This window comes from Chrysemys picta, chromosome 15 (assembly GCF_011386835.1).
Source record: "Chrysemys picta bellii isolate R12L10 chromosome 15, ASM1138683v2, whole genome shotgun sequence".
NCBI classification, from domain to species: domain Eukaryota; kingdom Metazoa; phylum Chordata; order Testudines; family Emydidae; genus Chrysemys; species Chrysemys picta.
The window spans coordinates 2130870-2199985 of NC_088805.1; the positions used below are offsets into that span (position 1 = coordinate 2130870).

Here is a 69116-nt window from a genome sequence, read left to right on the forward strand (position 1 = left end):
GTCCATTCCTTTGCAAATTTGAAAGTCCCCTTCCTGTTTGCTCAGTGACGCATGCAGTGGTCTCAGCGCATCTTTCCAGGTGGCCATGCCTGCTCCACGCACCAAGCGATCCCCTGCTTGGAGCAGTGCTGATCTGCTGGACCTCATCAGCATTTGGGGAGAGGAGGCTGTCCAGTCCCAGCTACCACTCCAGCCATAGGAATTATGACACCTATGGACAGATTTCATGATGCATGACAGAAAGGGGCCATGACTGGGACACATTGCAGTGCAGGGTCAAAGTGAAGGAGCTGCGAAACACCTACCACAAGACACGGGAGGCAAACCGCCGCTCCGATGCTGTGCCCACGAGCTGCTGGTTCTACAAAGAGCTGGACGTGATACTTGGTGGTGACCCCACCTCCACTGCAAAGACCCCTGTGGATACTTCGGTGGCTCACGTGCCAGTCGAGAGTGGACCGAGCCAGGAGGAGGAAATCTTGGATGAAGAGGGGGAGGGGGACCCAGAGGCAGAGGATGACTCGGAGGTCAGAGGTGCAGGCAGCCAGGAGCTCTTTTCTACCCTGGAGGAGGCTAGCCAGTCACAGCTGTCGGAGCTTGGCGGAGGGCAAACAGGAGAGGAGGCCTCTGGTAAGTGGATCTGATTTTGGGAATTGCTGAAGCGAGTTGTTGGGGGCAGGAGGGTTGCAGAAAGCAGGCTTGTCTCCCACCACATGCCTAGTCTGAGCGGCGGAACAGGCTGTTGATTGACTCCCTCACTTCATGGGAATCTCCCTCAGAGATTCCCAGGAAACTCTCGTGGAGATACGGGGCAATCCGCTGCCGCAGGTTCTTCGGTAGAGCTGCTTTGTTTCTTGCCCCATTAACAGTAAATTTCCCGCGCCACTGTGCCGTCACGGGGGGCGGGGAGGGACCATTGCTGCACACAGGCAAGCCGCATAGGGGCCAGGGTGGAAGCTGCAGTCTTGGAGAAGACCCTCCCTTGATTCCCTGCTCACCCTCAGCAGCGAGATATCTTCCATACTGAACACAGCCTGTGGAAAGTGTGGGGACAGGAATGATTATCAGGCCCCCCCTACAGTGCTGGCTCTCCCCAAGAGCCACGTGCCCAGTGTACAGCAGGGTCCGGGAAGAGTGATTTCCCCTGTCCCTGAGGCTACTCACCATTTTGGGGGTCTTGTGGCTCATGTGTGCTTGCCTAGGGCCAGCCAGTTAGTGACAGGTGTGTGAGTACTGGCTGCGTTTTAAAGCACTGAATCAGTGTTGTCTGTGTTGCAAACAAACAATACTGCTTCTGTACAATGTTGCATTTTGGCTTAACAGAGATGACCTTGGGAGCCCAGTCCCCCTCTTTGTTATCGGCGGCTGAACGGCTGCGCAGAATTAGAAAGCGACCAAGAAGAACTAAGGAGGATTTTATGCGTGAGGTTATGATGCACTCCCCCGCTAAGAAACAGAAACTGAAGGAGTGGTGGGACAGCGAGAAGAGGGACTGAAAGGAGAGCGGCTCTTAAACATTATGGAGCGCCAAGCGGACACGCTCCAGGCGATACTAGCTCAGCAAACAGAGCAGCTCCATGCTCGCCCTTGCCTGCAGCCGTTGTCGCAAAACTCTTTCCTATGCACCCTCCAGACACCGCCAACACACTGTTATCAACCTCCTGGCTCCAGTCTATACCCGTGACATTCCACTCCTCCCCCTTCACAGGCCAGCACTGCGGACTCCTACTACCCACTGCACTCAACAACCATCCCTCTGCAGCTTGGCCCTGCTGAAGTACAGCACCGACTGCATTGTACTCCAAAGGAGAAGGTTGGATATGATCCCTGGACATACACAATCTGCAGCCGTCCCAGGACCCCCTCCTCTTGAGACCTTCCCTTCCCCCCTTATCCCCCTTGCTGCTGATGAATGTTTTCATTTGACTTTCTCCTCCAGTTGAAGCAGCAAAGAGTCCTGTGGCACCTTATAGACTAACAGACGTATAGGAGCATGAGCTTTCGTGGGTGAATACCCACTTCTTCGGATGCATGTATTCACCCACGAAAGCTCATGCGCCTATATGTCTGTTAGTCTATAAGGTGCCACAGGACTCTTTGCAAAAAGAGCACTGCAAAGCAACATACAATCATGTTAAGCCCCCTTCCTGCATCATGTGCACCAATCACTCCTAGCATTACAAGCACTGCACTCGCGAGCATAGCAACAAATATTAGTGGCTTTCAGCTTCAAATTGCTGCCTCAAGGCATCCCTGATACTTATGGCCCCGCGCTGCTCCCCTCTAATAGCCCTGGTCTCTGGCTGTTCAAACTCAGCCTCCAGGCATTGAACCTCTGAGGTCCAGCCCTGAGTGAAGCTTTCACCCTTCCCCTCACAAATATTATGCAGCGTACAGCACGCGGCTATAAGCATAGGAATAGTGTCATCAGCTATGTCCAGCTTCCCATACAGGCATCGCCAGCAGGCTTTTAAATGGCCAAAAGCACACTCCACAGTCGTGCTGCACTTGCTCAGCCTGTTGTTGAACTGCTCCTTGCTACTGTCAAGTTACCCCGTGTATGGCTTCATGAGCCACGGCATTAAGGGGTAGGCAGGTCTCCCAGGATCACAGTGGGCATTTTGACTTCCCCTACGGTGATCTTCTGGTCAGGGAAGAAAGTCCCAGCTTGCAGCTTCCTGAACAGGCCAGTGTTCTGAAAGATGCGGGCGTCATGCACCTTTCCGGACCAGCCTGCGTTAATGTCTGTGAAATGCCCACAGTGATCCACAAGCACCTGGAGAACCATTGAGAAATGCCCTTTCCGATTAATGTACTCAGTGGCTAGGTGGTCTAGTGCCAGAATTGGAATATGTGTGGCGGGGGCAGAGCAGGGGCGGGGGCTTTGGGAAAGGGATGGAGTGGGGGCGGAGTTGGGGCTGAGCAGGGGCTGGAGCAGCACGCAGCTGCACAGGGCACCAGGAAATGTAGGGATGCCCCTGCATGTCTGCTGGGCATTGCTGAGTCTCCAGGCAAGGCTGAGCAATTCCCCTGGTGTGGCCTTATGCAGGTGAGTCATTGCACTGTAGCTCCCTTGCTGGACAATGGCTGGTGATGGTTGTTCAACACCCTCCTGGGCATTGTTTACTTTCCTTGCTGTTGTCTCTGGGGAGCTAACATCTGGTCAGTTCCCCAACTTACAGCATGTTTTAGTGACAGCCATACAACCCAATCTCATAACTTCATATGCAGTAATGACATACATATTTAGATAGAACAGTGACTTTCAGCAGATCATAACCTTTCTCCTGATACCTCACCTGGCCTGCTTTATATGCAATATCACAATTATATATAAATAAGGAATATGGGGGTTACAGGGTGAGGTGCTCCCCCAAGTTACTGAATGTCACACTGACCACATGGATCTGTGCAGGACTGGGGCCTAGGGTATGTTTGACCATCTTCAAGTGTGGTAAGTACACTGGCACCTTCTAACTCAGCAGATCTGCCTGGTTCATATTCAAAAAAATCTGCATCCATGGGCGGTACAAGTATAAGCGTTCGTTACTTTTTGACGTGTGAGCCCTGCGGCCAGCTCAGCTCCAGCAGAGGGAGCTGGAGGCTATTCTGGCTCATGCATCACCAGCAACACTGAACAGAAGTCCAGCGGCAAGGCCCCTGCTGGGCGCGATGCGGTTGCACACCTGGAATGCAAGATGGAATGGGGCCTGGAGAAGCTTTCTGAGCATTTCCATTCTCCTGGTACTGTGGGGGGCTGGTTTTTGGTGGATTTTGTGCCCACAATAACAAACTCACCAGGCTGCTTTGTTCCTGCTACGGTGACCCAATGTCCTGATTTTATAGGGACAGTCCCAATATATTCAGGGCTTTTTCTTATATACGTGCCTATAACCCCCACCCCCTGTCCCGATTGCTCACACTTGTATCTGGTCACCCTGACCCCTTTGCTGCACTGTGGCTCTGGGGATTAGGAGCTGCAAGGTCACAGGTGGGCAGAGTAGGGAATGGAACAGCCTAAGGCAGGCGGGACTGAGCCGGGGGAGCGGAGCCAGGCCTGGTGCTTTGGGGCAGGATAAGAAAGCCCCAGTGAGCCATGGGTTCGTATTACCTGGGCAAGGAGGGGAGAGGTGGGGGCAGAAGGCTGCTAGGGGCAGGGAGTGTCTGGGAGGGGAATGCGGTGGTGGGGGGTAGGATTGCCAGGTGTCCAGTTTTCGACTGGAACGCCTGGTCGAAAAGGGACCCTGGTGCATAGGCGCCAACTTTCTCCAGCGCCAATGGGTGCCCGCGCCCCCCCCCGCCCCTTTCCCTGCCCTTGGCCCTGTCACGACTCCACCCCATCCCCGCCCCTGGCCCCACCCCCATTCCAACCCTATCTCCAAAGTCCCCGCCCTAACTCTGCCCCCTCCCTGCCCCTATTGGATCCCTTCCCCAAATCCCCACCCCATCCCCCTCCCTGCCCCACAAATCAGCTGTTTCGCAGCGCAAGCACTGGGTGGGAGGGAGGGGGGAGAAGCAGGACGCGGTGGCGCATCCACGGAGGAGGCGGACGTGGAGACGGAGGTGAGGTGGAGCAGTGGGGCCACGGGGAGCTGCCGGTGGCTGCTGAGCACCCACCAATTTTTTCCGTGGGTGCTCCAGCCCCAGAGCACCCACGGAGTCGGCGCCTATGCCCTGGCGGCTCCAGTCAGCACCGCCGACCGGGCCATTAGAAGTCCAGTCGGCAGTGCGGTGGCGCTAAGGCAGGCTAGTCCCTACCTGTCCTGGCACCACGCTGTGCCCTGGAAATGGCCAGCAGATCCGGCTCGGGGACACGGGGCTCTGTGTGCTGCCCCAGCCCCGAGCACTGGCTCCCCACTCCCATTGGCCAATGGGAGCTGCAGGGGTGGTGCCTGCGGGCTAGAGCAGCGTGCAGAGCAGGGCGCGCGTGGTGCCAGGACAGGCAGGGACCCTGCCGTAGTCCTGCTGGGCTGCTGGCTGGGGGCCACACCAGGTAAGCCTGCACGCACCCCAACCCCTACCCCAACCCAGTGAAAGCGAGTGAACCACTCCGGGAGGGGGAATGCAGTGAGCGGGGGCGGGGCCTGGGAAAGGGGCGGGGCCTAGGGAAGGGGCGGGGCTAGGATGTTTGGGTGTCTGGGATTAATGGCAACCCTGGGGGGCGGGGGCAGGCTTGGGGGCAGGCCAGGGATGGGGCGGGGCAGGTTTCAGGGGGGATTTGTGGGGCTCGGCCTCTGCGGGCTCCTCCTGCCGGCTGCAGCGGATTAGGACGCGAGGGAGGCGGCCCCGGCAGCGCTGGACGCCGCGGGCTGAACCTGCCCGGCCGGGCCCCGCCTCCCCGGCCCGCCCCCGCGCACCGCCGGGCTGCGGCGGAGCCTCCGCAGCGCGAAGATGGCGACGCGGGTGTGCGAGAGCCCGGCGCTGCGGCGGCTGCTACGGGGACCCTGCCTGGCCCTGAGCGGAGCCCGGTGAGCCCCGGGTCACCTCCCGCCGCGCCCCCGGCTCCGGCGCCGCCCCTGTGAACCCGGTCCCCGGCGCCGCCCCGACGTGTCCATCCCCGGAGTCCCGTACCCCATCACCCCTGCGCCCCGACGTGTCCCTCCCCGGGGCCCCGTCTCCTCCGGCCCCTGCGCCCCGACGTGTCCCTCCCTGGAGTCCCGTACCCCATCACCCCGGCGCCGCCCGACGTGTCCATCCCCGGAGTCCCGTACCCCATCACCCCTGCGCCCCGACGTGTCCCTCCCCAGAGCCCCCGTCACCTCTGGCCCCTGTGCCCCGATGTGTCCATCCCTGGAGTCCCCGTCACCTCTGGCTACTGTGCCCCGACATGTCCATCCCTGGAGTCCCGTACCCCATCACCCCTGCGCCCCGACGTGTCCCTCCCCAGGGCCCCCGTCACCTCCGGCCCCTGCGCCCCGACGTGTCCCTCCTCGGGGCCCCCGTCACCTCCGGCCCCTGCGCCCCGACGTGTCCCTCCCCGAGGCCCCCGTCTCCTCCGGCCCCTGTGCTCTGACGTGTCCATCCCCGGAGTCCCGTACCCCATCACCCCTGCGCCCCGACGTGTCCCTCCCCGGGGCCCCCGTCACCTCCGGCCCCTGCGCCCCGACGTGTCCCTCCCCGGGGCCCCCGTCACCTCCGGCCCCTGCGCCCCGACGTGTCCCTCCCCGAGGCCCCCGTCTCCTCCGGCCCCTGTGCCCCGACGTGTCCATCCCCGGAGTCCCGTACCCCATCACCCCTGCGCCCCGACGTGTCCATCCCTGGAGTCCCCGTCACCTCCGGCCCCTGTGCCAGGGACGTGTCCATCCCTGGAGTCCCCGTCACCTCCGGCCCCTGTGCCCCGACGTGTCGATCCCTGGAGTCCCCGTCACCTCCGGCCCCTGTGCCCAGAAGTGAACCCTGGAGTCCCGTACCCCATCACCCCTGCGCCCCGACGTGTCCTTCCCCGGGGCCCCCGTCACCTGCGCCCCGCCGTGTCCCTCCCCGGGGCCCCCGTCACCCCCGGCCCCTGCGCCCCGCCGTGTCCCTCCCCGGGGCCCCCGTCACCCCCGGCCCCTGCGCCCCGCCGTGTCCCTCCCCGGGGCCCCCGGCCCCTGCGCCCCGACGTGTCCCTCCCCGGCCCCTCTGCCCCGTAAACCCATTACCCCAGGCCCCGCCCCCACCATGTCTATACCCTGGGCCCCCATCACCTCCGGCCCCTGTCATCCAACGTGTCCATCCCTCCCGTACTTCCCTTACCCCAGGCCCGTCCTCCAACATGTCTATCCCCTGTGTCCCGTGCCCCCATCACCTCCAGTCCCTGTGCCCCAACCATCCCCAGTGCCCCCGTACCCATTATTATCTCAGGCCCCTGTGCCCCAAAGTGTTCATCCCATGCACCCTCATACCCCCATTACCCCAGGCTCTTGCCCTCAAAGCGTCCATCCCCTGTTCCCCCATACCCCATTATGTTTGTCCCCTGCCCCCCAAAGTGTCCTTCCTCTGCATCCCTGCCCCTCATACCCCCATTGCTTTTGGCCCCTGTGCCACCCCTTCCAGTGCCCCCCATCTGTGTCCCTTTCCGTCCATCACCTCTCCCAAGGGCCTCTCCACATCTGGGACACCATGTGCTCCCCATCATCCCCACACTCCTCCCTGTGGGCCCTTTGTCACCTCTCCCCCTGCTCCTGTGTCATCATCTCCCTCCCAGTTCCCCCCTCCTATCTGGACCTCTGCACCCCCATTGTCTCTCCCCTCCATCACTGTGACCTTTTGCTCTTGGCTTGGGAGCCTTATCCTCTGGCTTACCATAGGCACTTTAGTATCTGAGTTTGCAAAATCCCCACCCTAAGTTTGGCAAGGGAATTGGGGGGTCGGGGGCAGCTGTTTGAATGGCTGGGGAAGGGCAGCCCCAAGCTCGGACTGAACCCTGCATGCTTGAAAGGCCAACAGTTAGCTGCAAGTGGCCCCTTCTCCAATGCCCAGGCAGCCACGGTCAGGCCCAGAGGGCAGGCCACGCCACGCGCTCCTGTCTCCTGTAGTGTTAGGAGAGAGAATGAATCAATTTCCATGAGTTTTATACAATTGAGGGGAGCAGGAGAGAGGGGGGCACCCCTAGGAGCTGACTTGCAATCACGAGGGGTCATTTACACTTAAACCAAGGGGCCTGATTCTGCCCTCCAAGTCTGGAGTAATTGCACTGAAATCAAAGGAGTAAGAGGAGAAAGACCTGTAGCCCCAAGAGCCACTTGAGCTGTTATGCCCCCTAACCTGGGCGTAACAGATCTGCAGCAGAATAGAGCCCCCAGGTTAATGGCAAACAGTCCTGCCCATCCAGCTAGATTTCAAAGCTCTTTGTAACAATTATGTGGCAAGGGACTGATGGGCAGCTCAGGCCCCCAGGGGGGTCACTCCCGGCTGCTCTGGCTCATTAGGATTCGGAGGGTGGAAGGATGGAGGAGGGGGCCCAGTGGGGGGTTGAAATGTTCAGGAAGCATCTGGCAGGTTTGTTTGAAGCCAGGAGAAGGGTTGTTTATCTTTCTCTCTGTTGTTAATGTGTTACTAGAGGTTGTAGCATTGGGGCAAAGGTCCTGCCAGGCACAAATTGTGGATGTTGTATCTCTGCTGATTTTCATGGGAGGGACAGAGGTGGGGAGATGGGTCTGTATCTGCATCAGTACACCATGGCAACACTACTCTGGCACCTCCAGGAAGTTTCCAGCCCTTATGGTTGTGAAGATGACATTCTAAAGATGTCCTGATGCAGCACTGTCTTCCTGAGTCTGCAGCCAGCCTGCAACAATAGCTGTGAGAGAAAGGTGCTTCCTTGGTCGTTAGCACTATAAATGTCGTCACTACCGCACTGTTGATTTGTTTTACCAATGATGAATTGCTGGGTTAGGGGCAGACTTTGAGAGGAGTGCCGATATCCCACCTGTGTGCACCTTTCACCCCCTTGTGTAACCCCCGGAGACAGCCTCTTACTTTGCACGTGCAGTAGAGTTTGGAGAGGCCATCTCCAGTTGCTTATTAGACAAGGTCTTGGACTGAAGGTGGCGCAACCTGCGTTAGTGGGGCTTGAACAGGAGGCAGCCTGATAAGAGTCTCTGGCACAGGTTTCTCTACGCTGTACCACATTTCAGCATGCTCCTTTTCCTGAAGAGCCACAGATTAGACAGGCACGCAAACCTGGTCTGCAGGGCCTCTGCTGCCAGACTCTGAAAAGGAGCTGCGCAGCCAAGCCCATGCACTCTAGTGCTTCGCATTCTCCTCACCTGCAATGCCGCCCTTCCTACTGGCTCTGGGGAGTGGAGTTCTGAAACCCTGTGGTATTTTCTAATCCCAGTTCTTTGGTATTAGGACCTCAATTGTTAATGACCAAGGGTTCCTTGCTTCCTGTGTTTTACAGGTAAGTATTTTTGAGCCTGTGGCAATCAAGGTCTGTCTATTTTTGGTTGATAAAATGCGCTTGTCCTCCTCTCTAAGCAAGTGGACCCAATTAACCCCTCCAGACTAATGCAGCAAGCTGCCTCAGTGTCAGCTAGCGGATTCGGCACATCTCCCCTTGAACAGAGCCTTGAACCCTGTGTCGACAAATAGGCCAGCGAGCCAGCCTGATCCAGTGGGGGTGGGGGATTCGAATTCCTGAACGCCTGGGGGAGAGCAGTTTGGAGGAGGGGCATGTGTTGCTCGCTGCGGATGCCCTGCGCTCTGATCCCCTGAGGATTTAGGTGTTCTCAGAGGGCAGGTTCCTTACACAGGTAACAAGACTAGTTCAGTTAGGTGGCTGTGTTACGGATTTGCTTCCTCATCTGGCCTTGTTCAGTTACCTGCTCCTGGCTGCTGGGACAATGCTCCTGGCAGGGTGTAGGTCAGTCCTCCAGGGCCTCTTTCTGGGCAGGGACTTTAGAGCGCCAGGGAACCCAGCAGTGCATGGCAGATGCCTCCTCTTGCTGTTGACAGCCTGTGGGTGCCAGAGAGAGAGGGCCTGACTGCAGTCCTGTATTCACTCCCTCCTATGCCTTGGCCCATCTCTGCCTTTGCTGACCTCTGCCTTCTTCCAGGGGATACTCCAGGGACAGCGAGGGCAGCTGGTTCCGCTCACTCTTTGTCCACAAAGTGGATCCCCGAACGGACGCTCATTCCACACTCTTGTCGAAGAAAGAAACCAGCAACCTGTACAAGATCCAGTGTGAGCTGCCCCTCTCCTTATCCTTCCCTTGGCTCCTGTGTTCCTTTCCAGGCCACTGCAGTCTACACGCCAGCATCAGGGAGGGTGGACAGTGTTCAGGGATAGCCTTGTCATTTGTGGGGCTCCTACCTGCTGGCGGTGGATCTGGAGGGCCCCCCACATGCCAATCCTGCTGGGGGAGTGTCTCCATCTCCACTCCTCCCCCCGCCCCTCCCCGGTTGCAGGAGAGATGAGCCAGGCAGTGAGCTGCAGGGTAGCAGGGCCCCAAGCAGATGTTTACCTTCTGTGTGTTTAAAGCTGGCCCTGCATGGGTGACGCTAGCGGGGGTGTGGAGGGTTCGTCTGCCCTCTGAGCTGGGGGCAGTGGGGGAGGGGAATCTGACTGGCAAATCACCCAGCTGGCCAGGGAAGGGCCTGCCAGGAGGTTAATAAACCTTCTCAGGGATACAGCACCTGTATGCACGCGCAGACAGGGCTCTGCTCGCACACCTCACTGCCCTGCATGCCCCTGCTGTCCAGTCCTGCCCATCTCCCCGATGCACCTTAGTCCTGCCCTGCAGTGCCCCCTGCTGTTCACTTCCTGGTGCTCTTGAAGCTGAGACTGGCAGTCGTGCCAAGTCAGGGGCTGGCTCCTGGTCTTCAGTGCCTGACCCTGCTGTGCATTAGAACCAGGGTTGTTCAGAGAATCGTGGTGTGTGTGTGGGGGGGGGAGGTGGGTATGCGAAAGCAGTTTTACTGTTCGGAGAGTGAGAGCTGCAAGGAGGCCAGACGCCCTCATGTCGCTTTGCGCAGCCCAGGAAGATGGCTGGCTGCTCTTAGCCCTACCCTTGTGTTCCCTGGGGCTTGGGGCTGAATTTCTGCCCTGCTGACGTGACTTTTTCGGTCTGTTTCCATGCTGCAGTTCACAATGTGAAGCCCGAATGCCTGGACGCTTACAACAGCCTGACGTGAGTGTCGCCCCCACCTCTGCAGTGGCAGGAGCCTGTGGTGTAATAGGTTCTAGCGGGGTTGACTGATGGAGCTCTTCCTTGTACGGGCCCCTGTGTAGGGAGGAGAAGGGCCTTGAGGGTAAGGCACAGGACTGGGAGTCAGGATTCCTGGGTTCTGTGTGACCTTAGGCAAATCACTTCCCCTTTCTGTGCCTCAATTTCCCTGTCTGTAAAATAGGGGAGGGGATTCTGACTCGCCCCTCGCTGGGCTGTGGGGTCTCACTCCTGTGTGTTTCCAAAGTGCATTGAGATCCTCAGCAGACTGATGTGAGAGCCCCAGCTCTGCCTCTAAGCTTCCTTCTGCAGCCTCATGTTCATTCCCCAGCCACTGCTCCTGCTCCCCCTTTTATCTCATCTTCCTTCCCTGTCACATAAACCCCAGGCTCACGGACTCTGAATTGTCCCTAGCCTCTATTTGGAATGGATCACTTGATGATTACCGTTTCTGTTCATTCCCTCTGGGGCACCTGGCATTGGCCACTGTCAGAAGACAGGATCCTGGGCTAGAAGAACCTTTTGGTTTGACCCAATCTGGCCGTTCTTATGTCCTCTGAGGCCAGTGCATCCCTCATCCCTCTCGCTGTCTCCAGGGCCTTGGCTTTCAGTATTGCCCAAGGAAGCATGAGTGTGTCACCTTGAGTTGGCTCACTAGCAACCAGCACTTTCCTCCAGTTCATACCCAAGACATTCCCTGCTGGGTTGGAAGGGCGAGTGGGGGGGGCATGGGTGGAGTCTTGGCTGGGACCAGCCCATTACCCCTTGTAAGGGTGGGGGAGTGTTTGGTCACTGCCAGAGCCCTGTGTTCTCTCACACTGACCCCAGGCCCAGCATGCACTGATATCTCTGCCTTGGAGTGGCAGCTGGTGCAGCCCCCCATTAGCTGGAGGGGTGAGGAGAGATACCAACCCTTCCCTCTGCCAGCTTCAGGTCTCTGCCTCTTGCTTCCTCATCTGCCCGATCCCTCATAGCCTGGGCAGCGGGAGGAAGGACCTTAAATGCAGCTCTTCTGCAGGGCAGTCCGAGCCACCCATGGGCATTGCCCCTGTCACCCTTCTGCATCCTCTGCAGGGAGGAGGTGCTGCCCAAGCTGCACTCAGACACCGATTACCCTTGCGACCTGGTTGGGAACTGGAACACGTGGTATGGAGAGCAGGACCAGGCAGGTGAGCAGGTGGCCGTTGGGCAGGACTCGTGGGCTCACGGGGTGGGCATTGCGCAGCTCAGGAGACATGTTCCCTGCCCTACCAAGGGCCGGGCACATTGACTTGGGGTGTGGGATGAAGACCTGAATTATTCATTGCCCAGAGCTGGCCTCAGATGCACAGCCTGTACTACTCTCTGTGGCTTTCCTGCCCTCTGGTGGAAACAGACTGAAATGCAGGTGAGAGGGTGGGTTCAAATTAAACCAGGGGTCTCAAACTCCCAGCCTGCGGGCCATCTGTGGCCCGAGAACCTCCCCAACGTGGCCTGTGGGGCTCCAGCAGTTTTGGGGCGGGGTCTCTCCCTTGGCCCCGCCTGCCGCCCCGGGCGCTCCCCCGCCGCACACGTCCCCCAGGCAATTTACAATGGCCCGGGGCCCCGCCCACCACCAGCAGTGCAGCAGAGCTGAGCGGCTTCTGCCTGCTCGCTTCAGTGGCTGCCGGCCCCTCCCTGCGGCCCAGGGACGGGGCTGTGCCTCCACGTGCTGCCCCCCCGCTCCGGCCCGCCCCGCCTTGGAGCCCCAGATAAGCGCTGCACCCACACCCCCTCCTGTGTACTTACCTAGTGAGAGTAAAGCCACACTTGAAGATGGTCAAACATACCCTTGGCCCCAGTCTCTGGCTGTAAAGAAGGAGAAGCTAACCCAGCACCCTCTCTCCACGGGTCCCATCAGCCACTTTTGTGCTTGGGTCGATAGCACAGATGAAATCAGAAGCAACAAAGCCAAGTCATGCAGAAAATCCTCCTTGCCCAGCATGGGGTAGCGAATCAGTGAGGGGCCAAGGAGGGTGAAATTGGCAGCAAAGGTCAGGGCTGCAGCACTACTCCAGACTAGCCCAGAAAGGAGGCCTAGCTTTGGAGAGAGCCATGGGTTGTGGTGTGTATGTACTGACTTCCTCCGATCCTGCTGGGCAGGTCGCCTGGCAGCTCTGCCCTTGGCCGAGAGAGAGGGTGGAATTAGCCCTGGAGCATGAGGCAGCTTGGGTGGAGTGCCTGGGTCCCTGGACAGTTGCAGACCACTCGTGTTCGCCTCACAAGGGCTCCCAGCCAGGCCTGACTCTCTCGTTGCAGTGCACCTGTGGCGTTTCTCCGGCGGGTACCCGGCCCTCATGGACTGTATGAACAAACTGAAACAGAACAAGGTATGGCACACTTCACCGCAACTCATCCTAACCATAATTCCACCTCAGCTCTGCCATACGCTCCCCATGGCGCTGCATATGCACTGACCCCATGCCAGGTGATTGCAGTCTCCCTGCCACGTGCATCATGCCCCTTTCCCAGCTGGCAGCCCCCTGCCTCCCCTACTTCCCCATGCAGGTGCTCCAGGCAATGTGCCTGCCGAGCCGCTGGGCACAGTGGAACTCTGGTGCGCATCGCTGGGATTCATGCTCCCAGCCCCTGGGGGCAGCGGCTTCCCTCAGCTGTTGTTCTTTGCAGGAGTATCTGGAGTTCCGCAAGGAGAGGAGTAAAATGCTGCTGTCTCGCAGGAACCAGTTACTCCTGGAATTCAGTTTCTGGAATGAGCCTTTGCCCCGGGTCGGGCCCAACATCTACGAGCTGAGAACGTACAAACTAAAGGTGAATCGCTCCTTCCTGAGCCGCGTGGGGGAGCAGCGACCAGGGCTGCTTGCTGAGCTAAGGACAGTAGAGCAATGAAGCAGCACAGCCTTTAGACCTGTACACAGGCAGGTCTCCTTGCTCAGACCAGGCCTTATTACCCAGGGTTATGTGAACCCCAAACCCTGGTAACTAATCTTTGTCTTCCAGACAGTTTCAGGAACTAAATCAATGGGGGACACTGCTCCTCCATCTGATAAATGACTGGTACAAACAAGTATCAGAGGGGTAGCCGTGTTAGTCTGAATCTGTAAAAAGCAACAGAGGGTCCTGTGGCACCTTTAAGACTAACAGAAGTATTGGGAGCATAAGCTTTCATGGGTAAGAACCTCACTTGCATCTGAAGAAGTGAGGTTCTTACCCACGAAAGCTTATGCTCCCAATACTTCTGTTAGTCTTAAAGGTGCCACAGGACCCTCTGTTGCTTGGTACAAACAGGAATGTTTTCACTCAAAGCGCCTTCTTTATTAAGTCTCAAGAACCCCCACATATGCAACAGCAATAGTCTAGAGCAGTGGTTCTTAACCTTTACTGCAGCCTGCACCCCTTTGGTTCTCAAAATATGTTCTCGCACCCCTGATCAAAAATTGTTGAAGAAGGTCAGTTCTTTAAACCTAGATCGATCATAACTATAGAGTGAAAGAGAGAGAATTATATATTTACTTTAATTTCGCAGTAAAATTAAGAATACATGAAAAACGAGACACTTTTTTTAAGTTTACCGGCTCAGTGACTCTTCTGCTGTTGCTTTTGTTCAGTGATGTTCGAGAAACGAGGAACGTTTTTTGAAATAGCCACACGCATGTCGTCACTCGCATTTAGGTGGTTTCTGGCCTTTGTTTTGATGTGTAAAAGTGATGAAAATCCTATCTCCCACAAGTGTGTAGTCGCAAATGGCACAGGGATCTCCAGCGCTGGCTTCACCAGTTGTGGAAACAGTGCTAGTTGAGCACACCAGGTGTGTTGAGTTCATTTAGGTGTGTGAATACATCTGCCATGTATGCTAGGCAAAGGATAAACTCTCTATTTTTGAAGTCATCAACTAAATTACTGCTTTGGTTACAAAGAAACTGACTTATTTCTTCGCGCATTTCAAAAATACGAGTAAGCATTTGGCCACGGGAAAGCCACCTCACTTCTGTATGGAAAAGAAGGACAGTGTGCTCGGCACCAATTTCTTCGCAAAAAGCATGGAAGAGGCGATGATGATTTAGAGCACGTCTTCTGATGAAGTTTACTGCGCTCACCGCAGTAGACAAAGTATCCTTCAATCTTGTAGGCAAAGTTTTTGCGGCAAGTGCATGACGGTGCAACATACAACGTGTGATCGTGATATGTGGTACTTCTTTCTTTATATAGACAACAAATCCTGAATTTTTTTGTAGCATGGCAGGGGCACCATTGGTGCAAATTGATACACACACGTCAAGCGTTAACTTGTGCTTCAAAAAGAGGTCTGACGAGATTGACCACATTGATTCATTTTGTAGTTAATTGCAATGGTTCACAGAACAAGGATTCTTCTAAGATTTCTTTCTCTTCTCCATACCGCACCCCCAGAAGGGCATCTCGCACCCCCGGGCGTGCATGCACCCCAGGTTAAGAACCACTGGTCTAGAGCATAGGGTGAGCTAGGTGGGCGCACCTGGCTCAGACCATTTGATCTGCTGTCCTGGTCTGTCAGTGGCCTATGCCTGATGTTTTGGGGGAGTGAGCACCGTGGTTAATGCAGCTAGTCAACTCTGTCCTACTGTACAGGGTGGGCGAGGGTGTGGGATTCTTCATTGGCCCAGGTGGGCAAGCAGAGCCTGAAGATGACCTTGATCCCCAGCTTACAGAGGATAAATGCAGTCGTGACATGGTTTTAATTCCTTCCCTTTCTTTCCAGCCAGGGACCATGATCGAGTGGGGGAATAACTGGTAAGCATTGAACCTTCAAGCCTCTCTGTATTCCTGACTAGCAATCCCAGTGCTGTGCAGAGTGGGAACAAAGCCCAGCCCTGCAGGGGTCTCTGGCTGGACAGGGACCCATAAATGATCTGGAAAAAGGTAAACAGTGAGATGGCAAAATTTGCAGATGATACAAAACTACTCAAGATAGTTAAGTCCCAGGCAGACTGCGAAGAGCTACAAAAGGATCTCTCAAAACTGGGTGACTGGGCAACAAAATGGCAGATGAAATTCAGTGTTGACAAATGCAAAGCAGGGCCGCCCAGAGGATTCAGGGGGCCTGGGGCAAAGCAGGGGAGCTTGTACTCACTGGGCGGTGCTCCGAGTCTGCGGCGGTGGCGGGGGGCCCTTCAGTCGCTCCACTTCTTCGGCAGCGCTGAAGGGCCCCCTGCCACCGAAATGCTGCTGAAGACCCGGACCGCCGCTGGGTGAGGAAAGGGATTCTTGGCCAGGGCTCGCGGGGCCCCTGCAGGGCCTGGGGCTGGGGCAAATTGTCCCACCTGCCTCTCTTCCACCCCCCCCCGGGGCAGCCCTGATGCAAAGTAATGCACAATGGAAAACATAATCCCAACTATACATATAAAATGATGGGATCTAAATTAGCTTTGACCACTCAAAAAAGAGATCTGGGAGTCACTGTGGATAGTTCTCTGAAAACATCCACTCAGTGTGCAGCATCAGTCAAGCCAACAGAATGTCGGGAATCATTAAGAAAGGGATAGATAATAAGACAGAAAATATCATATTGCCTCTATATAAATCCATGGTACACCCACATCTTGAATACTGCATGCAGATGTGGTCACCCCCATCTCAAAAAAAAAAAATAGTGGAATTGTAAAAGGTTCAGAAAAGGGCAACAGAAATGATTAGGGGTATGGAATGGCTGCCATATGAGGAGAGATTAATAAGGCTGCGACTTTTCAGCCTAGAAAAGACAACTAAGGGGAGATATGATAGAGGTCTATAAAATCATGGCTGGTGTGGAGAAAGTAAATAAGGAAGTGTTATTTACTCCTTATAACAAGTATTTTTTCTCACAACGCACAGTCAACTTCTGGAACTCTTTGCCAGAGGATGTTGTAAAAGCCAAGACTATAACAGGGTTCAAAAAAGAACTAGATAAATTCATGGAGGATAGGTCCAGGATGGGCAGGGATGGTGTCCCTAGCCTCTGTTTGCCAGAAGCTGGGAATGGGCAGCAGGGGATGGATCATTTGATTCCCTGTTCTGTTCATTCCCCCTGGGGCACCTGGCATTGGTCACTGTCGGAAGACAGGATACTGGGCTGGATGGACCTTTGGTCTGACCCAGTACGGTCGTTCTTATGTAGTGCCAGTCCATCCAGCTTTAACTGAAATCTAACCTCCCTGGAACTGCCCCTTGAATGCCATGAGCCCCATAAGCGAAGCCCATAGCAAATCAGCCAGTACCTTGCATCACCGTAGGCTGAAGGAGACAACATTAAACACTTGTGTTGAGACTGTAAGCAGCGGGATGCTGGGAGTTAGAGCACTAGGCCCAGAATCAGAAGACCCAAGTTCTAGTCCTGATGATGCTGTACATTGTTTGTTATTTGTAATGTGGTAGAACCCAAAGGCAGCTCCAAACAGGGAGCAGGACCCAGGGCCGGCGCTTCCATTTAGGCGACCTAGGTGGTTGCCTAGGGTGCCAGGATTTGGGGGGGCAGCATTTTGCCTCTCTCGGCGGCAATTCGGCGGCGGGGGGTCCTTCCGCGCTCCGGGTCTTCGGTGGCAATTCTGCGGCGGGTCCTTCACTCGCTCTGGGACCCGCCGCCGAAGTGCCCCGAAGACCCAGAGCGCGGAAGGACCCCTCCACCGCAGAATTGACAACGACAACCGGGAGCGCGGAAGGACCCCCACCTAGGGCGCCAAAAACCCTGGCACCGCTCCTGGCAGGACCCCATTGTACTAAAACATCCCTGCCCCAAGAAGTCGCAGTCTGGCATGTGATCAAAGCCACAGGAGCATTAGTGACTCACTCAGGGTCACACGATAAGCTGCTAAGTGACCTTGGACAAGACACTTCATCTCTCCATGCTTCAGTTTCCCCAGCTGGGAGCTCTACCCACGTTGTATACATGCTCTGAGGTCACTGAAGGAAATTCCCTCAAGAAGCGCCCAGTGCATTCTTTTCTGTCCCCTGCACCAAGCTTTCCTTTCACCTCTTTGCTCAATGCTGGATGCTGCTCCAGCCGAGGCAGTGGCCTTCCATGGGTAACATCCGCTCACTGTTCCGTGGCAGATAACACAGACCACTGTATGTTTGGACCCAAACAGTACTGAAGATCAGTGTAATCACAAGGCCAGTCCTGCTAGACACCTGAGTAACCCCGTTGACTTCAGGATTGCCTAGTGGTTAAAGCAGTGGGACTCAGGAGACCTGGGTCCATTTCCTGCCTTTGTCTCAGACTCTCTGCATGACCTTGGGCCAGACACTTAACATCTGTGGGCCTCAGTTTCCCCATCTGTAATGTGGAGACAATGCTTCCTCCCTACCTCGGATGGGCATTAGGAAAAGACCCTTTCTGGGGCAGGGAGTGTTTCTTACGATGTGCCCGACGGAGGCCTGGATCTCAGCTGGAAATTCTAGCAGGCACTGTAATATAGATACAAAGAACTTACAAGGCCCCTGCCCCGCTGGTGCGGGTCCCATTGTGGGTAACTGACACAAGGGAAGGCTGTAGGATTGGGTCTATAGTGGGAGGTGAGTAGCTGTATTGTAGTCTGAACTATTGTGCAATGTAGAAATGGGCTGTAGTAGCGTATAAAGGGGGTCTGCATTGGGCAAAAGTAGTCTGATCTTTTCATGCCAGCATTGGCCATGTCTTAGTTACATGTATCCAAACTAAGATACAAGCATCTCTTCTATCAAGGTGGGGGCTGCTATTGTATCAAAGTTATGGCATGTGTAAGGCTCTTGCTAGGTGCTTATGTTGTTCTTGTCATCCCTATAGCATCTGAGCACCACCCAATCATTAATGGATTTTATCCCCGCCCCCAGGTAGGCGGGTATTAGCCCCACATACAGGATCTGAGGTGCAGGCTAGAAGCTGTGACTTGCCCAAAGTCTATGATGGAGCCAGGCATTGAACTCAGGTCTGCTGAGACCTAGTGCAGGCAAGTCCCCTGTCCATTAGGCCATCCTTCCGCCTTTAAGGGGCTAACTATCGAATCTCAGTTGAACTTTCACTCTGATTTCTTTGCTCTGTTTTCTCACTCTCTTGCTGTTAATTTCTTCCTCTTAGCTGGAGGAACCAGGTAGAAGCCTGGCCTGTTCTGACTGCATGTATAACACACTACATATGTGAGAATGGTGCCCTTTAGTGCCTGGCTTCGGCGACAAGAACAGCCCGCCCCTTCTTCCCTGGTGATGTTGTTTCTCCTGTAGCTCTAAGGGTCGAGGCCTGTGTGTCTTGTGCTGACGTCTCCTAGTTCAAGCCCTGCTGCTGACCATGGCAATATCCACGTGACCACTTCTTATTGCGCATGGGTGATGTTGGGTATGTTTGGCTAGCCAGTAGCCTGGGGTCATTAAAGGAGACTTGCATAGCAGGAGGTTGGATAATTAGGATTCTATGGAAACTTTAAAACGCCTCTGGCAATGCCGGTTGCATCCCAGAGCAATGCCACCTGATCGATTCTTTCTTCCTATGTCTTTGTTAGGGCTCGAGCCATTAAATACCGTCAGAAAAACCAGGAAGCTGTGGGCGGGTTCTTCTCCCAGATTGGAGAGCTCTACGTGGTTCATCACCTCTGGGGTAGGTGGCTTTCTTTTTCCTTGAGTATTTATTAGCCATTGTCCAGCCTGAGCTTCAGCTGGTGGGTAACTTTGCTCTGCTAGCACCGCAGCACAAGGGTCCCACTTTTGCGAGGATGCATCCTAGAGCATGAAACTCCCATGTGCCCTCTCTCGCCACTTAATCAACTTCAGACCCTGGCCGTTCCAAAAGGGAGATTTAGTTTGATTGCTGGGTCCTAAATTTGTTCCCTTATCCCCTCCCCCGACATCCTCCTAACACATACACTCCATTAGCACTGGAATGGGTTACCTAGAGAGGTGGTGGAATCTCCTTCCTTAGAGGTTTTTAAGGTCAGGCTTGACAAAGCCCTGGCTGGGATGATTTAGTTGGGGATTGGTCCTGCTTTGAGCAGGGGGTTGGACTAGATACCTCCTGAGGTCCCTTCCAAACCTGATGTTCTATGATTCTATGATCTCCCCTTTACCTTCATGCCTCTGTTTTCACCCTCACGGCTGCTTTCAGAGGCTGTTCCTTATTGCAGTGCTGAAAGCATTGTAAGATGGTTTATTCTCACCAAGTGCCTTTAAAGCAGCTCCTGCCCCATCAGTTACATTTTGTATCTCCTGAACTGTACATCGCACTGAGAGCTGGGCAGAGAGCAGCGATTCCATTTCAGGGCGGGGTTTGAGATTTCAAAATTAGGTTTTATTCCGGTTCAGAACACCCTGCAGTATTTCTCAGTTCTGGTATTGTATTACTGGAGCACATAGGAGCAGGAATCCATTGTGCTAGGCATTGTACAAATGCAGAACAAAGAGACAAATTCTCCACCCAGCTCTACTGGGAGCCCCAGCTCTGGGGCTGTCCACCTGGTGGGCTGATGGGGAGCCAGGGACCTGACAGCCAGGAACTGGGAATCTGAACTCTCTGGGTATGTCTACATTGCACTTAACACACACACCCCCCTCCGGCTGGCTTGTGTCAGCTGACTTGCAGGGCTGCGAAAACTGCAGTGTAAACATTCAGGCTTGGACTGGAGCCCAGACTCTGAGATCCTTGTCCCAGGCTCCTTCTCGAGCCTGAATGTCTACACCGCAATTTTACAGCCCCATAGCCTGAGTCAGCTGACACGGGCCACCGTAGACCTACCTACCCCCAGGCTCTGGGCTTTCTATCAGTCCTCCAGGCTGGCAGGAAAGCAGACAGGTTTGCAATGGCAGGCAGAGTTCCATCAGGTTCATGCTGGTTTCTGGTGGAATGCCACCAAAATCAACACAGTCCCGCAAAACATGTCCAGATTCGAAGGAAAAAATATTTCATCCACAATTTTCCTACTAGGCCTAGTTACCGCTGCTGCTTGGCAACCACAGCCCAATTGACTAGGGCAGATGCATGTGATTTTTAAAATAGGAACATTGTACATTTCCTTTGTGCCTGTCATCAGGAAGGATCCGTATGCGTTTTGCAAACTGCTTCCAAAGGGAGGGCCAACAAAATGCAGCCAACTCTGGGGTGGAACATGGTAGCTTGGTTTAATGATGCTTGGCAGCATACACAACACTTTAGGACAAGGAGTGAAAATAACTCTGTATCCAGTTGAAAGTTTAGGGAGGTAGAGTGGTGTTACTCGCACTGAAACCTGATGGAAAGACACTGGGGAGAACCCCTAGCTCCTGCAAAAAGCAATCAGCTGAGATGGCCACGAACCATTTCTGAGCATCCTACAAAGTGTCTGTGGCCAGCCCTGCCACTGCTGCATCCCTTCTCCAGGGGAAGAGCCCCCATGTGCAATGAGTTCGGTGGGTCTCAGCCCAATTTGAAGTGGACAGTTATCCTCATCACAAAACCCACCATTAACACTGGCACCCATTGGCACCCTTGGTAGGATTGAATTGGTCCTGGAGAGTGAACCTTCCACTGCTTTCGTGTACGCAACCCTCCTATCAGAGACCCTCCTCCCAGCCCCCCACCCACAGCATTAAAGCATACCATGGAGACACACCAAGACTTAGACTGGGCTGTCCCCCATAACAATGCTCCCTTTTGCCTGGATTTCTAGCTAAGCTGCTGCTGGTAGCAAACACTAGATATCTCAGCAAATGGGGGGGGATGCCCCCACCTCCACACCTGGCATTTTCTTCTTTCAGCCTACAAGGACCTACAGTCCCGAGAGGAGACAAGGAACGCTGCCTGGAGGAAGCGAGGCTGGGATGAGAATGTGTACTATACAGGTGAGTGTTTCTCTGGAGTGGCTGCTGCTGTGAGCTCTAATCCTCATGCTCCAGGGCCGAAGCCAGTTGTCAGCTGTGGTCAGGAAGAAAAGCCCCCTATGATACAGTGTTGCCCAGTGTGGTATATTGTGGGGATTATATGCTTTCCTATGAAATAGTATTGGCTGCTCACAGCCAGAAAGAGGATAGTGGAGCAGCTGGACTATGTCCGTTCTGTTGTGGCACATCCTCCATAGCCAGCACTCCACCTTTACTCCTTTTCAGTGTGCCTCCTGGAAGGGGCTGGAATCAGTGTAAATGAGAACTCTCCTATAATCAGTGCGCTGCAGTGCCTCCTGCTGGTAGAGTGGCGTAGCTGTGAGCGCCTCAGGAGCCAAAGCTGGGGCAGAGTTTACAGCCCGCTCTGCCCAGGGCTCCCATGCACAGTGATGTTTGTTCCTTTTAATTTGCAGTCCCCCTGGTTCGGAACATGGAGTCTCGGATCATGATCCCCCTGAAGATCTCTCCCCTCCAGTGACCCTTCCAGCGCAGGAGTCGGCGAACAGACTCACTGGGGTGTTTCTGCATCTCCCCCGGAGCAGTGTGTCCCCTTTTCTGTCTGTCTCTCTCTCTCAGTTCGAGGCCATGCTCTTAGCCCAGGTGCCTCCCTATTCCCAGACTGCTCGGCTCTGTCGGGAGCACCGGTGGGAGATGGATGAAGTAAACTGAACCAGCACAAGGCTGCACATGGTTTCCTATCTCTGGGTCCCCAGCTCTGTATGAATGGGCCATGGAAACTGAACTCCCCTTTGCCCTAACGCTGTTCTGGGGAGGCTGCTGGGGACTGATAGACATGACCATAGAGCACAGCATAGCTGAGCCATGCCCCTGTGGTGAGCATAGTACAGACACCGAGCTAGCTAGACCAATGCTCGCTGCTCTCTGGGTGCCGGGGCAATGTTCAGGCATCTCCCCTGCAAGCCATTCCTCCCACCACTGGGGAGGGACTGCTGCTGGTCTCCTTTCCAGCATGCCACTGGGAGGGACCCTTCATCATGCCTGGTCGTGTCTGTTACCATGAATGTTAGCACATGGCTAGCCTGGTGTAGGGGAGAACTCCACCTTCCTCGCCCAGGTTGGAATTCCAGTTCCTGGCTATGGCGTCCTGTTCCCAGCGAATCTTGGCGTTACCTGTATCCTTGGGAACAGGAAGTCCTCCTGCCTGCTGATGGAACCAGACTGTACTGCCCCACATCTGCTGAGCCAGGGCCCTCCTTTGTAGAGAGGTGTATGCTGGAAAGTGGCTGTGGAGCCCAGCATGTCCTTTCCATTCACCCTTTCATGTAATGGCTCCCAGATCCAATTAATTGACCTTACAAGTCCAAAGGCTTTTATCTAGCAACTGCTGCCCACTCCTGACCTGACGCCATGGCACTGGGTGCTGGGAAGGTCCGATATACAGGGTGGTGTATCCTGGTGGCTTTGGTGGGGGCGGAGGGCATGCAACAGCAGGCAGGATTGAGCCCTTGGTTCAGAAGCTGCAAATGAAGCAGAGTCCTTCTCCCCCTTCCGTTATCCCTGTGAATAATTGGAGTTTAGCTAACACTAGAAGCCACCTTCCAGAGCTGCGTTGGCTCAGCTAGCGTGAAAAGTACAAGCTGGGCTGCGTCAACAGATCTGCATCTTGTCTACTCTGGCAAAACTAGTACATGCAGCACTCCAGCAGCGGTAGCAGTAGCCGTGTAGCCAGGACTTCTGCTGCCCTGTGGTCTAGTGCTGTTCAGAGCCGAGACTAAGAGCCACGAGCTCTTTCCATGCTGCAGCTTCTGCTGGGCTGCAGTGGGGGTGAATAGAGGGTCCATTTGTCCCAGCACGTGCACAGCTCCAAGGAGCAGATACATGAAGTGAGGTGCCAGTTTTAATCACTTTTCTTACGCCTTAAGGCCCGATCTTGCAATCCAATCCATGCACCAATGCAGAATGCCCTTGACTTCAATGGGTCTCCCTGCTAAATGCAATCTGATTGGAGGATTGGGCCCATAGGGTTTCGAGAGGAGCCTTGTCTCTCTCTTGAAGACTTAGTTTCTTCCTTGTGTGTGCAGCCCTCAGTCATAGGGGTGTTTGTACCTATCCCCAGCATGGAGGAGAGAGAGAGGAGAGATGGTCATCAATCTACACGGGCCTTTCTGATAGAGGTCAATTCCTCCTGTACATGATTTATCTTAATTATGACTAATGGCTATATGGCAAAAAACAAAAAAAAATCTGTTTTGTGTGTGAAGCATTTTCCTTGTGGGAATTTGTGTGTGTCTGATTACAAATGTAACTAAATATTTCATATGCTAGCCTTGGTCTCTCTCATTGTGTGGGGTACAATGCAACCTGATGTGGGATGGGATCTTTGAGCAGGCGTCTTTTCCAACTTGCTCTACAGACATGTAAAGCAGGCTGTAAAGTCCAAACTTGCCCCCTCCTGGGAGGTTGCTGATTTGTGTTAGTAAAGCCATAATATCTGCTCAGGTTTTCGTCCTAGGCTTGTCTGTTCCTAGGGTTCTTCTCTTAGGACTGCCCAGCCCACACCCTAGGTCCAAGAGAGCCACTCCCACCTCTCTCATGTCCAAGCGGGGTAATGAGCCACCGGCCTCGGAGAGTCAACAGAAACCACTTAATTTTTTCTCAGCAGAATGAGCACCCGCTGGCTTGTTCAAGGGACAAACTATCCCAAAGCATGCTCAGAACCATGTAGGATAGTGATGAGTACCTGGTGCACTGTTGTATAGTCATTGTATGGATACTCTATAGCTTTCAGGTATAAGGCCATTTAAACAAAGGATTGAGAGGCACAAGGAAGAGAAGATCAGTAGATGGGAGAAGGCAGAATGACAGAGAGAGACGTTTTTAGATGGCAGAGGCTATGAAGGAGTTTTGTACCATATGTGGTGAGGTTACAGGAGACAAGAGAAGATGGAAAAAGCACCGAGTACCCCTGTCCTAATAAGATGGCTAGTGCTGCCTTGATGACGTTTGGGTGCTGAGCAGAGGTTGGCACTATGTAGAGAAAGGATCTCAGCACAGCTCTGCTTTGAGAGTTATGTTCTCATAGGGTGAGAGTCAATCAGCCCCTTTATGTGAGGCTGTAGAGAAATCCATTGAGGTTCAAAGACAGAGCTAAATGTGCGTGACTGTGACAGGTATATGGGACGTCATATCAATGATAATGTGTAGGGTGACCATCTGCATATCCAGTACATGCTTCTTTGTGTTCCTGTGCAACTCTCCTCTTCCATCCAAGGCTTTCAAAGAGTCTTACTGATGTTAATGAATGAAGCTTTGCAGCCGTAGGAGGCATTATCCCCATTTTACTGAGAGGGAAACCAAGGCACAGAGAGGGAAAACGTGCAGCGTGTCAGCAGCAGAGTCAAGAATAGAAGCCAGATCATGTGGTTCCCTGCCCTATGCTTTAGCCAGGTCACTGGCCTCCTGTCCTGCTGATCATTCCCCTCCCTACCCAACCTAAGGCCCCATTTGTCTTGTCAAAACGACTCTGCTAGGGGACTTCTTTACAAACCTGTAGCCCCATGCCATGATTAGTATTGTAGAGCAGCCAGGACAGCAGCATGCTTTTGCTGTGGCAATGGGACCGTGATTAAAAACCAGTGTGGTCCTGTCTATGCTGTGAGAGTGAGCTGGGTTAGCACTGCCCTGGGGAACATAGAAGAATCTAGTCCAATCCCCTGTTCAAAGCAGGACCAACCCCAACTAAATCATCCCAGCCAAGGCTTTGTCAAGCCTGACCTTAAAAACCTCGAAGGAAGGAGATTCCACCACCTCCCTAGGTAACCCATTCCAGTGCTTCACAGCCTCCTAGTGAAATAGTGTTTCCTAATATCCAACCTAGACCTCCCCCACTGCAACTTGAGACCATTGCTCCTTGTTCTGTCATCTGCCACCACTGAGAACAGCCAAGCTCCATCCTCTTTGGAACCCCCCTTCAGGTAGTTGAAAGCAGCTATCAAATCCCCCCTCATTCTTCTCTTCTGCAGACTAAACAATCCCAGTTCCCTCAGCCTCTCCTCATAAGTCATGTGCTCCAGCCCCCTAATCCTTTTTGTTGCCCTCCGCTGGACTCTCTCCAATTTGTCCACATCCTTTCTGAAGTGGGGGCCCCAAAACTGGACACAATACTCTAGATGTGGCCTCACCAGTACTGAATAGAGGGGAATGATCACTTCCCTCCTCTGCTGGCAATGCTCCTACTAATGCAGCCCAATATGCTATTAGCCTTCTTGGCAACAAGGGCACACTGCTGACTCACATCCAGCTTCTCATCCACTGTAATCTCATCCTCTTGTAAGCAGGTTCCCATGGTGCTGGGAACAACAGGCAGGAGTATAGGGGCTATCTCTGCCTGCTGGGGAGGAGGAAGCAGTTATTGTATTGTGGCCTGGTTCTCAACCCGTGGCCACATGCGGCCCAATTAGCACATAGCAGCAGCCCAGCTGTGTGCTAAGAAAAAAATAATTTCGGGTCTGGCAGGAGGCAGGGTTGGCTGATGGGGAGACAGCATCAGGCAGCCCTGCTGGAGTGCTCCTGCCAGCAGCAGTCCGGTGTGTGGATCTCTTGGGAGGTTTGTGGGGGGGCTCTGGGCAGTGAGGGGCTCGGTGGGGGGCGCTGAGTGGCAAAGGTGCATGAACTATGAGGTTTGCAGGGGTGCTGCAGCACCCCAAGGTTTTACGTGGGACTCCACTCCTGGCCCTGTGCCTGGGGTCCTGGCTGCCAACCCTGGCCCTGGGGCTCTGCTCCTGGCCCCACTCTGTGGAGGGGTCTCTGGCATGGGGGCTGGGACAATTTTTATAGTGGCGGGGGGGGCTGAGAGCCATTGAACCAAACTGTAAACACTGAATATGATGGAAACCACTTCAAGCCAGGGGTGCTCTTTGGGTGTGGGGTGCTGGGCATAGCCTGGGGGCTGTGGGGAGTTTTAGTGGGAGTGGGTGCTGTGGTTTTCAACCTGTGGCCCACATAACACATTGGGGGGGGGGCGCATATGCAGCCCACAATGATCAATAGATTGGGAACCACTGTTCTAACCCCTGCTATTCCCAGCCTATCAGACGTCAGTGGGGGTGCAGACCCCTCTGCAGCCTGATGGGGAGTGGGCTGGGGCCAGGGGCTAACCGGCCAGAAACCCCCCCCCCCCCCCCGGTACCAGGTCCCATCCCGACAACCCCCGTCTCCTCCTTGAACCCCTCCATGTGGGGCGGAGTCGCCCTTGGGGCATTTAGCTGCCTGGCCCCCCAGGTGCCCCACAAGCGGGGAGCGGACGAGGGGAGACACCCCCACATGCTGCAGATGAGGGGCAGCGACTCGGGATCTCTGGGCTCCAATAGGGGCTTTGGGGCCCCGCCCCCACGGGTATGGGGGCTGGTCTGTGGGTGGAGGGATCTGTCTGGCCGCTTCCCTCCTGCAGCTCCGCCAAGGGCCCCCCGAGGGCGCTAGAGCTCGGCGGACGCTCTAGCCCTCGCTGACCGCGGACTCGTCTCCTCCTGCCCCGGCACTTCCGCTCGGAGTCTGGAAGTGGCGGGTCGGGAGGCCGGTGAGTGCCCGGGGCGGGGGCCCTTGGGGCGGCGCTGGGCGGGGCGGGGCGGCGCTTCTCTCTCCAGGTGGCCGGGGCGCGGTGTGTTTTGGGACCGGGCCCCGCTCGGGGGGGAGCTGTTCTCGCGGCCCCTCCCCCGGCCACTGGAAGGCGCCCCCGGGTGCGGGTCGGGGGGGGGGCCAAGCGCAGAGACAAGGGGCGGGGGGCGGGTCTCACTCTGAGGGTGATGGTTTTATCTGCAGCCCCCACAACGGTGCCGAGTTCTTCGGGACAGGTAGGAAGACAAGGCCCCCAGCGAGGTGATGTGCCCAAGCACTGGGGGACGAGGCTCTCGCAGCAATTAGGTCAAGCAGCTGGCTTGAGTTTGGTTACATTTGGGGCTGGTTTTTCTGGGCAGTGAGGCAGAGGGATTTGAACGAGGACAGGGAATGGCTTGGCAAAGCAAAGCAAAGCTGGGAGGGCGTTCGTGCATAACGCATGGCATGGAGAACAATATAGAGATGACTGGGGGGGAAAGCAGACAACAAATGAGGCATTGACACATCCTTGGGGGTGGGGATGTGATGAGGCTCGGTGGGATAAGCAGATGAGGCAGAGTGCTGGAGGCCCTCAGAAGTGAGTAGGAGAGAGAGGTATGACACTGAAATGGGGAGGCAGTGAAAGGACTCAGTGATGTGGGCAGATCACGTGAGGAGACTCGTTTTAGCAGATACACTCTGAGGGGCGTGATGATCAGGACAAGAGTTGTAGTGACTAGGATAGGGAGGGAGGGGTTGGATTACCCTCCCGCTGGTGTACTAGTGCTCTGACAGTAGCTCCGGTTTGTTTCAAAGGAACTGAGGGACTCCTCTTTGGAGACGAGTTATTTCTATATTCCTCTCCTGCTCCACAGCCTGTGAAATAAGAAATGTCGTCTGATTCGAGCAAGAAGAGGAAACCCAAGGTCATCCGCACCGATGGGGCTCCACAGGAGAGCAAGCGGAGCAGGGCTGACCCTGACCAGGTGGGGTAGGGTGATTATAAGCCTGTGGCAATTCTGCATGCAGATCAGATGCCTGTAGGGCTGGCTGGAATGCAGAAAAAGAGGCTGTCATTCAGCTCACTGCTTTGTTCTGAAAGCTCTTGACATCAGAAAACTATCACCCCCCACATGTACGCTGTATTATAGGGGTGAGCTTTTCAAAAGCACTCTGGGTTGGCCTTACACTACTCTTACTGAAGTCAATGGGAATTTTAGCAACAATTGCCTGTAGCAATTGTAGCATCCTGAGAAAAGATGGTTTATGGCTCTGGGAGCCAGAGTTTGCACCTTGTGCTCTCTGAGCAATTTTTTTGTGTGTGTCACAAATTTGCACTGCCCCCAAAAAGATCTTGGGGTGTTTTAAGAAGCCCTGAAAAGATTGAGGGGGGATTGGGTGTGGGTGGCAACTAAACTGGAGCCTAGTGCTAACGAACTGTCTTCCATCCTGTCTGATAATTGAAAGAACTTTACTCACTGCTCTTTTTCCTCTCTTGATTGTCAAACTACGTGGGGTTGGAATCGATACTGGTGAAAAAACACCCCCCTGAGCGCAGCAAGTTACAGCGCTGTAAAACACCAGTGTAAACAGTGCCCCAGCGCTGGGAGCCGCGCCCCCAGCCCAGCGCTGTAAACTAATCCCCTCGGGGAGGTGGAGTACCTGCAGCAATCACACTTGCACTTCAAAGTGCTGCCGTGGGAGCGCTCCCTTGGCAGTGCTTTGGAGTTTCGAGTGTAGCCATGCCCTTAGCTCGCAAGACTTTGAGATCCCGGTGGAGTTTGCCATACCAGCAATTAGTTAGATCTTCTCAGGATGCATAAAGCTGCTTTAAACTTGGAATGGAGGGAGTGTCGATTTGACCCCACGGGGGGTGGGGGAGTGTTAAGTGCTGCTCTGTATTTCTGGCTCTTTGCAGGATGTGAAGTATTACAGTGAAGAGGCAGAGGTGGAACTCCGAGATCCCAACAAAGACTATGAACTCTACAAGCAAACCTGCCAGGAACTTCAGAGGCTCATGGCAGAAATCCAGGATCTGAAGAGCAAAGGCAGCAAAGACAGTGTAAGAAGAAGCCCCTAGAGTTCTTTCCCCTGGGCATTTTTAAATATCTTTCTGCTGTTCCAGGAAAGCAGTGGGTTTGAAATCCACATGGCATCCTAGCAAGATGCACAAAGGGGGAAGGCGTTTATTACAGTCTCAGCAAAACCAAATAACATATGAGGACTGAATAGCTCAGGAGAGCGGTGTGGGGACAGGAGAGAATTTAGCCCAGGTTATTGATTACCGCTGCCTGATGCCTGTTTGGGGGCCTGTGTGAAGCGAGTTGGTGGGTCTCGTTCAAGTTCCTGCTAGGCAGGTGTTCACATAGCAAGCTGACTCTAATGACTGTTGTTTAGAGAGCAAAGAGCATGGACCTTAACTCACCTCTTGCCCCCACAGGATGGCCACATCGGCTCAGAGTTGAGACATACTGTTATTGAAAGCGGGCACTGCAGCTGCCTGTGCTTTGGCTGGTCTGTGGCTGAGAGGAGGACTTCAGCCAGGGCTGTCAGGCTAGCATCTGTCACTACACCTAATACAATGGAAACATGGGTGCGAGTCATTGACTGAAGTCTGTGTGCCTCCAGGATAGGGTAGATCCACCTGGTAATAGTCAGGCTTGTTTGATGATTGAACCAAAGGGTAAACACACTTGGTCTCTGAAAGGTTTAAATCCCAGTGAAGGATGTCATGAATCCGGCCTCCTGAGCGAAAAAGAGCCCTGTATTGAGCCCTTCTGATTCTGATTCTTTCCTGGACTAAGGAAAGAGTGTGGAGAGAGAACCTCCGTGTCTATTTCCAGTGAGCCTGGAAATATGTGGCACCTTAGGAAGTCCTAGAGATATTAACCAGCGTTTCACCTTTGAGAATTGTCTCATAGATTCCAAAGCCAGAAGGGACCATTGCGATCATCCCATCTGACTGCCTGTATAACAGGCTGAAGACCTGTTTCAAAATAATTCCTAGAGCAGAGCTTCTCGAAAAACATCCAATCTTGATTTAAAAATTGTCAGTGATCCACCTCACCCTTGGTAAATTGTTCCATTGGTTTATTACCCTCACTGCCAAAAATGTACGCCTTATTTCCAGGCTCTGCACTGCCCCCAAAAAGTTACTTGTTCTAGTTACTCCTCCCATGCACAGTAACAAAGTGTCTCTGCAGTGACCATCTACTCAAACAACAGTTACTAGTGAGTAAACTTCCTTACGCCAGCTCTCCTTCCTACTTGTCAGGCTGTTGCGATAGAAGAGCGTCGGATCCAGAGCTGCATGCACTTCATGACCCTGAAGAAACTCAACCGTTTGGCTCATATTCGACTAAAGAAGGGGAGAGATCAGACCCATGAGGTACAATGGAGGCCAGAGATTGAAAGGGATGCTACCTGGAATGGCAGAGGATCTTCTGGAATGGCGGGGGGGGCGGGGGGGGGTACTGTCTGGTACCTTAGTGCACACTGGATTAGATCCAAGTGATCTCTGAGTTAGAGGTTTACAGGGAAACTCCACTGAAGTGAAGCAGATAATCTAATAACTAGAATGAATGAAGAAGCAGCAGCACCCTCTTAATGTCTCAGACATGATATAACAGTCAAGAAGCTGCTATTGATCTGATGTGCAGCAGGGCTGAGAAGAAAATAGTGCCTCGCTCTTGTGTAGAACTTTGCATCCCTAGATCTCAAAGCACTTTACAAAGGAGGTGTATCATTTCCTCCTTGGGCCAGTGAATTCTCCTCCCTGTACAATGGTTACCCAGCAGAGCTGGGTATAGGCCCCAGGGCTCTCAAGTACCAGTCCATGCTGCCCTGCATTTTCTCCCTCCTTTTCTATCTGGAGATCCTGCTTGGAAGTATCCATGTCGGTACAATCAGACCATTCACAGGTCTGGGTTGGAGATAAAGACACAGTGATGGGTATTCCTGGAAAAAGCTTGACTTACGTTCTTATCAAGTAAATACGCAGGTAGTGAGCTAAGAAGCTGTGTTGTTGCTAATCGCTGCAGCCTCTTCCTTACAACTTGCCATGGCCTGTCCCTTGCTTCAGCCATGAAATCCTTTTTTTTATTTTTAATGTGGAGAATCAAGTTTATTATTCAGATTCCAGATTTCTGCAGGGATCAAAATCCTCTCTCTAGGTATTTCTAATTCACCCATTACCATAGCACCAGTAATTGTCAGCTTGATAGTATATCAATGTAGAAGTAACTGGTAAATCCCAAACACTGTGTTTAAGATAAACCCTTATTAATTACGCATAAACCTCCAAGTAAGCTGAGTTGATATCATTGAACTCCTTAGAACAGGGGTCCACAAACTGGTGTGTGGCTGGGGCCTGGGCCAGCCCCCACAGAGGGCAGGGAGGAAGTGCCACCCAGCTCCGCTGCTGGCCCCAGCTGCCAGCCCAGCCTCTGCTCCCTTATCCCTGTCTGCACCTCGCCCCTCACGGAGCCACAGTCCCTCTTCTGGCCCCGCTCCCGGTGTGTGTATGGGGGAGGTGCGGACAGAGGTAAGGGGGTGGGCGTGAGGTCAAAAGTTTGAGGACCACTGCCTTAGAACCTTCCCAGCCTGGCTAGCTCCTGGAACCCTACATACCTGCATGCTTGCTCTAACCCAGTCACTGGTTTCCAATTTGCAAAACTTTTTTGCAGTGAGTAGTGCCCACAGGAATGAAAAGCCTTAGCAGTGTCCTTATAGCAGGCACGTAGAGTTACAAAGCCAGCTTCTCTTCTGATCTGGCAGGTTTTGTTTGCAGTAGTTATAGATTCAGAAGGGACCACTGTGATCATCTGGTCTGACCTATCTAACACAGACCAGAGAATTAATTCTTTGAACTAGAGCAGATCTTTTAGAAGAACATCCAATTTGATTTGGTTCTCACCCTGATCTCCCCACTAGTAATGAGCTCAAGGCCATTTTGTACAGGCTGGTGTCCATATCATCTCCTGGGTTTCACCATGGCCATTCCCTAATATCTGCCATCTCCAAATAGCAGCCCTTAGTCCTTGCCATCTGTTGGACACGTTGCTCTATTAATTCTGGTTTTATCTGCACTGTGATTTTTACACTCACCTGATCACATTCTTCTTTCAGGCAAAGCAGAAAGTAGACGCCTATCACCTGCAACTCCAGAACCTGTTGTATGAGGTGATGCATCTGCAGAAGGAGATCACCAAATGCCTGGAGTTTAAGTGAGTACAGCAAGAGAGAAGGAGGCTGTAACTTGAGTTGCACGTGTCAGATACAAAGGGGCTTAGGAAACGTGTGATGCCTAGAGTCACAAGGAGAGCCTAGCTCCAGTCTCTGAAAGATCATAAGAATCCTGAATGCAGCCATACTAGGGCTGAGAATCTGGCATGTGATCTGGATATCCTGGAGGTTCCTTGGGCAAGTGGAAGGAGACTGGTGCATAGGGAAGAGTCAGGACAGTCAGGATAAATACTGTGAAGGATTTTGATAGGCATCGTGCTGGTCTAAGGAAGTTTTCTTTGGATTAGTCTCTAAAATGCTTAACTGAACTGCACAGTGTAGTTATTCCAGAGGCTGCACCTTCCACCGTCACATCTCTGAGCTGATACAAAGTGAGACTGCCCCTCGGCTGACTCCTCAGTAAATCCCAGGAGACACAGCCAGGCAGGGAACATGTGCTGCCAACACCCAGGAAAGGAATGGCCCTGTTCAGTTATGAACTGTGTGGGGCCTGTTGCCATTTTGCTCTCTGGAACTGTAGTAATTCATGTTGCAAGGTGGGTCTCATAATTGGGAAACAATGAATGCTGAAGTTGTGAGATTGCTGGTAATGGTGCAGCTCTGCACCGGGATTCCCAGCCTCATCCCTCCTCCATCTCTGCAGGTCAAAACATGAGGAGATTGATCTAGTGAGCGTGGATGAATTTTACAAAGAGGCTCCTCCAGAAATCAGCAAGCCTGACATCACCCTCAATGAGCCCCACCAACAGACCCTGGCCCGCCTCGACTGGGAGCTGGAGCAGCGCAAAAGGTAAGCCAGTGGGCCACCATTCAGATCAGTCCTGTCTCTACCTGGCACCAAGCGTTTGCTGGTGTATACATCACAGCCCAGGAACATGCTCTTTGAAAATAACCAAACGATACAGTAACAACAAAGAGGCTACAAAGTCAGTTTAAACTAGTTACTAAAGGACAAATGGCAGATCCCTTTGTAACACACAGATGGGCCTGTCTCTCAGAACTGTTTCTACCATACAGTAATTTCTGGTTTATTCCAAACAGTGTCTTGATCCTGTTTCTCAGTTCAGGGAGTCTTCTCTCATGTGACTAATTAAAGGGAGCCGGAGCTATGCCCTGGTCTCTTCCCAGAAGAACAACACCCATTGTTTGACAGAAGTGGGCTGTGAAGAGTAATTCTGCATTTTAAAAGCCTAAGAGCTCCCTAGTTCAAACGAGGAAGGGGAGGTGTATGTTATGAGGGATGTAACTATGATGTCATTGATTCAGGCAGCCCCATATAGAGCCGTGCATTTTAACTAGGGCCACTTGACTTCATTGACTCTGGAAGCTGATCCTTGTAGCAAGGAGTGGGCCAGCAATGCAGCCATGGTGGCAGTGCTTAGATCTGATCAGCTGTGTGCCTGTGAAATCCAGTGTCCACAAGACTGGCTGTGGAATTGACCTGCAATCCTGTACTAGACGGGGGATGGCCTTAGTCTTTTTAATGCAGTTGATCATGCAGCAAACAGACGCGTGATACTTGGCCTGGCATAAAGAACTACTGGCAAGTCCATGGCTGTGAATTTGTGCTAGTTGCACAGATTATATACACCACCAGGTGGCGCTGAGAGCATGCAATTCTTTGTCCGTTGCTGCTTTCCAATGGGTCATCATTAACGGGCTCAGCCATCACCAATCCTAAATCATCCATCGGTAACCTCAGGAGGAGCATCCTGCCAAAGGATTGCTTTAGTGTCCCGCTAAAAATGTCTGCACGTTGGAAACCGTCTTTAAAAAGCAAAGAAGAGCTAGGGTGAGGTTTTCCCTCAGAAGTGAGTGGAAGGTGTGTGGTTAAATCATTAGTCACCTGTGCAACTCCTAGCCCTAGTGCCTACAGTGTTCAAGGTCTCTTTTCCCTGGCTTGGCAACTCTAATTTGTGGGGTGTAGTCTCTTGAACTAGCTTAAAAGTAGGTTTTATTTATGAGAACTCTTCTGACTGGAAGCTTTGTGGGTTTCCATTTCTGCCATTCTCCAGCCAGTCACCCCCTCCCGTAACATCATGGGATAGGTATGACTATGCTGTTTAGCTAAAGCTGTATTTCTGAGTGAGGCCTGTGTAAAACTGGCATTGTGGGGATCCGCGTCTGTCTTGGCGGTTCCGTTCCAAACAGCCTTAGAGCCTTCCTGTCAAAACTGTTTTTCTGATGGAAAATTGGGTTTTCCACAAAACAAGAATTTTTCACAAAACGGCTCTGCTTTCCGTGGGAAACCTCCATTTGTTTGGGGTGAAAAACTGAATGCTCAAAAGCTGAAATATTTTGATTCTGAAATGCCACCGCAGTGTGTAGTGAGAGTTGTAGTTTGGCTGCCTCATGCTTCCATTCTTCTCTATGGGCTAGGCTCCCCAGCTGGACTTCATCTGCCATGATGCAAAACTGCTATGATACATGCCATCCCTCTTCAAGAGTGGAGACCATGGTACATCCTGGGACATGTAGACCAAGGAGCCTGTATAGAGCAGAATGGTAGCATTGGACACCCAAAGTACAACTCCCATCAGACCCGGCGGTGGCATTTCCAAATCAAAATATTTTGACTTTCAGGCATTCTGTTTTTTGATGAAAAAAATCACAGGGGCGAAAGAACCATTTTCTGATCAGCAATTATCCTCAGTTCACAATTAAAAGTGATGAGGGGGGTTTCACCTCTTGGGTTCTGAGAGTCAAGCTGGTCTCTCTCTCATTTTATCAGAGCCAGTAGTAAAGGTTCTTTAGGCCAAATAAGTCCGTTAGTCATATGTGAAACCTCATTGTCCTCCAGGAGTTTGCACAGCTATTATTAATAGGCACTTAATAAAAATAAAAAAAAAAATGCTTCTGATGACAGCACATGATGGAAAAGACTTTCCTGTAGCTGTTTTAGCTCTGCGGGGCTAACAGACCCAATAAAGCAGCATGAATGTACTTTGTCGCTAAAGTCAGCAGTTGAGATGCTAATATGGGAGCAGATCTGGGGAGTAAGGAGGGTCCATTCCTATGTCGTCATTTCTTCAAGTAGAAAAGCGCTTGGAATATGTTGCTGTGTTTACTAAATGGCACATTTACTCTTCAAGTTTCTCAGATAGTTTCTCCTCAGTTTTATTTTCATAGAGTCCAAAGCCTGAAGGGACCAGCTAGTCTGGAATGGAGTTTACTACCTGCTTTGGGCTGCTTCCACAGGCAACCCAACTCTGAGAAGATCCATGTGGAGATCCCACCTCAACAGTTCTCTCTTAACAGATTCATGCTCTCTTGAACTCTCTTCAGGGTTCTTTTCAACTTTTCCAGTTTTCCAGCTCTGCTAAGTTTCTTGCTGTTTGTCTTCCCTTTTCCTTGGATTTTAATGAACTCTTCATTTATCACATCACTTCAGAGGCGACAGCAAGGTCAGATATCGATCAAAATAGGCTCTGAAGCAGACTTCAAAGCATAGAGGGACCTGTCGCGGTTCAGGAGCCCCTGACAGTGGAATCAGGAGCTCTGGATCCTGAGGTTTAGAAATGCACCAACAGGGAGCAGAGATTCTGATCTGACATGTGTCTCCTTTGTGAACGCAGTGCTGTAAATATGCTTCTCTTGTGCAGGCTGGCGGAGAAGTATAAGGAGTGTCTGGCCAACAAGGAGAAGATCCTGAAGGAGATCGAAGTGAAGAAGGAATATCTGAGCAGCCTCCAGCCCCGGCTCAACAGCATCATGCAGGTACTTCCTGAGCTTAACCCAGCACTCCTCTTTGCCTGGGAGACTGGCCGCTTGCAGTGAGTCTGTGTGTTTCCTGCTAGGTGGATCAGAAACCCTTTGTGCTGCCCTTGCCTGTCTGCCCTCTAGCCCTCAGTTGTTGGGGGGTAGCTGGTGTGGGGACAGGCGGTCTAAATCCACACAAAGGGAGATTCAGAGCACTGGGAGCAAGGGGACTGAGGCTGTTCGGAGGCGTTGGAACTACTTCCTGCTCCTTTACCTGCGCTTCCAAATCCTCACAGGGCGAGGATTTCCTGTGCAATCCCATTGTGCAGTGGCCCCTGCCGAGGTGCTGGCAGAAGACTCGTTAGATGGGACCTTCCATGGAGAGCAATTGTAGCCTCCTCCCCTTGCATCAGCCTTGGCTGGGAAGAGCAGGTGAAGGAAGTGGGTTCTCTCCCATCTGCAGAGCCATTAGTCCTCCCCCTGTTATCTCTGGTGGCTGCTGCTGCTGAGCACCCCAAGGTGCCCTCTGTCCAGAGGGTTGTGTGTGCTCCTGGCACAGGTTCCAGGTCTCCTGCACTGCAGCATAGAGCACAAAGCTCTCGGTGACTGGGCTGGTGTGCAAACAATTCCAGTGCTAATCGTGCGTGTGATTTGTGTCCCGCCAGGCCTCCCTCCCTGTCCAAGAGTATCTCTTCATGCCTTTCGACCAGGCACATAAGCAGTACGAGACGGCTAGACACTTGCCACCACCTCTCTATGTTCTCTTTGTCCAAGCCAATGCCTATGGGCAGGCCTGTGGTGAGTATCAATGGCGGGGGAGTGGGGGTAAGGCAGTGGAGACAGCCTTCATCTGTGTCACTGAAAGCTGTGATCTGAGGGGAGTGGGGAGTCCATCCCCCATGGGCCAAATTTCACAGCTGCCTGCAGAAAACCCTGCTGTTGCAAGACTCACGGATGACTCTGCTTCATCCAATCCACTCTGCCTCCGCTGCTTCTGCACGCCCTGTGTGGCTCCTCCACTGCTGCTCTTGGAGCCCGGTTGGGAGCAGCCACAACCTGGGAGCCAGCCTGATGAAGCAGCATCGTTTGGGAACCTAATTCATTTGGCTGCTGTGGCTGAATCCCTCGCCCCCTCCCTCCCACGCCCCTCCTTTGAGAGCTCTTTTCAAACCTCTGCCCCTTCCATCCCTGGTGGCCCACTCAAGGTGATCAGGGATTGTGGGCACTGCTGCAGTGACGGCTTTAAAGCCAGCAGCCAGCTCAGATATGCCACGTCAACAGCCCCCACAGTAGTATGGCGTTGGCACTTGGCACTCCTGCCTGTTGGGTTGTCATGATCCAGGACCATTCAGAAAGGGCTGTCGAAGGCCATGTCTGCGCTGTTGGGACAAAAGCGGCGTAGCTATGTTGGTGGAGCTATGCAGCCATACCCCCGTGATGGAAGGGGTGTTTCCATTGGTGTCAGCACTCCAGCGCCCCCAAGCAATGGAAGCATTCTTCTGTCAGCCTAGCTGCGTCCACACCGTGGGTTAGGTCAACATAGCTACGGCGCTCGGAGGGGTGGGTTTTTCACACGCCGAACGATGTAGCAGCCTGGACCAGGCCTTACTGCTTGCTGGGTACGGCTTGGGAGATCAGCTCCTGTGTGGCTTCCTCTAGTGGGACAAAGCCCGTAACTTGTCAGGGAGACGTGGTCCAGGGCAGAGCCTTGAAATTGACCTGGCTCCCATTCCTTGTGTGGCTCGTGTGCAGTAAGGAGGCGATCCAACCCCTCAACTTACGAGAGGCTGAGGGAACTGGGGTTATTTAGTCTGCAGAAGAGAAGAGTGAGGGGGGATTTGATAGCAGCCTTCAACTACCTGAAGGGGGGTTCCAGAGAGAATGGATCTAGACTGTTCTCAGTGGTGGCAGATGACAGAACAAGGAGCAATGGTCTCAAGTTGCAGTGGGGGCGGTTTAGATTAGATATTAGGAAACACTATTTCACTAGGAGGGTGGTGAAACACTGGAATGGGTTACCTAGGGAGGTGGTAGAATCTCCTTCCGTAGAGGTTTTTAAGACCTGGCTTGACAAAGCCCTGGCTGGGATGATTTAGTTGGGAATTGGTCCTGCTTTGAGCAGGGGGTTGGACTAGATGACATCCTGAGGTCCTTTCCAACCCTAATATTCTATGATTCTAAGTCCTCTGTCAAAGCACATGGGTTGGCAGCTCCCAGGAGAGCCCAGGCTAATGCCCTCTGTGCTGACTGTACCTCAGTGCGCTCCTGTAACTTCATCTGCCAGTCAAGGGGGCCCCCCTTCCTTGCCCTGCAAATTCACTGTTGCTGAGACCTGTTTAACTGTCATCTGCTTCTCAACACACACAGCCAGGGGATAGCACTTCTTTTCATCACTCTTCCTCTCCCTTCTGCACCTCTCTCCCTCCCCTCCGTCCCGTCCTTTTCAGGCCCACCCCATTAGCGAACATGAAACCCTCCTCCCAGCCCCTCAGGCAGGATGAGTACCTTTCTTTCCTTGCATCTGAGACCTGCCAGAAGCCTCCTTTGTAGCAGAAGATGGTTGTTTTTAAAATAGCCAAATCCCCGCCCCCTGGGTTTAGAGCTTCCTAGAGCCCCAACAGGGCCCAGCGTAGAACCCCAGTGTGTGGCCCTTCTAATTCTCTGTGCAGTGCTTGGATACTGTGGTGATGGGCACCCTGGAAACCCCTAAACCAATCCCACAGCTGAGCTCTTGGGGCTGAGACTCCTTAGGGATTGCCAGGCTAGATTGGACCCGAGGCCAATCTACTCCAGCGTCCTGTCTCCGAGAGTGGCCAGCACCAGATGCTTCGGGGAAGACGTAAGAAGCCTGCAGTAGCAGATGTGGGATAATGGGCTCCCATATTAAGTCTCAACCTGATCTCTAATAGTTAGTTTTGGTGCTTCAGGACATATCATTAATATAACTGGATATTCTTGTTATCTGTATACATGACCAGTCCTTTTTTTCTTGTCCACTGTCTGTAGTGGGCCACTCTTACCACTTCAAAAGTTATTTTTCCTCCCTTGGTATCCTGCTGTTAATTGATTTCTCTCATTAGACTGACCTCACACTTGGTAAAGCACCCCCATCCTTTCATGTATTTATACCTGTTCCTGTATTTTTCACTTCATGCATCTGATGAAGTGGGTTCTAGCCCATGAAAGCTTATGCCCAGATAAATGTGTTAGTCTCTAAGGTGCCACAAGGACTCCTCGTTGTCCCTTTTTAGACTCTTGCAAAGTTCTTGGCCTCAACAACTTTAGTGGCAGTGAGTTCCATAGTCTTAATTAAATGTTGTGTGAAAAAGGATGTCCTGTGATCAGTTTTGAATTGTTCTTTTTACTCCTTCCAATTGCTGACATGCAGACATGTGCATGCCAAACGCTGCTGACCAACTTTCATCTCTAGTTCTTCTTTCTTCTTGGGATGTTTCAGTTGAGGCTCCTCAGCCCAGATGCAGTTACCTGCTACAGCGATGAGCCTGGTAAAAATGCCTTGATGGGTGTTGCATTGCACAAAATCCATTTAAAGCAGGATCACAACGCATCTGGCATTTTGCCCCTGACATAGGGGATACCAGCATTTGGGGAATGGGGCGTATCGATGGAGGGTAATGCGAAACAATAATCCGAGTGGGAAATTTGTGATTCCCCCTCGCACCACAATGTCACTAGAGTGTCTGGGTGTCATTACTGCCGTTCCACCTGAGGAGAGGTGCACAAAGCATTGGATGGGAGGGTGATGTCACCACAGCTCTGGAGAATGCTTACAAACAAAATATCTTACGCTGTGCCGCCGAGATGCCCGTGACGCTGCAGGTTCAGATCAGCTGCCCACTAGGCACTGAATCTGCCTGTTGCGAGTGGGGAAGAGGCTACAGAAGTAACTTGACAAACTCCTTGGCATCCTTGCTTCCAAGCTTGATGCCTCTCTAGGTGGCCGGCAGCAGCAACCTTCCCTTTAACTGCCTGGCTTCCTACCTCAAGATGTGCTGAATGGCGCTTTGCTCTCCACAGATAAGAAGCTGGCTGTGGCAATCGAAGGGAGTGTGGAAGAAGCCAAAGCCCTTTACAAGCCACCAGAGGACTCCCAAGGTAAGTTATAACTTGATATCCCACCTGCCTGCCTTGGCCCGGCCTGGGGGCTGAAAGCTGATACTGGGGCGGGGTGGTGGTGGAAGGATCCGAGGAGCAGAGTTGTTCCTTGGGCAGGGCTTAACTAGCTCTATAGCTTATATCTGTGCAGTGGTTGCTTAACTAGCCTTGGCTCCTCCCTCACACCCGACTCATCCTCCTGGAGAGACCGGCTGCCGGGTGTTAGGAAGAGTCCCTCCAGCACTGCCCAGTTGCACACGGCGATCTCGGTAGTGTAGAGGCTGTAAAGGGGCCAAAAGGCATGTAACACGCTGAGGGCCTCAGCTGTGCTAAGTGCCCCTTTGTGGGGCACCGGTGTCTCCCCAGGCAGTGCTGGGGTAGTGGGTCCCTGGGGCATGTGGTGCCAGGGTACCTCCTTGTCACCGTGATGTTTGGACAGTCTCTCAAATGGATCCCTGCACATGGCTCTTGTTTATCCCTCTGTTTGAATGTGCAGATGACGAGAGTGATTCTGATGCTGAAGAGGAGCAGACCACGGTAAGGGACTAGCACAGCCCCAATATTGAAATCCTGGGGTCTACTCTCACCTCACGTGGGTGGACCCACCTCTGTTTCTGCCAGTGAAGCATTAGATAGTGCCTAGAGTGGGGGGCTGAGTCGGGGCCAGGGCTTCTCTTCCCTGCTCTGCCGCTGATCCAACGTGTGATCTTGAGCAAGTCACTTCTCCTCTGGGCCTCAACGTGTCAATCTGTAAAATAGGACTGACAATGCCTCCTGTCACAGATCCACAGGGTCTACTCCAGCAGTGGCCAGCCTGAGCCTTAGAAGGAGCCAAAATTTACCAATGTACATTGCCAAAGAGCCACAGTAACAAGTCACAGCAGCTCCCCCACCCCGCTCCCAGCACCTCCCACCCACCGACAGCCCTGCCGATCAGCTGTTTCATGGCATGCGGGAGGCTCGGGGGGGGGGGGGGGGAGTGAGGCCATGGCAGGCTTGGGAGGGGGTGGAAAGGGAAGGAGTGGGTGCAGGGCCAGGGGTTGAGCAGTGAGCGCTCCCCAGCACACTGGAAAGTTGGCGTCTGTAGCTCCAGCCCCGGAGTCGGTGTCTAGACAAGGAGCCGCATATTAACCTCTGAAGAGCCGCATGTGGCTCCGGCGCCCCAGGTTGGCCACCCCGGTCTAGTCCATGCCCAGCCTGTAACCAGTCCCTTGGGAGTGACCCCTTTAGTGCCCTGGGCCCCAAGGACTTACACTGCTCCTAGAGTATCTGCAGTGCCACCAGGCAGCCTTTCCAAACCAAGTCTCCTGGCCTCCAGAATCGGAAAGTCCTTTGGTTAGCATGGAGCGCGGAGGGCTGATTTAAATCAGCAATGTAAATCGTGATTTAAATCACCCAGTGGAAAACCTCCTTTATATAATTGATTTTAATCATTTGTACTTCAGTGATTTTTATGAAGAAAAGTGCAACTTTATTGGTTGATTATAACCATTAAAACGTGTTGATTTACAACTAAATAGAACCTGTACACTTGATTTGGTATATCTTTTTGTTATCTTGGGGGATAAACTGAAACTATATAAATTTATTTAAGTAATTATATAGCTTAATAGTTTCAAATTTTTGTTAATTGTACAAGAGTGAATGACATATTGCTTATTTACTAGGTAATTCGCTTTTTGCGCCTGATTTGTGTCAAATTTCATTAGGGTGGTAACTGGAATTTAATTAAACACACAGAACAGCATTATAAGATTTATTTTTATTATACAAACCAACTTTTAAATGTTTTGGATACATAAACTTCTCTTATCAAAACATGTTTCACATTTACAACTCAATAGGGATTCATTGTAGTCTGTGAATTACTTGATTATTTCAGGTCAGCCAGGAAAAATTTTCAAACATGCTGATAGGAAAGTGACTGGAGCTTAAGTTCCTACTCACCTCAGTCTCATAAAAAGGAGAGACCATTTCCTACGTTACTTGGGCTGTCCTTCAGACTTTCAAAACTAGTAGACTTCATTCCCTCCCTCCCCATTTTTATTCCTTTTAAACCGGTTTACAAGAAAAACTTACTGTGATTGGAATAACATCAAAAATAATCTGATTTCAAATAAAATCAAATTTCTTAATTTTTTTTTTCTTTTTTCAAATAAAACCTCACTGATTTTTCTCTACCCTGGTGTGGAGAGGCAAAGGTTGGGGTAGAATTCACCCTGGCCAGCACTGCCATCTGTCCCTTTCTCCTGAGTCCCTGGGGTCCTTCTGGCTCCAGAGGCGAGCTCTTAGCTCCCTGCCACCTTTCCCCTTTGTTCTCCAGCTCCAGGCCTTTGCTCTGCTTCTCCCTGCGGGGGGGATCTGCTTCCTCTTGGCTGTGGGTTGCTAGGTGTGAATGTCCTGGCTATTGGGGTTCCCTTTGCCTTTTGGGATCCTCCATTGATATGGGTCAGTTTCAGCCAGTCCTGACACACCCATTTACACCCCCCCACACACACAGTTACATGGCCCAACACCTCCTGTCCCCTGCTCTGCCCCATGAACAGCTTTTTAATCCTTTATATTCCGTGCATAGCAATGCAAAGCTTGGGGGAAACTGAGGCATACAGAGGAATAATAAAAATATTACCAAAATAAATATTACCAAAATTCTCACTTTGTCACACCTCCCAAGGAGGGGATGTGAGGGTTAATGTTCTCAGAGCCCTTTCCGTTTTCAATCCGTTTTCAAAGTCAGTGGGAGTTGCGCACCAAACTGCCCTAACTGCCTTTGAAAACCTTCTCCTAGGAGGTTTGCATGACTGGGCTCTGTATGCCAGGCATAGGGTTCAGGTTCTTAGTGCTTTGGGAGAAGGTGCACACACAGTACGGGCAGTCAGACGTACAGATGCTATCGGAGAGAGCACTCAGCAGCTCCTGAGATCCCCGATTACCCTTTGTGGACTTGGCAAATCACAGCTCTGTGCCTCAGTTTCCCTATCTGTAAATTCCCTACCTGGCATCCAGGATGCTGCATGGAGTAGTTCTAATTAAGTTACTGTGTGAGTGCTAAGCATTGTTTTGCCTGCAAAAGACAGAAGCTTACCCCATTTGCCATGAGCACGTCGCCATGGGGTGGGAAGAATGTGACATGTTTTCAGGCGCTGTGATTTTGCTCTCCACTGCTGCAGAAGCGTCGCCGCCCCACGCTGGGTGTGCAGCTGGATGACAAGCGCAAGGAGATGCTGAAGAGGCACCCACTGTCTGTTACCATTGACCTCAAGTGCAAAGGTACAAGGGCAATAGACATCGAGAGTCGGGTTCTGATCTCAGTGTAAATCCATAGACTTCAGTGAGCCATTGGATGTACACCTGTGCCTGTGAGATCAGAATGTGGCCTCCAGAGTCAAGTTTCAAAGATCCACCTTTCTGAGTAGCTGGGAGTGAGTCACACAAGAGTCCGTCCCGTCCCATCCCGTCCCGTCCCCCCCCCCCGTCTGTCGTCCCCCGTGTGACTGAACAATGATCTTCATGGCAGGTCGGCCCAGAGTGAGCCAAACCATTCCATGTAGGTGGTGAGGGACAAAGACAGGAGAGACCAGTGCCCTGGCCTCCCAAACAAAAGGGCAAGTGAACTCGAACTGTGGTAATGGTGGAGTTGCCAGAGCACCCTGGCGCAGCTGTTCTGGGGAGGGAAACTTGTCTGGCTTCTTATTGTATGGTATTCTCATGCCCTCTGGATGGGCCGGGGTGTTTGGTCCTCAGTAATCTTTAGGCAGTTCTTTGCTTCTCTGCTCTCGGGCACAGGGGAGCAGGGTTTTATCTGTCGGTTCTGAGAACATAGAGCCATTGGTGCAAAAATCAGGGCCCTCTGGCTGTGCCCTTTGGCCTCTGCACCAGCAGCTCTGCAGTCCCAGGCTCGCGTGGAAGCACTTGGCTCTGCCTCCTCCAGCAGAAACTCCTCTGCATGGGGCTTGGCACCCTGCAAGACCAGAATTCAGGAGCTTCTGCAGCACTGTGTTAGTCTCACAGGTTGCCAAGGCCACCTCTGAGGGGAACCACGCCCTGCAGTTGGTACGTCCTAGCACCAGACAGTGGCTGTGCTAGCGCAGGTATTTCAGATGGCACCTCTGTGCCATTTCCAGACGTGGCAGTGCTTGTCCTGTTGGCATGAGGGGCCAGGGAGACGGGGGTTCCTTGGCCATGTGTTGCACTCTTCTCCCATATGTAGGATTCCCAGGGCAGCAGTATGTAGTGTGACAAAGTTCTGTCCTTGACTCCGTGGGTCCTGTGTTTCCTGATGGATTTTGCTAACCTCAGAGGCTCACTGTGACCCCCCACATGGCCCTTCTCTCTCTAGAGGCAAGGGTCACAGTCCACTGAGCCATTTTCATCATAAGAAAGCAAGGGAGGTGAGGAGAAACAACCCTCCCTTGTACAGTCTGTTGTCTCCCAGTATCCGTGATTAATCAGGGAGGGGAGAGGGGAGCCCAGGCCCACCCTCTACTCCGGGCTCCTGCCCAGGGACCCTAAAATTAGCAGCTATGGAAGCTGACTTTTGGGAAATAGGGCGTGTACAATTCCCTGGGCTACTTCCCCACAGCAGCCCCCACTCAATATCTTCTTCACAATTACCTCAGGGCCTCCTTCCTTGCACCTGATATGGATTCGTACTACTTCATTCCTCCAACAGCACAGCTCCCTCCTATAGCTCTTGACACCCACACTGCACTGACTAACTGGGATGCTTTTAACTAGTTCCAGCCAGTCCTTGATTGGCTTCAGGTGTCCCAATCAATCTAGCTATCTCCACTGCCTTCTAGAAGGATCTTAATTGGCCCCAGGTGTCTTGATTAACCTGGAGCAACTGCTCTTTGGTTACCATGGTACCAGGGATTTGTTTAGCCTGGGGCTAACATACCTGTTCCTCACTACTTTACTGTAGCCATCTGGCCTTGCCCCATCACAGTAGGGCCTACAGCTGTCCAGGCTCAGGCTTTGGATCTTGTCCTGTCCCACAAGCCAAGCAGGATCAGGCTGGTCAGTACTTGGCTGGGAAAGTGGTGCTGGGAGTTCAGCAAGGGGCACACTTTGCTTTGAGCCAGCATTGCCCCAGCGCTCTGGCCTGAGGCTAGGGGATCAAACTCTCTTTCAGAGGAGACCTAGAACCAAAGTCCTTATTCAAGATCCTCAGCACATCTCGTTAGAGAAGGGGTATTAACCCCAGTGGCCTGGCCAGATCCCAGGGTGGGATATTGTATGCTGCCCCTGCACTTTCAGTTCACCTTGATCACTGACTCCCTTATCTCAAATTTCCTTCCCCTGATTTCTAGCTTATAATTGTACATAGTTCCCCCCATTTGGTGTCAGTGTCTACATCTGGCCAGAGTCAGCAGCCGCATGAGCCAGTGAAAGCATTACGGGGTTTGTGCTCCTCTTGATTGTTTTCTTCCTTTCTTCTCTGCCCTGCTCCATCATCCCCACAAATGGCTTTTCGTTCCCATGCCCATCACCAATGTCACCGCACAGACGACAGTGTGCTCCACCTGATCTTCTACTACCTGATGAACCTCAATGTCATGACGGTGAAAACCAAGGTGACCACTGCTACGGAGATGACCACGCCCATCAGCGCTGGGTAAGTCGAGTCCACGGAGGTGTCACGGCCAAGTCTGTTCCCAGTCCTGCACTGGGAATGGAATTTGTCTGACATTGATCTCACCACAGAGGAGCTGCTGTCCTCAGCGTTTTCTGTTCAAAGTGACCCTCAGATATCTCCTGCCAAGCAGCCCACGTGACAGAGGCTTGACTGGTGTTGAGCACGGCAGAGGGCTTAGCAGGACTCCTTCCCCCTGACCTCTAAAAAGCAGCAGCGGGGCTGAGAATTGTCAGGATGTGCCTCGCTCCTCCCTTCCCCGACTGAAAAGTTACAAGCTACTTTCAGTTGAAATGCTGCCTGCATTTCTGCTCCTGCCTCGGCGTGAGCAGCCCAGCAGAGCTTGGACCTGGTGGCTTTATCTCAGCCTTCCCTGCATGAGGCGACTACCAGCAGGGAGAGCTGTAGACATGAAAATCCTCCTGAACGAGGCAGTTGGCCGCATTGCTCATGTAGCGTCCTTCCCTTCAGCAAGGGGGACCCGTCCCGCAGCCCTTTGTCGGCCAGCCGCTAGGGTGATGCAGCTGTTCATTCAGCTGCAGTTCGGGGGAGGTTGGGGCGGGGCGCGGTGCAGAGACAGAGTCCTTCTCTAATCTGATTTATCCCCTGCAGTGAGACTGAGGGATCAGAGTAAAGGGAGATGGTCACGTGGATTTGATCATTGGGAAAACAAATCTGCTCCCCTTGGAGTGCGGCGTGTCTGCTGCTTCAGCCAGCGGGCCCAGATTAATAGGTTAGCACCCAGTCAGGAGGAGCTGGGGCATCTCATCTGCTTGTCGCATTTAATTACCATCTTGCAGATGAATAGTTTCCTTCCCTTCCCCAGGCCTGTGTCTGGCACTCTCCCTCCACCTCCTTGTTCTGCGGGTCACCTTGTCTCAAGAGCCGTGGATAATGCCTTCTGCCGGAGAACCTATCCAAGTTTGATTAGTGTGAGAATTGGGCTGAAACTGCAGCTGCAGAAACCTGCCCTGGACATTAATTCAGCAGAAAATGCCCAGTTCTGAAGGAGCTCCAGGGATGAGATGGGAAGTGGGGGCTGCTTGTCTGTGCACCTCATAGCGTGAGCTTCTACGTGGCAGTGGACAGGCCCCCTGGCTTGGAGAGCTTTCTCCATGGCAGCGCACCCTTGCTGGTCAGGGGCAGGGAAGAGGGATGTTCCTGCACGGCAAGGCCCCCCCTTGCCAGCTGGGGGGAGGAGGGGTTCCTGTGCAGCAAATGAAGTCCTAGTTAATAGCAGGCTGCCTGCAGACTCTTCCAGCTCAGTCCTTTGTCGCCTGCAGCTGCCCTTCATCAACTTGCCTCTCCACCTCAGGGCCCAGTGTGCTTTGCAGCGAGCCGGCCCTGTGTTCTGCAGCAGGGGTCCTGTGCCCCTCGGGGCGTGGTGCAGATTCTGTGGCAAGTGCAGACACCTTTCAAACAAGATTTCTGTGGCATGGTATGTTCAGCCAGCTGCCCCTCTTGTCTGCGGGGAGATTAGTAGCAATTTCTTTTACACCAGCCCTGCAGTTTTTCAGCATGCCACAGGTTGGCCATCTTTAGGTTTCAGAGTCAACCCATTCAGATGGCTTGGCGTAGTTTGCCCCTCTCAGCTGCTCCTCCAGGTTCCCGTAAAAGCCCATCAGTGCATCGATTTACACGCGGGTCGTGTTTTCATAGTTATCGCTACAGCCAGGCAGGGGAGACAGCTTCCAGGAAAAGGAGATTCTGGATCCCAGTTCTACAGCCAGGGTGGAAATCCGTGGCTGTGGGGCCCTGCTTGAAATGTGCTTCGTCCATGGCCAGTGCACTCTGCTCTTAATGATCCCAAAGAGCACTGTCATTTTGGAAACGGTGTGGCTGACTTTAGGCTTCCCTCTCCCCCAGAGATCTGCTGTCTCCAGGCTCCCTGCTGAACTGCCTGTATCCTGGGGATCACGGGAAGAGAACTCCAAATCCAGCCAACCAGTTCCAGTTTGATAAAGTCGGGTGAGTCGGCTGTACATCTGCCCCTACCCTTTGTCATGTCCAGCGCCGCCCAAGGAGGCCAGTCAGGCAGGGCAGCCTAGAGCAGGAGACCAGGGTGCTTGCGTCGTTCCCATCATGACGTGCAACCTAAAGGGCTTCTCTCGCCAGTGTGCGCTCTGGGGATGCTTTCTAGCCCAGGACGGCTGGGGCAGCCAGGCCAAATGGCAATACCCTACACTCAGGCTGGGCTGCTGCTTCCGGAACAGCTGGGTGATATGGTGGCTCTCTATAATGGAAGCCTTGTTTAGCTGGGAAAAGAACTGATACCTGGAGTTCGGGACTCCGATGCCTGCCCGTTTGGGGTGTGCATGGCTGCATCAGGAGCCGGAGTCGTGCTGTTGGTCAGTGTCGGGGAGATGGGTCTGTCTGCTGCTTCAGGCACTCCAGGTCTGGCTTTCACACATCGGGGAGATCCCCCTCTGTCCTGCGTGGCATTGCGATATTTTCCTTTTGTCTCCTAAGCATCCTGACCCTGAGTGATTACGTGACAGACCTGGGGCACCCCTACGTGTGGGTGCAGAAGCTGGGTGGCCTGCATTTCCCCAAAGATCAGCCTCAGGTATGTCTGAGGCACAAGCGACGGAAGGTGTTTCCTGAGGCCCTGCCAGGCTGTCATCCCCTCTGCTCTGCAGGTGGCTGCTTCTCACACTTGGGATCTGAAGTCAACGGGTGCCAGCTCCAACGCCAGGTGCAGCCAGCTTTGGTGGCTACTGCAGGATCACATGGCAGTCACTCCTGAGCTCAGCTTTGGGGGCTGAATTGCGGCAGGGACAGGCTGGTGTTTCCACAGTCTGGCTCGGCCATGGCCCAGCCTTGTTGGTTTGGTGGGAGCCAAATCTAGCTCCTCTTCTCAAGTGGGAGTTAGTTTCCTTCGGGCTAATTAGATGGAGGGGGATGGGCATGTTCCAGAGAGTAACCAGAGGGAAATGTATTTTCCCAGTGTGCTGTGCACTGTGGGATACTATGCTCAAGGAATTCCAACACAGCCAGCTGTCGGCCCCTGCTAGTGGGGGAGGAAGGAAATCCAGGCTCTAGGTCACAGTCCTCCCTGTCCGCAGCCCACAGTGACCGCAGATAACTCGCTGAGTGCCAGCCACATGGAGATGACTATGAAGTTGCTCAGGACGAGGCTGCAGTCCCGCCTGGCTCTCCACAAGCAGTTTGCTTCACTTGGTAAGGACACCGCATCCTCCCAGTGATCTCCCTCCTCCCCTGAGCATAGAACGCTGGCCATCAGAGCAGGGTTGTCCGTTTGAATCCTGTTAGAAGAGGTGACAGTAACGTTTCCTTGAAGGGATTCCATGGCTCTCCGCCAGCAGAACTGCCATGCTCCCTTGTCCTTTCCGCAGACACAGTGCACGGCTCCTGCTTTCAGAACAGGAAAGTGAAACCCTGGTCCCTGCAGTGATCGTCTCTGACCCCCCCTTGTTGGAGTTCTGCTTACAGTGGCTCTGTACAAATGGCCCCGTGGGTGTCTCCTGGTGGCCAGATCAAACTCCCCGTATACCCAGTGGAAGGTTGGTCTAACTGGCCAGTGCTGCAAGTTCCACCTGGCTTCAGAAAGTCCAGCTGGTCTTTCTGTCTTTGGTGCTGTCAGCAGCCGTGAAGGCTCTGCAGATCGAGTGTAGCTGGCAGTTTTACTGATAATGTGTGAGGAAGGTTTTACTTCGGCTCACTCGCTCCCAGCAGCTGGATTGGGCTGCATTCACTCTGCCCTCTAACCCCATGCTGGGAATCAGTTGGGCACGTGGAGGGAGCTGAGTTGCTCCCCTCACAGCCTGCACTTTGCCGAAGTTTCTCCTGTCCATGTGCAGACCTGCCCCACCCTGCCCAGCCTGTGGGCTCTGGAGGGATCACGGCACAGGCTGGTGAACTGCCCGATGCTCTTGCACATCCCTCTAGTCAGTGTCTGGAGACATCAACTTCAACTGAAGAGGCCCCTGGACTCCATTTGACTGTACCTGAGCTTCTCCCCTCCCAGCCCCCCGGTTCTGTCTTGATTGCCCCAGACAGTGCAGTGGGGTTTGAGCCGGCCCATGGGGTTCAGTGCTGCTCAGCTGGCTTTGTCGTTGCTTTCAGAGCATGGCATCGTGCCGGTCTCCAGTGAGTGCCAGCATCTCTTCCCTTCCAAGGTCGTGTCGCGCTTGGTGAAGTGGGCTGCGCTCCCCTACGAGGATTACCTGGTAGGTGCAGATGCCTTAGGTGCAGCGCCAGAGCAAGGGACCGGCTTCAGCTCCCCACGCTCCCCGTTCCCCATGGCAGAAGCAAATCCATAACCCTGCACTTTCCTGTCCTCGGTGCCCACGCTGCAGATCTGAGCGCACAGCTTTGTTTATCCCCCTTCCCGGGTGTCTCCCCCTGCAGGAGCTGTCCTACACCAAAGACGTCGTGGAGGCTGGCTTGGCTGAAGACACTCATCTCTATTATACGGCGCTGGTAGAGAGAGGGACAGGTGGGTGCGTTTCCCTTCCTTTAGTCTCAGGCTCCAGGGAGTGCCGCGTGTGGCTTCCCTTGTTCCCTCTGACATTACACTCAGAAGCAGCCAGTGGGACGTGCACCCCTCAAGCCTGAGGAGGGGTTAGCACATGTTGATGGTCCTTGAAAGGCTGAGACGTCACTAGCAGGTGTCAGCAGCAGAAGCTGTTGGGACAGTTAGATCAGTGGTCTCAACCGTTGTGGACAGCTGTGCCCTTTCACTAGACAGTGGCTCCGGGGGGATCTGCTGTTGTTCCTCCCCCAATAAGTGACTGGTGTGGGCTCTTCTAGACTTTGATTTTGGCCAGCGCACAGCTTCAGTCTGCCATCTGCCCTCCTCCCTTGCTCGGCCGGCACCCTGGAATGCTGGGAGGCATAACCATGCCTGGAAGCTACACTGGCTTTCTTTCCATCATTGCCTCCCTGACAGGCACCGATGTGGTTCTCCAGAATGCTCTGGCTCTGTCGCTGAGTAGCTGGTTGGGGGAGACAGAGTCCTCCCAGGCCATCAACCTAGATTCCGAAAAGCAGATCCAGGGTGCTGGAAACAAGCCGAACTGGATGGGAGCTGCCCATTGGCTTGAGAGCAGTGCCGAGGCCATGTGCATCCCTGAGGGGTGGGGAGGTTCAGGGGTCGTGTGTAATCCTAGATCTCTTCCTTTGCACGTCTCAGCCAAACTCCAGGCCGCTGTCGTGCTGAATCCAGGCTACTCTTCCATGCCACCCATCTTTAACCTGTGTCTGAACTGGAAAGGGGAGAAAACCAATAGCAACGACGACAACATTCGGGTAAACTGGAGGGGAGAGGGAGAGGGGTCAGATCTAATGTGGTTTGGAAGTGCCAGAGCCACTGCTGGGTGATGCCAGTCACTGGCCTGTTGGAAGGAGTAAATCAGCAGGCATGGCAGAGGCTGGGGGGTGAATGGGCCGTGGAGTCTGAACTCCCCTCTTGCCTTTTGGGAGGTAGCCTGGCTGAAGCATCTTGGTAGCAACTGTACCGGGCCTGCTGAGGGGGGATGGGGGAGGATGGAGAGATCTTGGGTTTCCGGGGGTGTCGAGCCAGCCCCTTCACCATAAAGCAAGGTTCCTGCAGCAGATGGGGGGGGGGGGTCCCTGGAGGAGACACTTCGCAAGCAGGCTGGCTAACCTACTGAGGAGGTCTTTAAATTAGGTTCACTGGGGGAAGGAGACCAAAGCCCTGAGATAAGTGGGATACCAGGAGGAAGCACGAGCAGGAGAGCGTGAGAGGGGAGGACTCGTGCCTCATACTGAGAAAGCAGGACGATCAGCGAGTTATCTTAAGTGCCTATACACAAATGCAAGAAGCCTGTGGAAAAAAGCAGGGAGAACTGGAAGTCCTGGCACAGTCAAGGAATTACGATGCGATTGGAATAAGAGACTTGGTGGGATAACTCACATGACTGGAGCACTGTCATGGATGGATATAAACTGTTCAGGAAGGACAGACAGGGCAGAAAAGGTAGGGGAGTTGCATTGTATGTAAGAGAGCAGTATTGACTGCTCAGAACTCCAGTATGAAACTGCAGAAAAACCTGAAAGTCTCTAGATTAAGTTTAGAAGTGTGAGCAACAAGGGGGATGTCGTGGTTGGAGTCTGGTATAGACCACCAGACCAGGGGGATGAGGTGGACGAGGCTTTCTTCTGGCAAGTAACAGAAGTTACTAGATCACAGGCCCTGGTTCTCATGGGGACTTTAATCACCCTGATATCTGCTGGGAGAGCAATACAGCAGTGCACAGACAATCCAGGAAGTTTTTGGAAAGTGTAGGGGACAATTTCCTGGTGCAAGTGCTGGAGGAACCAACTAGGGGCAGAACTCTTCTTGACCTGCTGCTCACAAACAGGGAAGAATTAGTAGGGGAAGCAAAAGTGGATGGGAACCTGGGAGGCAGTGACCATGAGATGGTCGAGTTCAGGATCCTGACACAAGGAAGAAAGGAGAGCAGCAGACTACAGACCCTGGACTTCAGAAAAGCAGACTTTGACTCCCTCAGGGAACTGATGGGCAGGAGCCCCTGGGAGAATAACATGAAGGGCAAAGGAGTCCAGGAGAGCTGGCTGTATTCTAAAGAATCCTTATTGAAGTTGCAGGAACAAACCATCCTGATGTGTAGAAAGAATAGTAAATATGGCAGGCGACCAGCTTGGCTTAACAGTGAGATCCTTGCTGATCTTAAACACAAAAAAGAAGCTTACAAGAAGTGGAAGCTTGGACAAATGACCAGGGAGGAATATAAAAATATTGCTCGGGCATGCAGGAGTGAAATCAGGAAGGCCAAATCACACTTGGAGTTGCAGCTAGCAAGAGATGTTAAGAGTAACAAGAAGGGTTTCTTCAGGTATATTAGCAACAAGAAGAAAGTCAAGGAAAGTGTGGGCCCCTTACTGAATGAAGGAGGCAACCTAGTGACAGAGGATGTGGAAAAAGCTAATGTACTCAATGCTTTTTTTGCCTCTGTCTTCACGAACAAGGTCAGCTCCCAGACTACTGTGCTGCCCAGTGCAGTAATGGGGTGGAGGTGACCAGCCCTCTGTGGAGAAAGAAGTGGTTTGGGACTATTTAGAAAAACTGGACGAGCACAGGTCCATGGGGCTGGATGCGCTGCATCTGAGGGTGCTAAAGGAGTTGGTGGATGTGATTGCAGACCCATTGGCCATTATCTTTGAAAACTCATGGCGATCGGGGGAGATCCCGGATGACTGGAAAAAGTGCCCATCTTTAAAAAAGGGAAAGAGGAGGATCCGGGGAACTACAGGCCAGTCAGCCTCCCCTCAGTCCCTGGAAAAATCATGGAGCAGGTCCTCAAGGAATCAATTCTGAAGCACTTAGAGGAGAGGAAAGTGATCAGGAACAGTCAGCATGGATTCACCAAGGGCAAGTCATGCCTGACTAACCTAATTGCCTTCTATGAGGAGATAACTGGCTCTGTGGATGAGGGGAAAGCAGTGGATGTGTTATTCCTTAACTTTAGCAAAGCTTTTGATACGGTCTCCCACAGTATTCTTGCCATCAACTTAAAGAAGTATTGGCTGGATGAATGGACTATAAGGTGAATAGAAAGCTGGCTAGATCATCTGGCTCAACGAGTAGCGATCAATGGCTCCATGTCTAGTTGGCAGCCGGTATCAAGCAGAGTGCCCCAAGGGCCAGTCCTGGGGCCGGTTTTGTTCAGTATCTTCATTAATGATCTGGAGGATGGCGTGGACTGCACCCTCAGCAAGTTTGCAGATGACACTAAACTGGGAGGAGTGGTAGATACACAGGAGCGTAGGGATAGGATACAGAGGGACCTAGACAAATTAGAGGGCCAAAAGAAATCTGATGAGGTTCAACAAGGACAAGTGCAGAGTTCTACACTTAGGATGGAAGAATCCCATGCACTGCTACAGACGAGGGACCAAGTGGTTAGGCAGAAGTTCTACAGAAAAGGACCTAGGGGTTACAGTGGCCGAGAAGCTGGATATGACTCAACAGTGTGCCCTTGTTGCCAAGAAGGCTAACGGCATTTTGGGCTGTATAAGTAGGAGCATTGGCAGCAGATCGAAGGACATGATCATTCCCCTCTATTCGACATTGGTGAGGCCTCATCTGGAGTACTGTGTCCAGTTTTGGGCCCCACACTACAAGAAGGATGTGGAAAAATTGGAAAGAGTCCAGTGGAGGGCAACACAAATGATTAGGGGGCTGGAGCACATGACTTATGAGGAGAGCCTGAGGGAACTGGGATTATTTAGACTGCAGAAGAGAAAAATAAGGGGGGATTTGATAGCTGCTTTCAATTACCTGAAGGGGGGTTCCAAAGAGGATGGATCTAGACTGTTCTCAGTGGTACCAGATGACAGAACAAGGAGTAATGGTCTCAAGTTGCAGTGGGGGAGGTTTAGGTTGGATATTAGGAAACACTATTTCACTAGGAGGGTGGTGAAGCACTGGAATGGGTTACCTAGGGAGGTGGTGGAATCTCCTTCCTTAGAGGTTTTTAAGGTCAGGCTTGACAAAGCCCTGGCTGGGATGATTTAGTTGGGGATTGGTCCTGCTTTGAGCAGGGGGTTGGACTAGGGGACCTCCTGAAGTCCCTTCCAACCCTGAGATTCTATGATTCTGTGACTGTCCATAGCGTAGGAAGGGAAAGTAACGAGTGATCAGCTGGCCAGAGTTCCCCATGAGACTGATCCCATCCCCCGGCTCTTGCAGGCAATGGAGAGCGAGGTCAACGTCTGCTACAAGGAGCTGTGCGGGCCAAAGCCTGGCTACCAGCTCCTGACCAATCAGCTGCAGCGCTTGTGCGTCGTGCTGGACGTCTACCTGGAAACAGAGTCCCACGACACCAGCGTGGAAGGGCCCAAGGAGTTCCCCCAGGAGAAGATGTGCCTGCGTCTTGTCAGGTGAGGGCGCAGCCCACTGCCAGGAGGCCTTGGGGAGCGGGCAGAGGCCTGCGCTGGAGCCAGTGCCGACACACACAGGGTCAGTAGCTCTCTGACCAGCAAGACTCCATGTGGGGGACACGCCAGGGAGGTAAAGAGTTAATATGAAGTGAATCAGACGCCGTCTAAGGAGGTAGTTTCTAGAGCTGCACTGTTCCCTGGAGCGTGCAGCTCTGCAGATCCCTCCCTCCCACTTTACACTCGAAACCAGCTGAGCATCACTCGGAGCATCTCGTTTGCTGCCTGCAGAGATCTCTCTCCCCCACCCCCATGAGCAGGCGGTTCCTCCTGCCCCCGGCTTCTCTCTGCTGCGGCTGGCCTGTAGAACACTTCCACACAGGAGCGAGCCTGGGCTGCTCCGAGATCAGCCAATGCCATTTACTCCCTGTTTTCCAGGCTTGATCTTTGGGGCTGATTGTACTCCTCCCCGCCACCCCCTCGACTGATCTGCCCCAAGCAGGCCCTTGATTGAATCCTGCACCCGAGCTGTCCAGATCCTGGGCGGAGCCAGGTGTGGTGCCCTGTGAGCTAAGGCTCTTGTTTCTCTAGTAGCTGCCCCTGGCTCTTTGCCATGACGTGGCATAGAAGGCAGCTGCTCCTTGCCAAGAAGTCTGTCCTGGGCTCATCCACACCTGCTGGTCTGGCCCTTAACCATGAGTGACTGACCTTTAAATGGTGCATCCCCATGGTCTGTCCTGCCCCTAGGTAGAAGCTCCTCCCTCACCCCCCCAAAAATGGGCTCTCAGGAGCATCCCCCTGGTCGGGGGTCTCAAGCTGAACCCACCACACACTCCTCATTCTAACAAGCAGGTTCTCCTGCTCTGGCACGTGCCTCTCACCATTTCATCCCTTTCTGCGAGCACTGGATTAATGCTCACCAATCACCCCAGTCCGTACTCAGCCAAAGAACAGTCGCTGGGCAAGCTTCCCCCAGACAGTGCGGCCGTTCCAGTCCGAGCATCCTCCCAATCTCTCTCCCACTGCACCATGAGGCTGCCCTGCAGATCCCTGGCCAACTTGAGTAGCTACTTACTGCTTTTGAGCCTAATTGTCCTGGCAGTTTTACACGGGGCAAATGGCTCTTGGAATGAGACTGTGAAGCTCCCTGCAGGAGACACTCCGAATGAGGCTCAGCCTGTAAGCTCCTGGTTTGTTTCCTCTGCACCCACGCTTGAGAGATCCCCCTCATTGAAAGGTCTTGTGCAGGGGTTCTCAACCAGGGCTCCAGGGCCCTCTACGGGGTGGTGAGCAGGTTTCAGGGGGTCCGCCCAGCAGGGCCAGCGTTAGACTCGCTGGGGCCCAGGGCAGACAGCCGAAGTCCCACCGCATGGGGCTGAAGCCCAGGGCCCTTAGCCCCACCACGCGGGGCTGAAGCCAAAGCCTGAGTAACTGAGCTTCGCGGGGACCCGTGTAGCATGGGGCCCCAGGCAATTGCCCTGCTTGCTAACCCTTAACGCCAGCCCTGGCTTTTAGATGCAGAAAACCAGTTGTGGCACAGGTGGGCTGTGGAGTTTTTATAGCATGTTGGGGGGCCTCAGAAAGAAAAAGGTTGGAACCCCTGGTCAAGTGCATACTGCAGCCTCACCTCCCGCTCTTTCATCTCCTCTTGCAGGGGGCCCAACCGAATGAAGCCATTCAAGTACAACCATCCTCAGGGGTTCTTCAGTCACCGCTGACCCGATCACCAGGATTGTCCTGCCTCCAACCACTGAACTCCCGCAGCACCTGAATCTCCATGCGACCGTTGTTCTCAGCTGGTTGGGGGTCAACCACATCCCCCAGCAACCTCCCCTGCCCCTCCAGGCAGAGCTCCCATTCCAGCGTTGCTTCCCAGGGGGGTTCGAAAGTATTAAATTGTAGATGAAGAAAAGTCCATGTCTGGTCAGTGTGTGAATGCCAGCTGCACCTTGGTGGGTGTGTCTGGCCACGGCCCGGCTGAGGGCAGCGGCTGGATCATTGCTAGCGATGCCTATTAGGGAGCTATGATCACAGCTTCTCTAAAGGGTCCCGGGGGGATGTCCCAGGGGTGTGGCTCAGCGAATAGCCCAATAGCTCAGCGAAGAGTGGCAGCTCCCAGGCTTCTGTGCTAGGGACACAGACATGATGGAGGAGATGTCATTGGACTGTCATTCCCTTCTCGTTCTCTGTGCCCATGCGGGCCTTTTCAGCCGCTTGCCCCCATGTCCTGCCCTTCTGCTGGGCCCAAGAAAGGACTTCAATCACCCCTGCACCAGCACTTCCATGCCTTGAAGAAGCTCTTTTGATCAGGGATGGAAAATCCTATCCCAGCTCCTGTGGGAGGAGCTTCGGCTCCTTTGACTCCAGAGTCACTTCCCTTGTTTGCCGTGAGCCCCTGGCAATGGCAAGTGGAATGGGTGTATGTGTTAACCCACAGCTGCAGGAGTGTGGCTGGGTAAGAGGAGGTAGCATGTCTGCAGCTAGCTCGGGGTTTGCTCTGAAACCTGGCAGCAAATCTGCTGTCTCAGAAGGGGGGCTCCTGGAATTCGCTGCCCCTTGCTTGGCTCTGTCGATTCTCCCCCTCTTGAAATGCCACTGATTCCCCCCCAGCCTGTCTCGACTGCCGCTCTGTTCTTCCCAGCTCCCCTTCCCCACTGTGTGCTGAATAAGATTGAGACCGAGGATAAAAATAGCCCCTTAATGGAGCCTGGACTCTCGCCCTCCTTTGCTGGCAGTGTGCCAGCTGACTAGACAGAAAAAGCACTTCTCGCCGACCGGGAAATGGATTTGGGGAAGGGAGGGTGAACTTGCTCCTGCTTGTCACTGATGGCCCTGCGTTTAATCACCTGCAAAGCAACGCACCGGGACTCTGCACAGGTGGGCTAATCCCACTCTAGGCTCAGCTCTGCTCTCCTCCAAAGCAGCCCATGGAGTCCCATGCTGCTTGCTGTCCTGAGGGCCTCTGCCATGTTCCCACTCGGATCCCCTCTGCACTGCATAGATGTTCGAGATCCCCTGGTGCTGCCTATTTCCCTTATGTCCTTGGCCAGATGTACATCCTCTCCCCACCCTCCTGGCTCTGTGTCTTGGGGCTGACCCCTTTCATCCCACAGGAGGCAGCAGTCCAGTGCCAAAGCAATCCCTGTGAGTTTACAGTTTGTGAAGGGTAACCAGGCTTTAGGATTCCATGTGGAGCTATTCAGCTGACTCAGCGTGTTAGCCAGAGCAAGGGAGTCTCATTAACTCCATCTCTGGGGCTCTTAGGGGACTTTCCCTCTGTCCTGGCTGCTTTCCCACTTCATGTGTGCAGAACTCTGCCCTTCTACACCTCTCCCAGCCTTCCTCTATCCCAGGGAGGCAATAGGGTAGGGGTGGGCAAACTACGGCCCGGAGGCCGCATCCGCCCCTTCAGACCATCCAGCCCTCGAGTTCCCGGAGGGGAGCAGATCCGGGGCTTGTCCTGCTGCAGCTGGGCAGCGGGGTCAGGGGCTTGCCCCACTCTGCGCGGCTCCTGGAAGCAGTGGCATGTTCCCCCCCAGCTCCTATGCGTAGGGGCAGCCAGGGGACTGCACGCTGCTGCTGCCTCTGCAGCTCCCATTGGCCGGGAACCACAGGGCAGCGTGCAGAGCTGCCTGGACGCGCCTCCACGTAGGAGCCGGAGAGGTGACATGTCACTGCTTCCGGGAGCTGCTTGAGGTAAGCACCGCCGGGAGCCTGCACCCCTGACCCCCTCCTGTGCTCCCTCCCCCAGCCCTGATCCCCCTCTATCCTCTGAAACCCTCGGTCCCAGCACGGAGCACCTTCCCACAACCTGAACTCCTCATTTCTCACCCCACCCCAGAGCCTGCACCCCCAGCCGGAGCCCTCACCCCCTCCTGCATCCCAATCTCTAATTTATGAGCATTCATAGCCCACCATACAATTTCCATACCCAGATGTGGCCCTCGGGCCAAAAACTTTGCCCACCCCTGCAATAGGGTATAGTGGACAAAGCACTGGAGACCTGCATTCTGTTGCTGACTGCCACTGACTTGCTTAACCTCAGTTTCCCCAATCTGTCAAATGGAGATGATGCTACTTTACCCACCAGTGCAAAGTGCTTTGAGAGTTGTGGAGGGAAAGTGCCCTAGAGGTGGTTAGTATTAATTACTCCCCTTAGCTCTCCTCTGCCCCCTTTTCCCAAGTGGCATTGGGGGGGTCCTGATCACCCAGCAGCTGGCCCTGTTCCTCCAGCCACCCCCCATTCTTCCTCTACCCGATGCGTTTTGAGTGCCAATCAGAGCAGGTACGCAGCCAGAGGTTGGGGCCCAGCGCGCCCGTCTCAGCCCCCTCCAGGAAGAAGGGAGGTTGCTGAGCCTGGGCCCCAGAATGAAGGCTGCCGTTGTCACTGGAGGGACGGTTGAGGACAGTGTCTGAAGCAGGGAAGCTGGATCGAAGCTTCTGGCACGGTGAGGCAATGGTAACTGTAATTTGCCTTCGGCTCTGGTGCAGGTGTCAGGGCTGCTCTCGCCAGCTGTCTGCAAGGGGACGAAATGTGCTGAGACAGGCCATGTTTACAAACTTCATCCACACAAATCTCTGAGACACTTGGCTCCGTTGGGGTTTTTGCTACCTTAACACATTGTTCTGGCTGCTCAATAGAAATGTTTCCCTGGATGCCAGAACGGAGGTTATTGCTTCTGCTGCAGTCAGGGAATGTAGCCACAACCCCCAGCCCTGTGCCACAGAGCGGAACCTGCCTGGCTCTTGGGCCTGCTCTGCACACGTTTGGTACCAGTAGAATTCTGTTGGTTTGGGGCTGAGTTTGATACTGATATTACCAGTACAGCCCCTAGTGTGGCCGCAGTTGTACCAGTGCAAACGTGCTGGCACAGGGTGATTAAACCTTGTTAGGGAAGAGGGGCCTGTCTGTGGACCTTCCGGAGCCAGAGAGCCAACGCCAGGAGGCTGCAAAGGGCTGAGTGGCTAGATTGTGTTTTGGGTTGTAGCTGCAGTCGAGCGGGGGATGTCAATGGGCTGTGCTGCGGGCATCCAAGGACCAGTTTGCACTGGGCTGGACAATAAGCTGCCCCAGGGAAGGGTAATGGTGGATGTGGCATTTTTAGCGAATCTAAGGGTATTTCTACACTACGAAATTAGGTCGATTTTATAGAAGTTGATTTTTAGAAATGGATTTTATACAGTCGATTGCGTATGTCCACACTAAGCGCATTAAGTTGGCGGAGTGTGTCCTCACTACCGTGGCTAGCATCTACTTATGGAGCGGTGCACTGTGGGTAGCTATCTCACAGTTCCCGCAGTCTCCGCCGCCCATTGGAATTCTGGGTTAAGCTCCCAATGCCTGATGGGGCAAAAACATTGTCGTGGGTGGTTTTGGGTACATGTCGTCAGTCGCCCCTCCCTCCGTGAAAGCAACGGCAGACAATCGTTTCGCGCCTTTTTTCCTGGGTTACCCATGCAGACACCATACCACAGCAAGCATGGAGGCCACTCAGTTTACCATCACCGCTGCTGTTGTGGGCAAGTCTACTGTGGGGGCTGCTGTGATCCAAGTAGCCAATGCAATCATTGACGTTCTGTTATCAAGGGTAGTGACTCTGGGAAATGTGCGGGCCTTTTTAGATTTTTAGGTGCATCATATTCCTGTCCTTTGTTGCTGGTGAAGAAGTCTTGCAGCCGTACATTCCAGTCCGGTCGGTGCTGTAACACCCCATAGCACTTCTGTGGTTGATACATGTAACTAGGGGCTGTTGCTCTTTTGCCTTGGCCGAGGTACCTTGCCCTACCCGGACCTTCAAGCATTCAACACAGAAGCACCTGCAGCAGCTGGCATTGCTACACAGCAGCAGCTCCTTGCCTTCGCAGCAGACGGTGCAGTAGGACTGCTAACTGTCGTCATCCACCGCTTCCGCTGCAACTCTGCTCTCCTGCTCCCCAGCGACGAGCTCGGGGGATCCGTTCTGATCCTCCTGGGTGCTGCTGGCAGCAGACAGTGCAGTAGGACTGGTAACAGTCCTCCTCGGACATGTAACTTGGCCGGGGGTTCTGGGAACGTCTTCCCTGCCCGGCTCTTAGCAACCTCCAGAGCATGGTATACGGCTCCATCGCTTCCCCTGCAACTCTGCTCTCCTGCTCCCCAGCGATGAGCTCGGAGGATCCGTTCATGAAGGCTGGACATTAGTAAGGAGCAGTTCAACTATAGGCTGAGCAAGTGCAGAATGGTGGTAGAATGTGCCTTTGGATGTTTAAAAGCTCGCTGGCGCTGTTGGTCAGACCTCAGCGCAACCAACATTCCCATTGTTATTGCTGCTTGCTGTGTGCTCCATAATATCTGTGAGAATAAGGGGGAGACGTTTATGGTGGTGTGGGAGGTTGAGGCAAATCGCCTGGCATCCAATTTTGAGCAGCCAGACACCAGGGCGATTAGAAGAGACCAGTAAGGCGCGCTGTGCATCAGAGAGGCTTTGAAAACCAGTTTCATGACTGGCCAGGCTTCGGTGTGACAGTTGTGTGTGTTTCTCCTTGATGCAAACCTGCCCCTTTGTTGATTTTAATTCCCTGTAAGCCAACCACCCTCCCCCCTTCAAAATAAAGTAACTATTGCTTTGAAACCATGCATTCTTTCTTTATTAATTAACAAAAAAATGAAATAACAGACAAGGTAGCCCGGGTGGGGTCGGGGTGGAGAGAAGGACAAGGCCACATTGCTTATTGTAGCCACACTAAAAATCAAACTGTTTGAATGCCAGCCTTCTGTTGCTTGGGCCATCCTCTGGAGTGGAGTGGCTGGGTGCCTGGAGCCTCCCCGCCCCCGTTCTTGGGCGTCTGGATGAGGAGGATATGGAACATGGGGAGGAGGGTAGGCAGTTATACAGTGGATGCAGTGGGGATCTGTGCTCTTGTTGGCTTTCCTGCAGCTCCAACAGACGCTTCATCATTTCCGTTTGCTCCCCCATTAGCCTCAGCATCGTGTCCTGCCTCTGCTCTTCGTGCTCGCTTAATTCTTTCCTGGCCTCTGCCACTGAATGCCTCCATGCATTAAGCTGTGCCCTATCAGTGCGGGAGGACTGCATGAGCTCTGAAAACACGTAATCGCGAGTGCGGTTTTTTTCGCCTTTTAATCTGTGATAACCCCAGGGACAGAGATGATTGTAGCCTGATTTAGGGTGTACTAATAATATTAATTTGGATAATATGGGAATTTAATTTATTTAATTACTTTTATTTTGATATCATTTAAGTAACAATATTAATAATAATTAATTATTAATATGAGTAGTATGGGTTTTAGGCTTGCCCATCTGTTTGATCAGAAGATAACAGTTCTTGTCCCGAATCAGGCTCCACAGAATTTATAAAGGACCCTCGGGGGTCTGACAGGAAGCTCATACTGAGACAGATACAGCCTTAAAGACTTTTTATTAAAATCAATAATAGTCAGTAAATGGTAAAATAATCAGAGTTACAAAGTGACAATGGCATTACTGCTATTCAAAAGATACATATGATAATGTAGTATTATATGCAACAAAGCTTTGGTTAATATACTCACACCCTTCCTTGATAACCTGGTAGTAAGAGACACAGGAACGGCCTTGTGGTTCAGGTTTTTCAATTCTTGAGTGAGGGATGCAGTGCTTAGAAGAAACTAATGCTACGAGCTATTAAAGTGAACTTACGGTTTACATGATTAACTTAAACTTAAAATCAAAACCTAATAAACAAAGAATAAAACGTAGGGAAATCAAGCTTAGCCTAGTTCCTTTGAAACTTAAAGTTTAAGAAGAAGAAGTCTAGCCTACTAAGAGCAGCAGTCGTAGATAGAGAGAGAATAAGTAAGAATAGAAATGGAATAACGTGAGAAATGGAGTCTTTTTTTTATAGGGCAAGTGTCAGAAATCCTTCCTTTTATGCCCAAATTTCATTCCTCACCCACAGAAGTGTTAGGGTCACTTGCCCCATAGGCTAGCATGTATGTGCATATTGATGACAGCTATGTACTCACATCAGTCTCTTGTGTTGTACTTGTTACGTCTGTGGGTACAACATTGAAACCCCCCCTATGCCATTCTCCATTGTCTCTTGGTCTAGATCAAAGGTCACAGGCATAGGCGCTTTATCTGGGTGTAGGAAAAACAAGATAAAAGGTCAACTTTGCTTTTCTGGGTACAAAGGACACAGGACATAGAGATGCTAACTTTGCTTTAGCTCAACATGCAGGATCTGGTCTGTGGATCTCTTGCAGTATAGCCAAACTTACCTTAATATAAATCTATAAACCTGTTACAATAAACCAAATACTTAATTATATATATTTTTTCTTATTGTTTGTGACAGATCCAGACCAGTGGGGTACAGGAGTCTGGTAGAGGGCAAATATACTGGTCATTGGATGAGTAGTTTTCTGTTCCCTGAGTGACCAGAGCAGGGGCTGCACTAGAGTAATCAGGAACCTGCTAGAACCAGTTAAGGCAGGCAGGCTAATTAGGACACCTGGAGCCAATTAAGAAGAAGCTGCTAGAATCAATTAAGGCAGGCTAATCAGGGCACCTGGGTTTTAAAAGGAGCTCACTTCAGTTTGTGGTGCGAGTGTGAGGAGCTGGGACCAAGAGGCGCAAGGAGCTGAGAGTGAGAGGGTGTGCTGCTGTAGGACCAAGGAGCACAAGCGTTATCAGACACTAGGAGGAAGGTCTTGTGGTGAGAATAAAGAAGGTGTTTGGAGGAGGCTGTGGGGAAGTAGCCCAGGGAGTTGTAGCTGTCATGCAGCTGTTACAGGAGGCACTATAGACAGCTGCAGTCCACAGGGCCCTGGGCTGGAACCCGGAGTAGAGAGCGGGCCTGGGTTCCCCCCACACCTCCCAATTGACCTGGACTGTGGGTTCTCCCAGAGGGGAAGGTCTCTGGGCTGTTCCCCAACCCACATGGTGAATCTCTGAGGCAAGAAAATCCGCCAATAAGCGCAGGACCCACCAAGATAGAGGAGGAACTTTGTCACTATATATATATATATATATACACACACACACAAGTAAGCAGGTTAGTCCTATAGGCTACATGATAGGGGGAGCGGGGAGCGTAGAAATATTCTGCGCTCTACAATTCTGGGGGGACTGCATGGTCACCTGTGCTGCTGAGTTCGCCATGCTGACCAAACAGGAAATGAAATTCAGAAGTTCCCGGTGCTTTTCCTGTGTACCTGGCAAGTGCATCGGAGTTCAAAGTGCTGTCCAGAGCGGTCGCAATGGAGCACTCTGGGATAGCTCCCAGAGGCCAATATCGTCAATTTGCATCCGCACTACCCCAAATTCGACCGAGCAAAGTCGATTTTAGCGCTACTCCCCTCGTCGGGGAGGAGTACAGCAGTCGATTTTAAGAGCCCTTTAGGTCGACGGAACGGGGTTGGTTGTGTGGACACATTCATTTTTTTAATCGACCTAACGCAACTAAGTTCGACCTAACCCCGTAGCGTAGACCAGGTCCGAGAGGGGAAATGGAGGGGTAACCCTGGCATTATTGCCCCTGGCTGCAAGAGGGGATTTGGGGTGAGGTGGAATTGTGACAGGCACCTTAACCTAGTACGGTGCATTCCCTTCCTGTCTGGGAATCGCTGTAACAGTGTGGACCCCTGGAGAACTGTGCCCGGCCTAGGGCCCTTGTACTGCTTCTTCCCAGCATAGTTCAAGCCCTGGTGTGTGTAGACGAGCCCTGCTGATGTGGCTGGTGATGCTGCAGCCCCAGAGAGAGAATCCCAGGAGTGGTTTGAGCCTCCAGAAATCTCAAAATTAAAAAATTGGGGGTAATTTGTCATTCGGCTCAGCCAGTGGCCAATGGAGAGACTGGCTGCCTTAGGGCATGTCTACACTGGCAGAGTTACAGCGCTGGGAGTTACAGTGCCGCTCAGAGAGCGCTGAAGGGAAACCGCTGTTGTGTGTTCACACTGGCAGCTGCCTGTGCAATAGCGTGTTCACACTTGCAGCGGTATTCCGAGCAGTGCACTCTGGGCAGCTATCCCACAGAGCACCTCTTTCTCTTCTGCTGCTAAGACTTGTGGGAAGGCGGAGATGGGTCGTGGAGCATCCTGGGTCCTGTCCCAGTGCCCCGTGATGCATTGCTTCACATCCCAGCAATCCCTGTGCTTCCATCTGCATTTGGCGCCATCTTTCAATGGTTTGTGTACTGCGCAGGAATGGATCCCGAACTGTTGACCAATATGCTGCTCGCTCTGACCAACATGTCATGAGTGCCAGTGGAGTTATTCCTTGAACTACAAAGGCAAGAGGAGTTCAATATTGATCTCGCCACGCGTAGTAGCTATGACAGGAGATTGCTTGTGGCATTCACGGAGGTGCTGACCACAATGGAACGCCACTTTTGGGCTCGGGAAACAAGCACTGAGTGTTGGGATCACATCATCATGCACGTCTGGGATGACGAGCCATGGCGGCAGAACTTTCAGATGAGGAAAGCCACATTCATGGGACTGTGTGATGAGCTCGCACCAGTCCTGTGGCACAAGGACATGAGAATGAGAGCTGCCCTGTCATTGGAGAAGCGTGTGGCGATTGCACTGTGGAAGCTGGCTACTCCAGACTGCTACTGATCGGGTTGCTAACCAGTTTGGAGTGGGAAAGTTGACCACTAGACTCGTGTTGACAGAAGTGTGCAGGGCCATTAATCGCATCCTGCTCTGAAAGACCATGACTCTGGGCAACGTGCATGACATTGTGGATGGCTTTGCACAAATGGGCTTCCCTAACTGCGGAGGGGCGATAGATGGCAAGCACATTCCAATTCTGGCACTAGATCACCTAGACACTGAGTACATTAATCAGAAAGGGTATTTCTCTATGGTTCTCCAGGCGCTTGTGGATCACCATGGGTGTTTCATGGACATTAACACAGGCTGGTCCAGAAGGGTGCATGACGCACGCATCTTTGGAACACTGGCCTGTTCAGGAAGCTGCAAGCCGGGACTTTCTTCCCGGACCAGAAGATCACCAAAGGGGAAGTCGAAATGATCATTGTGATCCTGGGAGACCCCACCTACCCCTTAATGCCGTGGCTTATGAAGCCATACACAGGGCAACTTGACAGCAGCAAGGAGCGGTTCAACAACAGGCTGAGCAAGTGCAGCACGACTGTTGAGTGTGCATTTGGCCATTTAAAGGCCCGCTGGCGCTGCCTATATGGGAAGCTGGACCTGGCCGATGACAATATTCCTATGCTTTTAGCCGCATGTTGCACACTCCATAATATTTGTGAAGGGAAGGGTGAAAGCTTCACTCAGGGCTGGACCGCTGAGGCTCAGTGCCTGGAGGCTGAGTTTGAACAGCCAGAGACCAGGGCTATTAGAGGGGAGCAGCGCAGGGGCCATAAGGATCAGGGATTCCTAGAGGCAGCAATTTGAAGCTGAAAGCCACTAATATTTGTTGCTATGCTCGCGAGTGCAGTGCTTGTAATGCTAGGAGGTGATTGTGATTGGTGCAGATGATGCACTATGAAGGTTTAAGAAAACTGTCTGTTGCTTCGCAGGGCTCTGTTTGCTTTCAATTAATAGAATAAAGATTGTTTTCAAACCAACACAATTCTTTTATTAAAAAACAACAACCGAAGGGGAGAGAGAAACAAAAAAACACATCAGCACTGAGGGGGAAGGGAAGGTCCCAGGAGGAGGTGGGGTCCTGGGATGGTAAAAGAGTTGTGTATGTCCAGGGATTATATCTAACCTTCTAAACTGCAGAAGAATGGGTGTTGAGTGCAGTGGGTACTGGGAGTCCGCAGCGCTGGACTGTGGTGGAGCAGGAGTGGAATGCAGTGGGTAGAGAATAGAGCCAGGAGGTCGATAACAGTGTGTTGGCAGTGTCTGGGGGGGTGCATAGAAAGAGTTTTGTGACAGCGGCTGAGGGGAGGGCAGGTGCGGACCCGCTCGGTTTGAAGAGCTAGTATCTCCTGGAGCGTGTCTGCTTGGCGCTCCATAATTTAAGAGCTGCTCCGTGGCTTCATTTTGGCGCGCAGCATTCTCCTTTCAGTCCTTCTCGCTGTCCCACCACTCCTTCAATTCCACTTTCTCGGTGGCGAAGTGCATCATAACCTCACGCAGAAAGACCTCCTTAGTACTTCTTGGCCGCTTTCTAATTCTGCGCAGCCGTTCAGCCGCCGACAACAAAGAGGGAAGCTGGGCTCCCAAGGTCATCTCTGTGAAGTTTAGATGCAACATTGTACAGAAGCAGTATTGTTTGCAACACAGACAACACTGATTCAGTGCTTTAAAACACAGCCAGTACTCACACACCTGTCACTAACTGGCTGGCCCCAGGCAAGCACACATGAGCCACAAGCCCCCCAAAATGGTGAGTAGCCACAGGGACAGGGAAATCACTCTTCCCGGACCCTGCTGTACACTGGGCAGGTGGCTCTTGGGGAGAGCCAGCACTGTAGGGGGGCCTGATAATCATTCCTGTCCCCACACTTTCCACAGGCTGTGTTCATTATGGAAGATATCTCGCTGCTGAGGGTGAGCAGGGAACCAAAAGTGCAGCTTCCGCCCTGGCCCTTATGTGGCTCGCCTGTGTGCAGCAATGGTCCCCACCCCACCGCCCCGTGACAGCACAGTGGTGCGGGAAAGTTACCCTTAATGGGGCAAGAAACAAAGCAGCTCTGCCGAGGAACCTGCGGCAGCGGATTGCCCCGTATCTCCACGAGAGTTTCCTGGGGATCTCTGAGGGAGACTCCCGTGAAGTCAGGGAATCAATCAACAGCCTGTTCTGCAGCTCAGACTAGGCATGTGCTGGTACACGCCTCATACAGACACAAGCCTGCTTTCTGCAACCCTCCTCTCCTGTTCGCGCTTCGCCAAGCTCTGACAGCTGTGACTGGCTAGCCTCCTCTGGGGTAGAGAATTGCTCCTGGCTGCATTCATCTCTGGCCTCCAAGTTGTCTTCTGCCTCTGGGTCCCCCTCCTCCTCTTCGTCCAAGATTTCCTCCTCCTGGCTCAGTCCACTCTCGACTGGCACGTGCGCCACCAAAGTATCCACAGGGGTCTTCGCAGTGGAGGTGGGGCCGCTGCCAAGTATCGCGTTCAGCACTTTGTAGAATCGGCAGCTCGTGGGCGCAGCACCGGAGCGGCGGTTTGCCTCCCGCACCTTGTGGTAGATGTTTCGCAGCTCCTTCACTTTCACCCTGCACTGCAATGTGTCCCAGTCATGGCCCCTTTCTGTCATGCATCGTGAAATCTGTCCGTAGGTGTCATAATTCCTATGGCTGGAGCGCAGCTGGGACTGGACAGCCTCCTCTCCCCTAATGCTGATGAGGTCCAGCAGCTCAGCATTGCTCCAGGTGCGTGGAGCAGGCATGGCCTCCTGGAAAGATGCGCTGAGACCACTGCACACGTCACCGAGCAAACAGGAAGGGGACTTTCAAAATTCCCAAGGAATTTACAGGGTGGGGATGACGGTTGGTCATCTGTGGGCAGGGCAGTAGAATTCAAACCGATGACCAGACAGGCAAGAACAGGCATTGTGGGACACCTCCCAGAGGCCAATCTCAGCGCTGTAACTGACCAGGGTATCTACACTGGCACCGCAACACTCTACCCCGGCGCAGAAAGCTGTACGCCTCTCGTCAGGGTGGGCTTTTTACAGTGCTGCAATTGTGCAGTTTGTGCGCACTAAGTGGCTGGGCAGTGTGTAACCGCGGGAGTTACAGCGCAGAAAGCTGCTTTACTGCACAGAAACTTGCCAGTGTAGACAAGGCCTCAGGCAAGGCTGCTGTAGGGCCAGTCCATGCTCCATAGGCAATTGTGTAGCATCCCTGCAGCAATGGCTAAGGAGGGCAGACAGTGTCTTTGGAGCCATCTGTTGCACTAGGTTGTTGCCCTGGGAACTTTGGCTGGCTCCTTTTATTCTCCATTCCGAGCCCGCACGCTGAGTTTTGCCCCATCTGCTCTCCGTCTGCATGTGCTGTTCTGATTGCCTCAGCGTCTTCTGCCCCTGCTCTTGTTGCCCAGACACATTGACTTTCAATGGGACGTGCGCTTCTAAATCACTTAGGTGCCACTGAAAATCCTTCCCATAGTCCTCTTCTCCGCTGGATGTGCCTCATTTCCCTTCTGCTCTGGGTATTCCTCTCCTCCTGCTAGGGGCAGCTAGGTTCCCTCTTTGTTGTCCACCTGGGATCAGGTTCTGCTTTGCAACCAGGAGCCTGCAGCTTGAAAGGAGGAGGGGAGCCGGTTCCCTCTGGATCACAAGCAAGTGTTCCATGGACCGCCTCGAGGAGCCCACTAAGATAGGTAAGTACCTTCCGAGAGAGAGCAGCTACTGCAAGTGTCGTGTGCTGAATGGTGCAGCGCCTTGCAGCCACCGGGTGCTGCTGCTGCAGGGAGTGCTCAGATCCCCACCTGCCCTCTCAGCTTGTATTTCCAGAGAACCGGGACTCCCCCATGGTCCCAATGTGCTTTACAAACTGAGCCATGCTGCCCTCTTACACGCAGGAGCAATGGGACTGCTCGATCTATTCCTCTGTGGCTA

General features: G+C 53.0%; 2 protein-coding genes across 7 annotated transcripts; both read left to right on the plus strand.

Annotated features, from left to right (window-relative positions):
• Window positions 1–5244: 5244 nt before the first annotated feature.
• On the plus strand, window positions 5245–23743 carry NIPSNAP1 (nipsnap homolog 1). 2 transcript variants are annotated; one of them, XM_005307669.4, is made up of 10 exons: window positions 5245–5468; window positions 9540–9667; window positions 10568–10613; window positions 11724–11818; window positions 12927–12997; window positions 13296–13436; window positions 15364–15395; window positions 19112–19206; window positions 21336–21419; window positions 21872–23743. In XM_005307669.4, exons 1-10 carry the CDS (start codon window positions 5392–5394, stop codon window positions 21934–21936), a joined length of 834 nt encoding a protein of 277 aa, XP_005307726.1. In that variant the 5' UTR covers window positions 5245–5391; the 3' UTR covers window positions 21937–23743. The 2 variants fall into 2 exon arrangements, with proteins under 2 accessions (XP_005307726.1, XP_065424242.1); XM_065568170.1 differs by lacking the exon at window positions 5245–5468 and adding an exon at window positions 7989–8884.
• Window positions 23744–25937: 2194 nt separating this feature from the next.
• Window positions 25938–56503, plus strand: THOC5 (THO complex subunit 5). Of its 5 annotated transcripts, none has more exons than XM_065568169.1 (20): window positions 25938–26005; window positions 27887–27997; window positions 28930–29073; window positions 30286–30399; window positions 32139–32236; window positions 32899–33045; window positions 35858–35972; window positions 36620–36752; window positions 39993–40070; window positions 40567–40607; window positions 43241–43340; window positions 45579–45687; window positions 47572–47673; window positions 48175–48271; window positions 48771–48885; window positions 49792–49895; window positions 50077–50164; window positions 50861–50976; window positions 54404–54594; window positions 56246–56503. In XM_065568169.1, the coding sequence occupies exons 2-20, from the start codon at window positions 27902–27904 to the stop codon at window positions 56307–56309; spliced, it is 2052 nt and encodes a 683-aa protein (XP_065424241.1). In that variant the 5' UTR covers window positions 25938–26005; window positions 27887–27901; the 3' UTR covers window positions 56310–56503. The 5 variants fall into 5 exon arrangements, with proteins under 5 accessions (XP_065424241.1, XP_008171526.2, XP_023965678.2 ...); XM_008173304.4 differs by lacking the exon at window positions 25938–26005 and adding an exon at window positions 26862–26994; XM_024109910.3 differs by lacking the exon at window positions 25938–26005 and adding an exon at window positions 26869–26994 and having other exon boundaries at window positions 27828–27997.
• The last annotated feature ends 12613 nt before the right edge of the window (window positions 56504–69116 follow it).

Excerpts from the sequence above, each read along its gene's own strand:
- NIPSNAP1 (XM_005307669.4), top strand. The coding sequence starts at position 5,392 with ATGGCGACGCGGGTGTGCGAGAGCCCGGCGCTGCGGCGGCTGCTACGG. Across the intron at positions 12,998-13,295 it reads ACAAACTGAAACAGAACAAG|GAGTATCTGGAGTTCCGCAA; the intron begins GTATGGCACACT and ends TGTTCTTTGCAG. Across the intron at positions 21,420-21,871 it reads TGAGAATGTGTACTATACAG|TCCCCCTGGTTCGGAACATG; the intron begins GTGAGTGTTTCT and ends TTTAATTTGCAG.
- THOC5 (XM_065568169.1), top strand. The coding sequence starts at position 27,902 with ATGTCGTCTGATTCGAGCAAGAAGAGGAAACCCAAGGTCATCCGCACC. Across the intron at positions 32,237-32,898 it reads ACCAAATGCCTGGAGTTTAA|GTCAAAACATGAGGAGATTG; the intron begins GTGAGTACAGCA and ends CCATCTCTGCAG. Across the intron at positions 54,595-56,245 it reads ATGTGCCTGCGTCTTGTCAG|GGGGCCCAACCGAATGAAGC; the intron begins GTGAGGGCGCAG and ends CTCCTCTTGCAG.